General features: G+C 42.5%; 3 protein-coding genes and 1 long non-coding RNA gene across 5 annotated transcripts in view; 2 read left to right on the top strand and 2 right to left on the bottom strand.

Moving 5' to 3' along the window:
• LOC111261710 (cytochrome P450 4C1) overlaps positions 1-5,056 on the bottom strand; it is a 7,417-nt gene extending 2,361 nt beyond the window's left edge. Inside the window, exons 1-7 of one of the 2 annotated variants that reach the window (XM_022835393.2) lie at positions 4,663-5,056; positions 3,934-4,096; positions 3,321-3,519; positions 2,721-2,917; positions 1,052-1,248; positions 434-641; positions 36-187 (exon numbers count right to left, since the gene is read on the bottom strand). In XM_022835393.2, coding sequence (XP_022691128.1) covers positions 36-187; positions 434-641; positions 1,052-1,248; positions 2,721-2,917; positions 3,321-3,519; positions 3,934-4,096; positions 4,663-4,710 — 1,164 coding nt within the window. In that variant the 5' untranslated portion in view covers positions 4,711-5,056. The remainder of the gene's footprint in view (positions 1-35; positions 188-433; positions 642-1,051; positions 1,249-2,720; positions 2,918-3,320; positions 3,520-3,933; positions 4,097-4,662) is intronic. The other variant, XM_022835392.2, reaches the window with a different exon arrangement.
• An 18,610-nt stretch (positions 5,057-23,666) lies between these two features.
• Positions 23,667-26,061, top strand: LOC111261709 (glutathione hydrolase 1 proenzyme-like). The gene has a single exon (XM_022835391.1). It carries the CDS (start codon positions 23,792-23,794, stop codon positions 25,661-25,663), a length of 1,872 nt encoding a protein of 623 aa, XP_022691126.1. The 5' UTR covers positions 23,667-23,791; the 3' UTR covers positions 25,664-26,061.
• Positions 26,062-27,210: 1,149 nt separating this feature from the next.
• On the bottom strand, positions 27,211-34,269 carry Su(H) (recombining binding protein suppressor of hairless). The gene is made up of 3 exons (XM_022835390.2): positions 32,659-34,269; positions 31,914-32,061; positions 27,211-30,551 (listed from the first exon to the last, which is right to left on the bottom strand). Exons 1-3 carry the CDS (start codon positions 34,267-34,269, stop codon positions 30,364-30,366), a joined length of 1,947 nt encoding a protein of 648 aa, XP_022691125.1. The 3' UTR covers positions 27,211-30,363.
• Positions 34,270-38,124: 3,855 nt separating this feature from the next.
• Positions 38,125-42,711, top strand: LOC147753294 (uncharacterized). Its single transcript, XR_015311634.1, has 2 exons — positions 38,125-38,214; positions 40,177-42,711. It is a non-coding gene; the product is annotated as an uncharacterized LOC147753294 (long non-coding RNA).
• The last annotated feature ends 29,378 nt before the right edge of the window (positions 42,712-72,089 follow it).

Genomic DNA, 72,089 nt, shown 5'->3' with positions numbered 1-72,089 from the left:
ATGGCTGCTGACTACTATAAAAGGCTCTCGCTTACCTTTATCGCACACTCAAGGTACTTGAGTCTTGGCAGATGTTTACTTGTAATTGGTGCTGAAAGATCAGTTCCCATGACCTCAATAATTTCCTCAAAGATTCGCTGTTGCCATATGGGATGATGACCCAAAAGGTACAAGCACCAAGAAACGCCTGGAAAGGTGGGCGCACCCATTTTGGTCTTTGATATATCACCCATGCAAATATAATCATTATAAACGGAAAACAAGGACTACTTGTTGGCTTTGCATATATGCGTAATAAGACTCGACACGACATGAGAAGTTATAAGCAGGATTTCGTGACAAATTATCTGGCTCAAATTACGTTATTTAGGTTCGCAAAAAAATCAGATATGCTTATCTGTACACGGTACAAGATGTACGGGCTTTATCGTACCCATAGCTGTAGTGTCGTGACCCTCAAACATGAACGTGTCAACCTCCTCTGCAATATCAGCCAGCGTCAACGCTCTAGGATTTTGGTAATGTGTTTCAATTAAAAGATCCAAGAAGGCTCGTTTCTTCCTTTTGCCAGCAACCTCCGTTTGTTGTTGTTCCTGGGATGACATATCTGCCTTGTATGATATATAACGCTCGTTGATAACCTGCTCACGAAAGTCATTCGTTCTATGAGTGTACCGTTTTTCCCACAGTTGCTAGGCTTCAACTAATATCCCATTACAACACTTTATGTCTCTTTAAGCAAAGTCACCCGATCTCGATCTCGAAGTACGATTATATGGAGATCACCAGTAATTCAACCAATGTTGTATCGAATGGTACATTTTTCAAATAGAATTTCTCTGAACATGAAAGCTCTCAGTACGGGACTTGAATCGAATAATATTTCGCTTATTTCCATAGACAAATGTTTTATTCAACTAAAATTGCTGTTAAATGTAACACTGTGTGACGGGCGCCAAGGTGATCCTCAAAGAAGGTTTCGTATCGAAACGAGTACTAATTAGATAATAATTCGATGATTATTTAGTATTATCTGACACTAATTACTCACTCTTCGTGTGAAGCTGTGAAGCACGTCAAGTGCTTTGTAAAAAGCTTTTCCATCCGAAGTCATTCGGAACAAAAATTCTGGCCGTAGCCAAGGGTTCGTGTTCCGTTTAATGAAAGAAGCTCCTACGCTGTGGACAGCCTGTACGTAGGCAGACTGAGACGCCCGTTGAGCCTTCAGCTGGACGCCCATGGCTGTTTCTATAAAAAAAAAAATCACATTCATATCTATCGAATATAACGTATTTAAATATTGGGGCAAGTAGAATTTAGGTACGTACAATTTGTACAACGTATCTATAACATTAGTCTTCTTCTAACTTCGTCATATAGGTTTTGTCGAAACTAGATACGCCTCCAGTTAACTATATACGGAGTACGGTACCCTCTTGTAATTTGCTCTTCGGCTTATTCTTCTCAGACTCTACCTAAATCATAAGGGATGGCGGTACTTTTTTTGGCTATGCTAACAATGTAATTTTGGACGTTATGTTTATTCAGATTAACAACCAGCTACAGTTTGTACTCGAGACCGTTTACAGGCTCGTTTTAAACAGTGCCTTTTCTTCTTAATGACACCGGTGAGCGTGTCGATGTCACTATTTTATGATGATGATGTCAACGTTATGAGGACTTGTTGGCCTCCTGTTTGACAACACTCTATACGAAGCCTTTCTGAATTAAATGAGATGGCATAAAATCTCCTTCACTAGACACCGGACGTAAACTTCTGTCAAAGAATTGTGCTTGCCCAGATCAGGCACACGATAGGCACATCCTCTGCACCGCGAGCAGGCTAGCGATCATTTCTGCAGTTTATCCTTGGAAAAAGGGTAAAAATTACTTTCCGCGTAAATATCAAGGATCACCTGCTGCTTCATTTTACAAAATTGTGTAGCAAATAACGCCAATTAAATACTGTGCGTTAATTATCTTTGGAGTGCATCTGTCCCACTGGTATCACATGTGATGTGTACCGAAGGTTTTCGTGGACAGCCGTATTCTCGCTCGCATCGAATCTCTTGATTAACTGAAAGTGAAGGATCATTAAAAATGCAATTTTGAAAGGACACGATGAACTTGGGAATTCTAGATTTTCCACTGTGTCGTACTGGAACCTGTTTCGCCTCCTTCTGTATGTAGCCACGTATTTTTTTGCGGCCGCGGTACACTTTCAACTTGATGTGCGTATAGTAACGACATCCTGTTTTTCCGCATCACGAATTTGTCATTTTGTTTAAAAAAGATTAGCTTAAGTCTGTTATTGGCAGTAGCATATGGACGCATGCTCGTTACGCCAAGCGGCTCGCCAATGAATTTGTACTCTATTGAATGCCGTACGCTATGTATACATATATCATAATAATTATATTATTATTAGTCAACAATCTCGAATGTTGACGGGGAAAACTTTAACCCCATGATTGTAGGGCTTCGATTGCCCTGGTCACCTGCTATCTGATAAATGGTAAACGTATGCATGACACCGATAAAAAAAACTGATGTTTGGCGTGTTTCTTTGTTACTGATTTCTTTGTTACTGATTTCTTTGAAGGCTGTTCAAACATCCTTTTATCATTGGTCCAAACCCAAAATAGGCGATAGCTGAATATATATTTGAGAAAACAGATAAAGAAAGACTTTGTCGTGACAAAGCCTTGACACTGTCCTACCACAGATGATATCAAGTGTGCATAAAGATGCCTCGTTGCAGATGTCGAAAGGCTTTCTCGCACTTCCAAATTCGCTTTCAATGCGCTGTCCGAGGAGTTGGCTTTGTCGGTCGAAAACCTCAACGAAGTCTTCCAGAATGCCGAAATGGAACGCAGGAGTCAGCAGTTTACGGCGGGAACGCCACTTCGGACCAGTACTGCGATAGGTACGAAGACAGGAAATAGGAAAAGTATAGTTATCAGTATACAAATGCCCTCAACAACAAAGAATGTGTTCTCGCAATTGTATGATACAAATTCGGAAGAAAAAAAAAACTTCACAGAATATATTGACGAGAAGCTTCAAGTGTTTCGAGGTTTACGTGTGATATCGTGGTATCGTATCAAATATATCGAAACAGCTCTTGGCGTTTTGCGTAACCCTAACTACGGTATGTAGCTTCTGGTTACATTCTGGCTGGCGAACATATATCGCCAGTCAAAAATGCTAGATCAAAAGCTGTAAGCATTCAATTGAGAATGTTTATCTGCACTGCGATCTGATTACTTGCAAGATAATTATACAGGGATAAAAATGCTGTGAAAACTGAAATTTGGTACCTTGTCAGAAGTCCCGTTCCAAGCCATGGATGAAGTAGTTCGTAACTTTGTGCTTTTTCAATATGTTTGTTTGAAGTGAGCAGTACTTCAGCTGCTTGAGGGTCAGATAGCATTACGAATGGGTGAGCGCCTACCCAAACTCGAAATGCTCCTTTCTCCCTATACATAGTTTCCAACCCTTCAAAAGCACGATAGACATCTGAAATTGCAGCAATTTACGTTATTGTTTAATTACATTAATTAATAGAAGTTATTCTCAAGAATAGGTTAATAAGTGGAGGTGTCCAGTAAGGCTACTTTACAAATGCCATTATAATTATTGTTATATTATTAGAAAAAAATACTTATAACTAGGAAAGACGAAGGTCCTTCGAAGAAAAAGGAAAACAGCTCGAGCTTAAAATGTTTTTTGTTTATTTTCCCTATTATATTCGTTATAGTTTTACTTATGTGTGAAAGTTCTAGCATGTACTGCTATTGGATAGCCATTGCTTTAACTAGAGACGTGAATACAGTTCTCAAAGAATGAACACATCCATATTAGTTCGACTAGGCAATGTTGGTTTCCAATTAATATCGGTAAACGTTATTGTAATAAGCAAAAATCACCTACGGGCTAGAAAGTCAATTTCGGGATACCGCAAGCAGTGCATGAGAAATGAAATTTCCCTGAAAAATGGTACAAACATCGAAGGGGGACCCCCGATAAAACCCGTCTCCGGAAGCGGATAACGCCATGAATGCCATTTATACCAAATCGCACTAAGCAGAAACAACTGCAATAGAAAAAGCAAAATGTCTTCAATATAACTGCAATTGCAAGTCGACTTAAGATGAAGTGAAGCATAAATCCTGTTGACAAAAGATCTGGTTCTGTGTTAGGGTGTGTTGCTCATATTTGGGTATGAGCAATTTCTCATGATGGACCCAAAACAAAGAACATTTAGAATTAGATAATTGATTTTAGGTCGTTCCGAAAGTAATGGAAACTATTGTTTATTCTTCCGCCTTCCAAAGTATTATAACTTTAAGGAGGAACTTCGTACTTGCAAGCTGCTATCGTCGTTTTACTTAGGCTGCTTGATTTTATTGCGAGGCTGACCTCTGAACGTAGACATAGCGAGTTGAAAAGTGGATTTGTGATGCCAGCTAGTCTCGCATACGAAAATGACTCCGGAAGCACCCGGAACAATATGTAAACTTGGATTAGAAATATTAAACGTTGTAATATGTAAATTATTGTATGTTTATACAAATAGAAATTTGTCTAAAAACGAATTCGATAGACAGGCTAAATTAAGAAAAAAAAAAGGAAGAGAAAACAATTCTTTGGTTGGTATACCGTATAGACGGTTATTACGAACGCAACTACGTAGAATAACGGTTGCATAATGGCTCGTACTCCGGGTGACCCTTGACGACTTCAGATACAAGAAGGCCTTCTAAACCGTAGTTTCAGTGCTCAGAGACATTTTCATTAATACTTGAATATATAATGATGAAGACGAATATCTCAAATACAAATACATTCAGCGGAAGATCCAGCTGCACAAAGATTTGCAAAGGTCTGCCACTTAGTGGTGGTAATTGTCACATACACAATGGCACTCGGTTACATAGTTGCAATATGAATATTACTAGCACTGTACTTTCACTCTATAAGCCAATTGACAAATTAGTTGTTTCGACTCCTTCTTTTTAGCTACCCGACTCAAACTAATTATCTGTCATGATAAAAAAAAAACGTTTATCTCGAATGACAGGCTTAGTCCAAATTCGAATCAACTGCAGCAGCGCGTTAACTTCTACTTCAATATACGGAATACTTATCTTTCCGTATGATACTCTATGAGAGGCCAGCTTGAGGACGGCCGCATTTTCACGTTGTTTTTAACCAAATCGTTATCTCCATGCCTTAGTCTCAAAGGATACCTTTCAAGGAGTGTGCGCTGTACTAGCGTGGCGTCATTGACTAAAATCTAATCGAAACAAATCTCTTAAGTCAACACCTTTGACGGTTTCAAGTATCCATATACATGGAAAAACCTAAGGCAGACCCTTTCCACCGTTTTTTTACAGTCTTGCACTTTTCCACGGGCCCTGTAACCCGAAGCGTGTTTCGACTTTCGTTTGCAGTGCTGGTAAACATAACTGAACCATGGTATAGGTCCTACCAGGCCGTCGAGAACAACAAGGTGACAGGCCCACAACGAACACCACAGGATCGCCCTCGTTCTAGCCTTCTACTGGACTGTACTTTTTTTAATTAGTGTCTGCGTGTGGATACCCTGCCGGCTTAGTAGAGAAATGTTTTTCTATTAATAATTCCCGACGGCAAAGGCTAAATAGCGGCGCAGAACCGCAAAGGAGGCGTACGCTACGAGCCACTCTGATGACGGACAAGGTATCCGTTTCCTTGAGCGCACGAAAGTTCTCCTAAATAAAACAGCATGCACATTGAATAGAGCGTTTGGCGGAAACAGTATACACGTTGTTGCTTGACAGTGTTAGGGTAGCACTCAAAAACTTAACGAGCCCCCTTAGCGCACTGAATGGTGATTTCGGAGCACATTCGATTCATGACCTATAGATCCGGTTCTACGTATCCTGGCGAACGGGCGTATACCATGGTGTGTACCGCTAGCTGGGATCCTGCGGAGGAATATTTGTAGACGACGAAAGGGCGGAGCGACCTGCTCTCAGACAACAGATATGACAATCTAAGCACTCTTCTGTTCTCATTCCTACTAAAAGATGTTCGATTCAAGCTAAACTTTACATGATAGTAGCTAACTTTGAGTAAAGGCTTAAATTGGATAAGAGGAATGATGAAATTCAAAAGGGAATGCAGGACTACGGCGGTAATGTTAGTCTATGGCCGGATCTCCTTTTTGGTGCGAAAACAAGTTCCTAAATCTCGAGCTTACGGAATAAATGTAATTTGGAAGACTTTAAGATAAAGAATCCCTTTTCCCCCAGACTAGTGAAAGCCTATTTGTCGTAGCGTGCTTTGGGCCTTCATCGCAGGCCTGAATTTGCCTGCACTTACGCGGTTTGTAAATAGAACTAACGCCTGACAGACGGCTGACGCTTTACGGCACCAAACGTAGTACTTACGCGTAGATTCGAACCTAAACTATCTAAGCAACACGTAATTTAGTAGGGCAATACGGTATCACTATCATTTCACGGAAACCGTAGTACGTTACCTTGATGTACCTCAGCAGTTTCCTTGTAGGTTTGTAGTAGTTGGCATACTTTATTCTGGCACGCTGCCCTTGGATTGTCAAAAGATGAGTAATTCATCAACAATCAGAAGCGCATTTAAGATTTTCTTTCTGCAGTCGACTATAAGGACCTATATTTTACAACTGAAATTTTTCGAAGTCAATTTTCGTTAGTAGTGCTTACTTTTCATTTGTGTGCACAGTGCCGTGGAACGAGAAAATTAGTTGAGAAGTCTGAATTAACTGTTGGTCTAATAATGCGTGCTTTTCCTATGACAGATTGATAATGAACACGTGTTTATAGCCCTGGGAAATAATTGTAAATTGTAGTAGCCGTTAGTTTTCCCAGTCTATTATTTATAATAGATAAATAAAAATGCGAAGATTTATTTAGTGAACACTAAAATTATTTTTAACAAAAGCCTAAGGGCATATATATATGTAACTTATGCACTTGGTTGTCCATGCAAAACATCGTTTCCGAAGGTCAGCCATCGTGCAATTTCTACACGCTACAAAAAAACCTTCTTTTTTTGCCGGAAATCGACCATACATGTTTTTGCTAATTGAAACCCAAGAAGAATTTTCATAAGGGGAATCGGAAGATCCTCAATATAGATTAGATTTAAAGAACTTAAGAGGTCACCAAAACGGCTTAAATTGTATTAAAAAAGCGATTTTTGATGCGTCCAGGTCTTTACGACTAAAAACAAACAGCTCATTTGAAGAAATTTATTCAGTTAGCAGTAAGCTGTTACCAGTAAGAAGTGGCGTGTTGCTTTGGTAAGATCGCAAAAGGAAATTCGATTAAAAGAAGAAAAAAAATACAAAAACATTCGAGATCAAATGAATAAACCTTAGTTAATTGACTAATTGTGTACAAGGGATGTCGAGTTATTAGAAAAAATCACGCACTCGTTTCAATTGCAAAATATTTTAATTGGTTTACAGGGTAAATTGACGATATTAATCCTCGATTTTTAATAACAAAAAAAAAAACGCTTAGATTTCAGGCTTAGTGTCTTTCGTTCCAAAATCTCGTCATACGTTACTCCTTCCGCACGCCGTCCATCAATAAACCTCCCGCTCATTTTGTTGTACTAAACGCTAAGCCCTCATATAAAATCACGATATTCGGAATTCAGCAACAGTTAGTATTAATATGAAATATTAATAAAGACATACATGCGTTTCACATTTCAAAGGCTATCCTAATACAAAAACCCCCAATAATACAGCTAACAAAGTCTGCAGAACATTTAAGCACTGGAAGAGGACCCCTTGGTAGACTGTAAAAAAAAAAGAAAGCATGTTAAGTGTGGTCAGCGGCCTGCTCTTCAGCCAAAAACGATTCTAAAAATATATAAAGTATTTTTCTATATATGTGTTAAAGATATACCGCACGAATTTTCTTACTGCCCATTTTTTCCTAATCTTTCTAAAAAACGTTACTATATATTTTCTTGTTAAAATATTTGCCATTAGCATTTACTAAGATATAGCATTTGGGATACTCGTTACTCCCCACTACTGGAAACTTATATGAAGGCTCATTATATTCGTTGATGACTAGTAAATAAAAACCTGAATATGAGCTCCTCAAGGTTATCGAAAAAGACGTAACGTTTTTTACTCATAGCATCGATGCTAAATGTACAGACCAACTTAAAAAGCATTTCTCGTGTACCGAAAATAGTAAGCTTGCAGCGGCCCTATAGTGTATCTTGGCGCTTAAGTTAGTGACAATTCAACTATTTTTTTTTACGTGTGTAACTATTGGCCTATACACTTTGTGCCGCTCTAAAACGATAGGATCCGAAGGCCTGAAACATGCTCGAATAAATCTAGGCACAGATATTGCTGACTTCCCACAATCAAATTCGTTACAACGGCTTCCCGTCGCCACCGCCGCCGTAACCATCCCCGCAAAACAAAAACAGGAAGTTTATCGTCGTCGATCGGCTTCACTTAATTCATGGGCCAGAAGATCTGCATGCTAAGTTCAAATATTCACCTTGGACGTCAAAAATACAACTGTTATCTTAACGAATTCAAGTTCGATTTTAATAACAAATTTAAAGCATATACTTACGAGTTTTGTGTACACCAGGCAGAATTGTTTGTCTTTGTACCATTCTACACAGAAATCTATACAATTGCTCGACAATTGTTAAAGAAACAAGCAATTTCACGATACCGTCTACTACTAGTTTTCAATAATATAGTAATATGATGAGGCTTCAAGATGTCTTTTTATAGAGAATTGGTTCCTGAAAAGAGACACTTATTTATCGCATTTGTGAATACAAATAGATGCTAGCTCTGGAAATACCATTGAAATAATGAGCTACAAGTAATCTACACTTTAAGAATGGGAAGGTAAAAACGGTCGTACAAGCCGTGTATCTCGGTCCGCAAACAAGTTCATTGTTTACATATATGTAGTTTATGCATCGGTAGATAATTTATTTCGTATTCGCAGGAACACTATTGCGATTATCTTCATGGTACAATGAATATCAATGATTTACACAGTAAAGTTATAGATCAGCAAGTTTCGGTCCTTTCGTTGCTTCTTCCTTTGCCAATATTACGTACTATGTAACTTGACGTACTTATTGAACTATTATTATTATTATTACAAAAATTCTACGAGAAAAAAGAACCAGTGTAACCTTCAGTGTCCGCTAGCTCATTGTTACGCAAATTTAGAAGCGTCGCTTCCGCTTTACACCTGATGCACTGTCTAGCGTTCTTTCGTTGTATTCAGTACAAACTTTAATACGCTGTAAACATCCAAACTGAGCTCAACTTCATACGATTCGTTTTCGTTCAATAGAAAAAGCTTCAATTGTCTATTTGAGCGATCCACTTTGCTTTCTATCTTTATTATGGTATATTACTTCATTTAGTAATCGCTAGCCAAAACTTACGTTTGTCGCAGTACTCAGACGACGCATTTACAGATTCAGTTATTCAATAGTTGAAATTCTAGCTTGACCTTGATCTAGAGTCGCTTACCAATTGCCTGCCCCTCAAATCTGTTACAGTGGTACAATGAGGATAAGCGGTTGCACAAGGGCTTTCGTTTACTCAGTCCTGATTTCCTCACTCATAACTACTATTCATATCGGTACTTCATGAAGCCAAACATTGATCTTTTAGTGCACAACATTGTTTCACAGGATTGTCTTTTACAGTTGGAATTGTTTGAGGTAGAGTGGTTGGTTAAAAAAAAACTAGTTTCTATGCGTTTGTCTGAGGACGAGGCGTATCCGTTATGTCTTTTACGTGTTATGTACACGAGCATCTGTAATTGAGCACTGAATTAAGTGACATTTTTTAGTAAACGCTACTTTACTATGAACTATCCGCGTACGCTGAAATAACAAAGACCTTAGCGGTACAGTCCTGCTGTAAATGACGTTGGCCTATTGTATAAGAACGGCTAAACTCACAAGCTTCGAACGGTCTGTCCTGTGTAGGTTTTAGAAGGATAGTCTTTAAAATTATTTTAAGATTGATTCATTTGACAATGTGCGAACCACGTCTACCAGATAATCTATGCAGTTTGAGCCATTCGTGAGTTCTTGAAAACGGCCAACTGAGGCTTCATCTAGCACCTGCTCAGAGCCTTTCATGACGAACGATTTACTTCTCCATTGATCACTCCTAATCAAAAAACGCTTATTCGAAATACTGCCAGCGTATCAGCGTACTCAGTAGTTTCAACGGAAGCCTTAATCCTCGAAGTGATAAGTATTCGAAATAGGCACTCCGGCGTGGCTAACGATCGGAAAGATATCAATGACAATAAATATTTGTCCATTAATTACCAGATTTTACCGCTGCCACCGAACAGCGTAGGAAGCATACGCCTCTTGATCTTCTAGTAGAAGCAGCAGCTGTACTTGTTAGCTAGCAAAAATAGTTGGGATTGTGAAAGACCTCATTTATATATATACATTGTGAAAAAACGCTATTCGACTACTTCATTCAAACGTCGAAGCAGTCTAATTACGTAGATCCGAATACGTCAAAAATAAAAACACACTCAGGGTTCTAGACACTTCGTTTTTCGACAGTACGAGGAACACTTTCGCGTACTATATCGATCGGGACAATTAGTTAATTTGTGAGTGATCTTGGCGTGATTCCGCCTTGAAGAGCATCAACCGTCCCACGGATTCATTCGACAAAATTACCGTACGCCTTCACAACATAAGAGACTCACATGGTTGTTGAAGAGCTTCACTATTACTAGAGCTGAGAGTCGTTTGTTTCAACAATCGCCCAAGTCCCTTCCCAAAATACTGCCTTTTCTTTTAAATAAAAAATAAACTTACATTTGACATAATGTTAGTCATTTAGAGTCTTCTCTTTTACCGAGGTACATTGTCCATTAATAATGGCACAATTTAGGTGTCATAGTGACTGACCAGTACCAGTATAGACGATCCACTAAGTGAATTCAGAAAAGTTCACGTTGTTATAAATTATAACATCAGGATTTGGACTAACAATTGATCTCGGAACCAGCTGTCGGGATAATATTGAACAAAAGGGCCGATAAAATACACGTAGACTGTTCCTTAAGAAGTTCAAAGTGCGGGATCTGAAGGCAATGTGGCACATACGCATAATAGGCTGCACCGAATTTCGTAACTTGGGAACACTTTCCAGTGCCTTGCCCGTCCGATGACTTCCAGTAAGTCACTATATGTACATTTCTGGCCTGGTAGAGTGAGGAGTTCCGATCTCAATAGTGACGATAATAGTGTCGACCCAAGGCCTAGTAGTGTTCTATCGGAGATGACACGTTCGCTAGCAATGGCATTGTGATAATTTTCAACATCAACATCAGGCACAGAGGTTTTCTCTGAACACATTTGTTGAGCCTTCGATGTGCCAATGCTACGGAGATCGGCAGATTCAACAGTACGCAGCTTGCTATCGCCTCCGCCCGTCTCACTTCGCTTAAGCGTCTGTGAAGCAACGCTGCTGTCATCGACGACATCTCATAGAGAAACGAACACGTTTCGCGACTGAGTTATTTTAGGCACTAACACTTATCAAGTTTCGCATCTTGTTATGCTCGATTGTTTATCTTTTTATTTAAAAATTTCGCGAAAGAAACTGGCGATCATTCCTTTTCGTTACATTGAACTAAACTAGGAATTTTGTCAAGAACGCCAGAAACAATCGAAATCTGCTTCAACGGGCCCTTTAGCAAATATATTTTGCTATATCAGTTAGCTTCCTATATTCAGTTAGGGATTACGGCTCATCCATAGTTTTCGTATCTTCGACAAGTCTTGCTCCAAGCCAAACAAAGAGCACTGGGGGACAGCAAGTCGCGGGGTAAAATATTGACCCTTCGCCATAACGAATCTAAATAAAATAGCAAGTTACAGAGTTACAATGTTGCACAAGTTTGTTGTATAAAGGGTTCCATAAAGCGGACTCCCTGTGCATAAGTTTTGTCATTAAATCGTCACATTAGGAATAAAATAAATCAGCCAATTCAATTGTATTTTAATAAAAGCGTACTTTATGCATAAGTCTTCCTTTATGATATTACGATGATGTTCAGTAAACGTCGACGGCGAGGCCTAGCCCCCTTTTACCAACTGACATTCGTTGGCAGCTAAGTTTCCGCGGTGCTCAAAGAAAAAGCATAACTTATTTCAGTGAACCTGATCGTACCGTGTTGGTTCATTAGGTAATCTCCTAGACAACCGGAAGGCAAACTCTTTAAACGAGCGAAGATGATAAAGAACGGTATCCTATTTTAGGGTCTGATCTCGGCCTTATTGGAGGCCATCCTCCTCCAAAGTGATCTCAAACAGTCCCTTCCGAAAGCACAAAAAACACGTCGCAATTGGATTGTTCGTCTTCGGGTACTTAACGTTGTACATGGTTTACTTTCGCGCAGAAATGCTGATAACAGATTTGTTGCGTAAAAGCAACACTATATAACGGCAAGCTGCGTGAATTTGCAACGAGAACATAAAAAGTGGGTTGGATAATTTGACAATATGTTAAATTGCGCGTGCCACACAATATAATGGCCGATTATCGTCCCTTCAAATTCTGCCGTAGTCAACCGGCCCTCCGCGGTACCAGCGATTCATGACGACTTTGGACGCGATCTCGTTCGAGATCGTCCGCCTTGTTTGGGGATTACGAGAAACGACTGGAAAAATCAATTCTTTGATAAGCGCTATCGTTATTGTTCTCATGTTGAGTTCTGCCGGTAGAGATCACTTGCATTTGATGGGAGTACCGTATGAAGCTGAAGTATGGTACCTTGTTTTTAGTTTGATGACCAAATAATGTCCTTTGTCGAGTTGTTTTTGGTTGTTGGAGGCCCGATTTTAGCGCGGGCCAAATCGTCCCACGTGATGAATGAAATAGCTTAACAACCCAGTGTTACTGAAAGTCAATTATGAAATATTCTATAGATTGGGTGGTAGAAAGTAACTTTTTGTTACAAAAAAGATCAGAATGAATCATAACACTAACCGAGCACGCTGAAGTTTGACATTTATCCAGACTGTGTGTGACTATGTCTAGACTCGTTTGTTCAAATTAATAGTAAAAATAACAAAATAATTAAAAAAAATATTACTTCTATTCATTATGCTGTCAAGTAGAGAAGATATCTGTCATCTGGCATCAACGCCATAACAGTCACGTTTTCCGTGACGACATTTTTTGAATTTCCATATGAATAGTCAACGTTAGGTCTGATTTATTTCGACGTTGCGTTTATTGATTCATATACGAATCGTTCAACTTAATTATGCCGTAATGCAGCGTTTATATATCTAATAAACTGAGATTGCGATATCCCAAATAGCATAAATCTACAGCGTATAATATGTACGTACTTATCAAGTAGACAGATAAACTATTACCGAGCGTTCGGATAATGCCTACAGTGTTCTTATGTTGTGCGCGAATCAAATCTCGTTTAGGTCGATAAGGAAAAAATGCGTTTTTTGATATTTTTCTTTGAAAAATCGTAATTGACACGCTACACGAATTAGAAGATAATGACTACGCTTGTACTTGTCGGGTCGCTAGCACCGACAAAGAATGCAAAGCTTTGGGCCGATTTTCTTCCGGCATTATCGACAGTATAATGGCCATTAGGCTGTTCTGACGCGGCCCCGTATATTTGCTCAGCGAACAGCCTATTAGCGTTGTTAGGTCAAATCAACGCTTGAAGACTTAGATCTTGCTAGACGTTTAGGAACCCAAAATTTTTACTATAGCCGTTTTTACTATAGGTACGATATCTAGTTTCTAGAACTAGGTCCTACAGTTTCCAAGTGCGTTTTTTGGTCTTTGTGTAAAAGATTTTCGGTGAAAAAATGTTTTACGGTAAAAGATTTTAATTGATTACGTTATCTAGTATAATTATGCTTAGGAAACAGGCAACTTGCCCGCAGCTTATGGATTGGAGTTTATTCTTGTTACAGAAAGACAGTATTTACACGGCGCTACGATGCAGTATAAATAGATGAGTAATTGAGCCTTCCACTTATCGATTTTTAAGTCGTTTCTATCATCACGAATACATTCTCGAAGCTTTGTATTTAGTGAAGTTGACTTTAGCGGTACATTAATAATGTCACTGCTTAGTAATCTTATCAGTCGCAGGGTCACTCGGCGAACGTTGTGTTAAAGTTAATCGTCACGACCATATGTGTCTGGAATGAGCGACATGCACCCTAGTGGTAACTTCGCGGCCTGCTTAGGCGAAACAAGGCCACTAGTGGAAACTAGACTCACCAATGGGTCCCCGTCGTAGCTAAGTGGGTACCGTATTTGCCTGCTAATCTTAGGGATACGTTATGCTCTAAATTCGTACCCCGGCATTGATACACTTCGTTGTTTCGTGCTGGAGGCCAGCTGTCTAACAGAATACCTAACTGGATATGTAAACAAGCGTTACTGGTGAAAAAGGTAATAACAACACCGTTATTCGAATTAACATCGGCCTGGTGCCGCCACAATGTATACAAGGTAAGGTTAAAGTGTTTTAGCGCCATCTGCAACCAAAGACCACCATCGCTAATTGCTGGTTACATCAATTACAGTTGTAAAAATTCCCAGTTCGAGTCAAGAGAATTGCGTTTATGGCTTTTCGGTGACTGAGAAAGGCAGCCCGCGATCGTTTAGACATATTTCCAAATCAGCTATTGATTACATTATTTACAATGTTAGACCCACTCTAGCCACTAATAACATTCCCAAAACGTGCTTTGCTTATTAAAGCGGGATGAATCGCTTAAAACCGTCAAGTTTCGGTTTTATTCTTCATCAACAATAGAATACGGAAATAGGTTACCAGACGTAGCTTAGTGGAGTTCTTTATATGTTTGTTTTCAAATCATAACTAAAAATCAGTCAAATAAAGCCGGTTTATTTATTTCTTTTAGGAATGTCGGTTAGTTACAGCGTGATCGTTGGTTAAAGATATTGTTGAAGCTTTTTCTAAAACACCAGCTCTTTTGGAGCGCTGGTCCATAGAATTATGATTTACGTGAAAGCACTGCCTTTTTTAATTATGCTCAATCTAACTTAGCATGATCATTTAAGGCTACCCATGCTTATCAGGTCTATAATAGCTTTCTTCGGGAGCTTCACGGTAAGCGGCGAGTTTGCGGTTACGTTCCGAGTCCGTTCGGCATAAACGTTAGCGGCGACGGCTGCAGCGAGAGTGACCAATACCCATGAATCACGGTTATTACTGTTAGGCTAGACACGCCATTTGACGTACGTGCTTCATCAGAACAAGAAGATAGCCTCAAGATCGAGCTCATGCTTGTCTCGTGCCAGGGCCCGAAGTCCCATTAGCTACCTTTGGTTTGTCAGTAACTGCTGTTGCAAATGAATATTACAAATACAAGTAACAGCTCTAGACTCAATACAATTATATAGACAGTGAACGCTTTCGTAGCAGCAGCAGTAGCAGCAGTAAACTAGTCAGAACCAGCAAACTCTCATTGAAATTCACCAGTCTATTCGTCCATTCGGTAGGCTTCCTCTTCTTTGAGTCTGTGTTGTCTGTCCATCTAACTGACCGAGTGTCACTACGCGTGGTGGCCACTGGCCACGACGAAGCCTGTGTCCTGCGGCCTTACGCCAGCAGCGCAGGGTACTAGCAGGACATGACGGCAGTGGTCGTATCGCCGATATTTAACGATACGTTCGTTTCTCTGATCGTCGGTAAGTAGACCAAAGCGCCTCGAGGACCCAGCAAGTTGCCTCTGAGTTTCATGGCGGTACCGTGGCCGATCAGCCCGGCTGTCTGGCTTCGGTTGCTTGTGCAGGCAGAGCCTGGCAGTAACATCGCATCAGCAGCTGTGGGTTTCTTGTCTTACCAGCCTGTTTGCGCCAGCCTGTTTGCAAGCAGCTCACAGGGACTGAGTTGCTCTATTGAGCTAGTGGCTTTACTCGTAGTCTGATGCTGCTGCTGCAGCGAAAGCCTATCTCCTGATGTTCGATGTGCTGGTCTGGTACACTAACCTATGATGGTCCGAGTTAAGCGAAAGAATGGATGCCAACGGCGAACCACCAGCAACGCCAGCGCGACTAGTGGGATACGATGGCTACTGCGGTTACTTCAACGGTGGTAGCGCACCAGCAGCAGCATGAACACAGCCGCCATGACCAGCAGGGCAACTAGGCTCAACCTGCGACGTTTTGAGAGCAGCCGCCCCATTGAATAGCTGCCCGGCAGCGCAGCGAACTGAATGCCGAACCGACGAATCTTCTCACTGGTGCCGCCGGGGACCAGGCCGTGAAAACAACCACTCGCTAACCCGACAAGCGGAAAGCCTCCTCTGGAACACGCGGGGCACAACGGACCGCCGTTGCCACCACTGCGACACGGGGCCAAACACAGACCAGTGGCGCCCGAACGGCCGTCGCTGGATCGAACAGGCCGACCGCTAACCGTCGAAAACCGAGAACAACACTCAGAGGAACTGCAATAGGAAAGAAATTAGAAAGAACAACAACCAATAATAGCAGAGGACCCGCTGGACTACGCAACCTCAAACGGAAAACGGATTCTTTCTGGTCTTCTGGTAAGCAACGGATAGTCTAAACCGAAACCAACCCCCAAAACGGGAAAAGGCCCACGAAGATTTTTCGTGTCCGTCTGATGTCTGCGCGATGTATGAAATCAACCATGTTCATTGAAATAACTGGCCTTTCGTCAAGGAGGTGAAGGCGCTAGAACAGCTACCGTGCACACGAAAACGGAGTAACTGATTCCTGTTCATAATAGTAGATGTTACCATATGAAGTGGTGTCTCGCACAACGGTGGCTTCTAGTCGAAGCTGCCATCACAGCTGAGTGTAAGACAGAATGAGTGTGAGTGTTCGATCCGTGTGTATGCCACAAGTGAATAAAGAAAATTTGCGACAAAGGTGACTGCTGTGCTGGAAGTGAGTAGAGGCTGGATTTCAATAGGATTTGTTGCTCGAGGTTGTGTGTTGTCTTAGTAAGAAAGAAAGAATCTGTGCTATTTTGTACGCACTTCTGACAAAAAAAAAAACAGGAATTCCGTGACAAAGGTAAAAGCGTCGTCACTTCATGGTGCATGGGGGCTAACGGAGGATAGTGGCACAGCTAGTGGGAGTCCGTCCCGACATGGAGGGTCTTCGGGGACCCCCAGGAATCTTTTTCGGAGTAAGGCAAGTATGCGGAGCTCAAAACGTTATTGGAAACAGCAATCTGGAAAATTTGGGGTATCGAAAACGCAATGCTAAGCAGTAAAAGGCAGATGCTTAGTTAATTCCATGATTACATAGCGCGAAGATAACGTTTGTATGTCCAAATAGGTTTCTAGAAGGGGTAAGAGATATTAAAACAACATGGGCTTAACTTCTGAATCAATTTGCCTTGATTTCCATGGTTTGAAAGTCGACCAAGATTTATATCTAGCTGTAATTTATTAAGTCCATGGCCCGCAAAGGTAATAAATCAGTATATAAAGGTCGCTGTAGTTGGATTTGCTTTCAATCGATCCGGCTGTTTTTTTTTTCATGTAACAATTAGGTTCTCGTGCATTGATTTTTAGCCACTGGCGTAAACCTGTCGACCTGGTTTTCATTATGGGCCATACTGTAGTTTTATATGTATGGTAGCTTACTGAATTGAATTCGTTAATACATCAAGTGAACAAATAGAGTAATTGGGTGAGTTAACAAATAGCTAGTTCAGCTTACTCGTATTCTCCTTCACCTATGCTTGTGCTGTCATGTACTTCAACGCCGATAATCCACTTAGCCTTAACTAAGTGGATATAATACTAATGGCTTTCTTTCTTCACACAAAACGCATCAAATTCAAATGTGATTGGCAGGACTGGAACCAGCGACCCCTGATCTCTACATTTATATAAGCACAAAATGTTACAAATCGTTATATTAAGCATTAAAAAAAAACAGAGATAGACGCATTGGACGTACGTACCCGAGTTTAAGTAGCAAATAAAATTTTCGGGCATACATCGGTCTCTTGAAGTGCATAAACTATAAAAATTAAATGAGTAGAACAAACTCTGGTGGGGACAGCTCAATTACTTTCAAGTAGAGCCTAATTTTTGCACTCACCTAAAAGACTTGCTCATACGAAGGCACAGGTGCCGCTCAATCAGTTCAACTACGTGCTTCATAACTCTATAATAAATACAACTCATTCTAAAGCCAAGCAATTATTTAACATTTCATGAGTGCCTTAGATCGAACCCGGATCAAAGTCTCCATAGAACTCATCAGTGAAGTAATCGATTGTATTACGACCCGCCATATACGTGCCGAAAACTTTTCCACTCGTCACCTATTTACCTGACCGTCGAAACCGTGAGTGATACGAGACACTTTAATTGCGGGCTTGTATTAATTACTGATAGCGTCACTCACGCCTCATCTGATCTCTTGCTTGTACTGTCAGCTACTGAGCAGTGCATAAGGCCTCTCTGTGTAGTTTGTACTATTCCTATTCCATGGCGGCCATTTCTCCATTAACTGTACCCTGATTTCTGTCCGTGTTCACACAGTTATCCGCGATTTTAGTATATGTTGCAGCTGAATCCGCTGCTGTTGTTGCTGCTACAGCTGCCGCCGCTCTTACCGTCGTCAACGAGAAGCTCTGGCCGGTTTCCCTTCATCTGCTTGTGACGCTAATTCCCTGCGTCCGCGTTCATATTCATGCTTTGTGCCTGTGTGAGGTGTGTGTCTGTGTATGAGTGCATTGCTACGCGTCTCCATGAGAGTGAGCCGTGTGAATGATATCATTAATAGATGAAGCAAAACCTTCTATCTCCTTGTGTGTCGTCATTGAAAGCTTTGCTTGAGGAGAAACAACTTCATATAGCCGGTGGCTGGACAACGACTACCCAGCTGTGCGGCAGTCAGCCACTGCCGAGGGAACAAGCGAACGCGAATGAACAAGTCAGGCCCAGTCAAGCAGCTTGACTGTCTTATCGTTGCCATGAGACACCAGCGGGTTGAGTTGCGGCCATGCCACCAGCATTGCTAATATCGCTGGAAGCAACGGCTGAAAGGGCAGTTCGGAAAACTCGCTCGAACCGAGCAACAACTGTGGCGGGCGCACGCTAGCCCCCTGCGATGAGCGACGGACGCCGCCGAGAGGCACTTCATTAGGCCACGACGCGCCACGATTGCCGCACCACACCTCGTCGTGTCTGTGTGAAACGCGGAGGTGATAGCGGTGCTGGGTGGCAGCACTGCAGCGTCGGTGCGACAAGCACGCCAAGTCTGGCGGCCGACAGTCGACTGTGTATAGAGAGAGAGCATGGCCACGCCAATGGCGGCGTTGGCAACCGAGGAACAAAAGAACCAACGACCAAGAAGCACCAGCAAATCATTCAATTACTGAATCAGTCGAAAAAACAGTAAACGGCCGTGGAGATCATCGATACCACCACGAGACTTTTGAAACGAGCGGGCAAATCGCGTCCACTATATTGCACTATGCAGAATACTGGACAGTCATAAAGAGCCAATTCCTATAGCCCCGACAGGTCCAACTATCTGTCTTACTAGCCCTGCAGCAACTACCTTGAAGCGCGGTGAACAAGCGCCGACTTCAGCTAGCAGTGCCGCAAACCTTAGTACAGTTGTGTGTATTATCAGTGCCAACTGTATTTGTAGAAGGACAATGTAACGCGACAAGCCTGATCATGCTTGCTCCATCATGTCAGAATAAAAAGAGAAGGATATTTAAAGAACACTTTCTTGAACGCGTCTACAAAGTCGTTCACAAAAAAATGTGTGTCAGTAACAAAAAAGACAGAAACGTAATTTAAGCGAAAAAAAAAAGGAACACAGTGACTCGGGGAAAACTAATCAGATTTGGAATAAACAGTTGTACTTGCTAGATTTGTGCGTTTATTAGAAGTACTAAATTGTTTCTATAAAAAAATAAGGTAAGAAACATTTATTTACATACCGCCCTTTGGCAAGAAAAATCTACTATACTTTAAAACGTTTTACATATAAAGCGCTTATCAGCTTGCGTTCTTACCTATCTAAATCAATACAATAAATAGGAGCACAATAATGAATTACGTTCTAATTACGGAATCTTTGGGTTTACTGGTTGACTATAATGATAAGTCGCCTGGCAAAGGTACCTGTACCAAGTTCTTCTTTTAGATAGTCTAACATGCTGACCCGAATAAAAAGAACTTCACGACGAATGAGTGGGTACCATAAGTTATATACTATAAGAAAAAAATTCGTTCGGTTTACGACACCGGACATTTCCGAATAAAGTAGCAGTGCTTACATTACAAACACTAAACGGTACTAGACGGATGTGCGCGTAATATTAAAGCAACTTTGATTCTTTTCAGCATAAAAGCTCATTCAAGCTATTACTCAAAGTGGTCGAAGATATTTCTCAATACGCTCCCACCAAGATAACAAAACGTGTCAATTTTGCAACGGTCTTATTCATTATATAGTCGAATGGACCAATATATAGGCACAGGATCAGATTAGGAGGGGGTGCATTCATATCACTATTAATAGAAGTTGCTACCTATTGGGAAGAATTTTCAATCAAAAATAGAAGTACAGCGTAGATAGCATTTGAGATAATCATATGGATAAGAACATAATAGAAGATGATAGTTCATTATTTATGCTTGTACTCGACCAAACATTCCGCTCATGTCTAGCTTTAGATGATTTCGAAACGGTGGGTCTGATATTTACATCATAGTAGTATTAGGCCTACAAAAACAAAATTCCGAAATTTTCGAAATTGCCCCGGCCGTACATTCTATTCGTCGGTCGCGTTTGTAGCGTATTATACTCCTTTTCGATCCAGGATTGTCAGTGCTGGCACTGTTCAGGTCTTGATTGATTTCGTTAGCAATAGTTTTTGTGTGAGCAAATTACGGTATCAAAAATCTGCATATATCACGCTGGCCTGCGAAACACGAATCGTTAAGGCAACAATGATTATGGTTAGAATTAAAGGAAGATGCGCAATATATACCTTTGAACTAGCTCGTTTCAGTGTTTTAATGCTGCAGGTTTCGATTTGAAGGACTAATCGTGCTTTGGAGAGCTATCGCTGGCAGGTGAACAAGACTGCAGGCTCTGTCGAAAAAAAAACTTGGCCCGATCGGCTAGAAATGGGCACGAAGTTAAACCAACGCATTATCACTATCCACTGCGTTGCTTAAGAGACGAGAAACGATAACAGATCATTTCCACGTGAGATCGCCACCGATAGTGGATCGCTTATGATAATCCTTAGAGCAAGCAGAGGAGGATAAATTCCAGGTAACCGCTCAGATCGAAACTTTAGAGGATTTGCTGCGATCTAAAAGCTACTTAAGCCCAGTGAAATAATACAGGCAGACCGCAACTTCACTCCACTTGTCGAAATACTGGCATAAAATACCTGGGGTGAGTAGAGAGTCACGCGCAGTGATCCTTGTCGCAAAACAAATCTGAGTGGTCTCAGAAACCTAGAACTCAGATAGATTTCGAGCGAGTTCTTTCGTAGAAGAATGACAGTCCAGACTTTTCACCGGACTACAACCTATTTAAATCTATGCAGTAAACGCTAGATGGTAAGCAATTCGAAAGAGAAAACAAATAGGGCTTGCTAATTGTGTTGCATAAACACTCCGATATTTCACTGAAGAATCGATTTTTTGGCCCGAACTATTGAGAAAGGTTGAGGAGAACCGAAGCAGTTACCTACATAGTAAAAGTTAGTTTCGCGGCACATAAACTGAATGCAAAGAAGAAAGTATTTAACAAAGAGAATGACAAGAATTATGATTAAAAAAGAACACTATATAGAAGTATAAAACTAGATATTTTCTATTGAGCAGACACAGAACTTGACAGAATGAAAAAATCACAATGAAAAAATAAGATGCCTCCCTTATCATTGATATACCCTTATACACTATACATTTAAACGCGTTATAAAGCAGTCCGTATTCTAAGATAATTATCATTATACACCACATCTATTGTACTGAAATATTTGTCGTGTGACATCAAAAAGTTGTGTGTTATTAATTATTACACTATTCAATAGCAATTTTGGCACGTCACAACAATGAAATGTCGGTCAACAACAAAAAATGTCGGTCTTAATGAAGTCGCTTCTAGGTATAACTCTATTAACTGCTGATTATTGTTGCACGTTCTTATTGCTGGCACTGTTATTTGTTACTTTACGATCATTACCGTAAGCATTGTGTATTTCAAATACTCTTCTACACATGGGAGGCTAGGTAACTAGCTGGCCCAGTTCTTTGTGTACAGCTCAGATGCAGCCTATCACTTTACAATACTCCGAGCACATGATCTGCACCGATGCCATGAGCATTGGGGGCCCCCAAACAAAAAGACTTTCCCACGACACCCCTGCTCTTCTTGTACCCCTCGCCTTTCTGTTTGCGTTCCGGTTGTGTCGCTCATCCCCAGCAGGTCGCACTCACAATCGCAGGTCAAATCAGCAGCCCATTCGACAATAAAAGGCCGCAGCAGCCGTTGGCGTTGCTAGTGAATCGGTATCTGTTTCCATAGACAACTCGTTTAAGCGACGGCCAGCCGCTTCCTATTCTACTCGTTGAGATAACGGGCAGACCCCACTGGAAGATTCGGGGCTAAACGAGCCCATATCGGCGGGCGCCGCTAGGCTTGTCGCTTTCTACTCACAGCTACGTACAATTCGTCGCAGCAACCAAAGAAAGATGGCGGTTGCGCCTTGAGCACATCGTAAGTAACAGAGAGAACTGGGGCGGGTATCATGAATGGTCGGGTGGCTCTATCGGTTTGTATGCGCGTTCTATGTCTAATGCTGCTATGAAACGCGTGCCGTCGTGGGAAAACGCGCAGCACCTCGATAACAACAATCAATAAACGTATATGTATATGGAGCAATATAGCCAACGACTGATCTGCTTCGATATCATATGAAGTACGCGACACTGCATTGGTGGGCAGCTAATTTACTTCTACCATTCTTATTCCTATTTCTAATAATAACAAGAGCTGATATTTCGTTTTGTACTCTCTATTCGAGCGAGCCTTGAAGTGAACAGATAACGACGAGACGCTCATCAGCTACTTGCTATATTATCGACAATATCGAGGTGATGTAACATAGAGCTGCATACATCGGCATTGTTTTCTGCAATCAATTTTGTCATAGAGCGGATTTATGATGAATCCACCTTTTGTTTGTTAAACTAAACAGCTATAGGGACAGAGCTAAAGTAGCAGCATGGGCATCATAAACCCTTTAAATGTTCACTCTTCAAGTGTCGAAACACTCGACAAAGAAGTTGTTGCTAAGTTGGTTTATCTTACCAATAAGCATCTTCGTAGCCTGACACAACCATTGCTGACAACGTGTAGAATGAATTTTACGAGCAAACGCACGTTAACACTCCACGTGCAAATAGAACTTAACAAAATATGTGAGTGATATCGCAACTGCCTTAAAAACGTGATGGGTTGTGACGAACGATAAGGCCGTCCGTAGAACCATCGTACAAATTTACCTGCATTATGCCATTGATACGTACCAGTTGAATATGTTGACAGCGACATTGGCGTCTTCAAGCGCACCGTTAATCTGTAAGCTCTTTTAGTACTATTCGTGTTCCGATTCCTGCCCAGTAATCGTGCTGATATAATAATGGGTCTTTAAGGTAGATGGGAAAAATGGTATCACCAGAGGCGTGCAGTTTAGTCCAGAGTCAGGCTGGACCTTCTCGTCATTATGGTACTGTTGAAGACGAACGACAGGACCAAGAGACTGAAAGTGATGCTCAGGGCTCTAATGCAGTAACAACGAATCTGACGTGCCAAGACTGTGTCATCGTGTCGTGCATCTTTGCGGCTCTTCTAGCGTTAAACTGCGTTACAATAGGATTTGGCTTGCCAGCTTTGGCGAGGAAACGAGCAGCATACGGCAGTCTAACAGTTCCAGCTTCGAGCAGTCCATTGAGACAGTTCAAGAGCTATGTCGTCGTCTCAGATGTGAATTATTGTGCGCCTATCGGAGCGAACGTAATTGCAAAGGGTGGCTCGGCAGTCGATGCTGCTATTGCCACCCTATTGTGCAACGGCGCCGTACACCCGCATGCTATGGGTATTGGAGGAGGGGTAATTTTCACGATTTACAATCACACAACGAAAACAGCATTAATTATTGACGGCCGAGAAACTGCACCTATAGGCAGCGAACTCTTTCCTAAAGACCGTCTCTCTACCGGGGCTTTGTCTATAGCGGTTCCCGGCGAACTTAGCGCATACGAAAAGGCCCACAGCCTGTTTGGCAGGATGCCCTGGAAGCAGCTCGTTCAGCCCACAATCGATCTTTGTAGGAAGGGGTTTCCTGTGACCAAAGAGCTAGCCAATGCACTCGCGAATAAACGGAACGAGATCAGTAGCAATGCCAATCTTCGATTGGCGTACTTCAATAAAGAGAAGCGACGGATTTTTGTCGAGGGTGAAATCATGACCTGCTCTGAATTGGCAGCCAGTTTAGAATTAATCCGCGACGAAAAAGCAGCTGCGTTCTATGGAGGAAGCCTTGGCAAACAACTCATTAGTGATCTTACTCGCCAGGGAGCTAGGTTGCGATTAATGGACCTTTTTGCGTACAAAGCGGAGTTACGTGAGGCCTTGCGCAAAGATCTATTGCAAGCAAACGTAACTCTATATAGCCCACCATTACCAGGAAATGGCGCGATTCTATCTTTAATCTTAAGTATTCTAGACGGGTACCGGTTTTCAGCTAAAAATATTTCGGATGTACGTAGTGCTTCCAAAATGTTCCATAACATAATCGAAAGTTTAAAGGTTGGGTACATCGCCAAAGCAAATCTTGGCGACCAGACGTTTCTTAAAAACCAAACAATGCTAGATTACATAATGTCAACAAAGTTCGCTGAGCAGATCCGTCATTCCATTTACAATGTAACTCATTCGTCAGAATGCTATCGTGTACCATCTGACTATCCACCAAAGGAAGAACGTGGCATTTCGCATACGATCGTGCTCACCTCAAATGGGGACGCTGTTGCTGCCACTAGCTCGATAAATAAAAAATTTGGTTCACTCATTTTGTCGCCGAGAACTGGCATTCTTTTAAACAGTCATATGGCGGACTTCAGCGTCGAAGTGTATGGCTCAAACGCCGTAGCCTCTGGAAAGCGCCCAATGTCTTCGATGGTCCCGGCAATTTTTGTGGATATTGACGGAACGCCCCGTTTGGTCCTTGGTGGTTCGGGTGGTAACCGAATTACAGCTGGACAGGCACAGGTAGCGATACAGAACCTTTACCTTGGCAAAAACGTGAAACAGGCAGTTGACGCACCTCGACTACACTATGAACCAGTACATGATAAAGTTTTTCACGAGGAGCAGTTTCCAGGCGTTTTAGTCGACAAACTGTGTTTCCGAGGGTACCAGGTAGCAGAAGATCACGAACCTTCGGCAATCAACGCCGTATCGATGAATTCAGCTGGTATTTTTGCCAATCTGGATTTTCGAAAGCTAGGTAGCGTCGCTGGGCTTTAAAGTCGTTGTGTGCAATACAATGACTCTTAAATAGGATACAAATTGACCAAAAAGTTGTTTTGAGGGGTAAGATGAAGTGCACACTAAGTAAATCATTGACTGTAATTCGTGCAGGAGCTTTAACATAACCCATTTACCTTTTTTTTTTTTATTTAAGCTTAACTTACGCATGACTAAGAATAAGGTTAATATAGTAAATGTATAAGACTTTTCTATAACCAAGCAATCTGTGCGATAGTACAGAAAATTATTTCTTGATCTACGTGAAATTATTTTCGATGTTACCTGTGTTTTGGTCGAAATATAAGGAATGTAAATAAATTTATGTTTGGGTCCCAGTTTAAATTCGGTTCTTTTGTAAATAAATATATTTCATATGTTGAAAATAAAGTTGAAAAGTCCTTGTCGATTTTTCACAATCGCTTCTAAACCATTAAAAAAATTACAATGACAACTATTAGCTGTTTCGAAACTAATTTAGCACCAAGGTGTCAATACATACATATCATCTGACAGTACTAAAAATTACATATTGACGCTGATATAATCTATTAGGATAAGGTTTTTTGGTACGCGAAAGATAATTAAGCCTATAGCAACTATGATATATTCATTTCAACATCTTTGTATATATGCCTCTATACTCATATAACAGAAATATGAAGATACAAGAGTGTTCATTGATATCTTAATTATAAATGGAAAGACGTAGATAATTTTAGACTAACAATGCAAAAGATATACAGGAAAAAAGGATCCTAGAGTTACTCATCAGAATACAGCTTGTCTCTTTATGCATATGGGCTTATTATATACCATAGAGAGGTCTTTGGAATATAATAAGTTAAATATGTGCAAAGTAATTATTTTGGCAACTTTACCGTGACCTTAGCCAATAATGTGACCCTCACGGCCCGAAATTCGGTCGACCTCCAGTTGGTAAATTTTCAAAATTCAAGTTAAACTGGATTTGATATTGCCAGTTTGACCGTTCTTTACCTAGATCGCATGATAGAGCTGTAAATAGTAAAAGGCCGAACCGGCTTTCAGGAACAATGCCCAGGCTTATTTGAATTGTATGTTGATATGTGTTAAGAAAGATCTTTCAATAATGGTTTATAATCACATGCTGTGTGCTTACCTGCGATGTAACCTTGGCGCTAGCTTTCACAGAATAAAGTAAACAAGGCATAGTTATCGCTTTGGATTTCTAAACCATTAACTCAGGGGCTAACTATATTAGGAATCTTGATATTTTTAACGGATTTAAAAAAACACTATGAAATCAGCCCAATCTTGGGCTTAAAACTGAATATGTGAGGCGTGTTTTATCTATTTCTGACTAACTGAGATAAAATTAGAATTCAATTTAGTATGGCTTTCCTATCATCACTTCTAGGTCCAGCCGTTTATTATCAAGGTACTCCTAAAGAACAATGGTAAGCAGTTACTTTGAAGAATGTGTTTTTGCCATCTCTTACACGCAACCGGGAAAAATGTGTTTGAAAAACAACTAAGTCATATTGATATTTAAAGAAATACACGACTTTTCTCAAAATTAGCTAGTAAATCTAAGAGTTTCCTTTATTATTGTCCTCTCAGCATGTGTCTGTTTGTGTTTTTATAAAAAGGTATCCTTTCATATATAATTGTTTATATATATATTTATAGAAATACACAACGGTTCTCATTGTTTGTTCAAGATCACCACGGACATTATAGTCAACGCCATTCCAACAGGTACAAAATTGCAGCTTCTCGCCGCTTTACGCAATGCTTGCTGTTATTACTTATTCTATAATAATTAAATCTTAATATTAATCTGGTAATTAATTAGTCAATTAATGATTCAACTACTCCCTTGTGAAATATGTACACAAACACAGATAACTATTCATCTGCTATTAATTGGCGACCAATTTCTGCTCTTTGTTTCCGCTCGTTTACCCGCTTCACCGTCAAACACATCATAAATCCAAATAGTATTATTTATATATATTTACAACAATTAAACAGTAATTACCAGAATCACCGGAAGAAAACGTTTCTTCAATCTGAGATAAACCAACTACACGCTGCAAGGTGATTCGCCGTCATTTGCAAACCGATGTTGCCACTTTTGTCTTGCTCAGTTACGTGGACCCGTGGCCTGGCCATCTCTCCAGATGAATCACATCCGTTAGCGAAAGAAAGCAAAACCTGCTCCCATTTGCCCCTAAGCCCATTTTCCTAGCATCGTTTCACGAGCTCATGGCAATCGTCGAGCCTTCACTCATCCCTGGATAAACCTAGCAGATGCGGGGGCTAAATACCGTTGGCTTTTTAAACGCACATGAAGACATTTGTGATTATCCAGAAAATAATTGAGACAACGATCTTCTTGTACGGCGGTGACACCAGTGCTAGTCACTTCTCATATACTCGTATCTCAACCTTGTAGCTGACTTTTTCCTCTAATTCCCTAACTAATAGCGAGACATGTAATTATAAGGGCAATACGTACAACACCAATTGTTTGCTTTTCTCCTCATTATTTTTTGTCGTATATAATAATGTAAATTGATGTGTAGATATATATTTCTTCTCTGTATATATTTATATATAGTTTTATACACCGATTTTGGTCCGTGCTGCTTTTCGAGCTGAAGAGAGATGCGCTTAACTTAACACTGTCAGTCAATTGTTTAAATTATGATAACAATATATTTTCTCTCTCTCGTGTTAGCAATTAAAATCAGAGCGAGATGAGAGCACACGTATTACGATTATATCGGTTTTTCCTTTTCGACACTTTCTGGTTCACTGCTTTTCCAGCTCTTTGCTCTTGCCCATTTGAAACGACCTAATATACTCTACAACCTTTACAGTGAGAACACCGCGTAAATTTCAACCACTGATGCACATTTCCGTATGCGCTCAATTCTATATCTGTTACGACGCCTAAATCACACCTTAGTTTTAGCCTTTATTCGAGGCATGTATACGATTTATGGTGATAAACTTTTTAGGTCACTCGCTTTTACACAGAGTTCATTCGTTCAGACGTGTCTTTTTCCTCTCCGCCCTCGCTCTATCTGTGTTTCACAATTAGAATAAATAGTTTTTTTACCACAACACCGTCCCGTTCGCATACACTGACTGTTACACATAATTATTATGCCATTACGGGTGCACTGTTTTTTCTCTATACTATATACATGGCTCAATTACATTATACAACACAATAGAGACGCATACACGCATCCAAGCGCATTTATGAGTCTGTAAGTATATGTCGACTTGTGATTGTGAAACGCAGTAGAGAATATTGTGCCCTGTGCTTGCCGATGAGGCTTTGCTGTCAACTAATTTCTCTCCCTTTAATACGTTTCTGTCCGATCCGGATTTGAAAAAATCGTACGTCGTCATTAGTGTATCGAAGCAAATAACCCACGTTCACCGGGTGCAAGATGAACAAACAGCTCAATCATTTTCTGATACTATTCTGCAGGATTAATGCTAGATCAGCAATCAAATTGTTGAGGGAGCGGTTCACTCGTCTGTCGCTTACTCGCTAATTAAATAATTAGTACGATCCATTATTCATAGACATTGTGGCCTACTTATCACTGCCGCACCAAACGTCATCATCGCCGTTACAATGAGTATCATGAACGACAAACACGATCATTTTGTGTTATAATAATAATAATCAATACTAATAATTGATAAATAAAAATAAATCTACTTCAATAAGAAAAATATGCGGTCGCGGCGATTTAAACGGAATTCTGCGAAATATCCTTGACTACGTGAGACACCTCGACTAAGCACCGCCGATCGGTGAGCAGTTGGATTGGAATCCCCCGCAAATAGATCTTCAGTCCTTGTCCAGGGCATTGCCAATCCAATGCGCAAAGCTGGTCCGACTCTAATATGATGCGCCCTTTCGCTGATATGATCTTAGCCGCAAAGGTATGAGACAGAGGCTTCGAGTTGTCGTTCTGGGATCGACGTCCGTCGCTAAGCGACCCATGTTCAGTCCATACAGTAGCCTTTTGTTTTTCAAAAACAACGCAGTTCTTGCCCAACAGAGGCATGCACCTCTGAACTTCGCTACTCGGGGCACAACTGTCTTCACATGGCCGGGGCGCATCCTTCATCAATCAACATGGCCTGTAATGAGACACACTAGCATCTTCTTTTTCAACATTAACAATCCCTTTTTATTTAGTGCTTGTTGTTGTGGTCCTCACTGCGCAACATCAAAGCAGCCCTCTGACCCGACCGTGCCGTCAAAGTTCAGCAGTTACTAATAAATGCTTTTTACTCCCGCGAACTTCATGGAGTCTCATTGATTCATTGCTTTGTTATATGTGTTTCGCTTCTTCTTCTTTGTACGAATTGTTTTTTTTACAACATGATGTAGCCCAACCAACAGCAGCCACTTCACAAGCCGTAGCGTGGACAGCTTCACCAAGACTTCAGCTCTTTCAGAAGCTCTCCTTTAAGAGAGATTTTGGTCGCAGGATCCAGATGATTGAATATGGCGATCGCGAGCGCCTTCGTCAGCAGCCTACATTACTTTGAGAACTCTTCAAGGGGGCGTTCTGCTGGAGGGTCGCTCAAATCTCTTAACCTCACATATCTACGACTGGCTTAGTTTTATTTGTTTGTTTCTTGCTATTGTTGCTCCGAGCTTCTGTCGAGTGGCGTCCAACTCACTGCAGATGCATGTAGTGGTTGCTGGCAGTTGTCTGCTGATTCGAGAGCTGTTGCTGAACTTCGTCGGGATGCGGAGAATGAGGGTTGCCCTGGGGCCTGAGAATGTCCTCGACACACGGGTAATGTTGACGGGGTCCGGGTTCGGGCGTATACGTGAACGTTAAACCAGTTGAGTATATGATACCTGCGAACGCAAACACGAACAAAGACGAGCAGACACACGCACGTAAACAGCACTACTCATTAGTAGAGATAAGACGGCATATACGTATGCGCGTGTAAAACCATTTCCGAAACTGCTAAGCTGTATTCATACATAATAATAGTTATAAATAAACTGTTCCCATGTAGTAATATCGAATCTGGCCTACTATAGCTTCTTGCTATTATTATTGATTAGTCTATGAATCATAACCTGTTAAAAGAAACTTAACCGTGGGGAAATCAGAAACTAGACCAAATAATCGGTTTTCAGCCAATCGTCAATGATTGAATTCCAGTTATCAAAACGACCCTTACAAGTATCTATCATCAGTTCCTAGGAATTCATTAGCGTCATAAGCCACTTAAAGCGTAAGACGACTTGAACGTAAGATCTAGCGGTGACCGGCATGCTATTCACTACTTAGTAAAAAGTTGGCATATACGTATATACATATAAAAATTTCTAATTGTTTATTTATACTAGTCTATGAGTCAGTTTCTAGGGATTTGTCACGAACAATGCGCTATTTCGCAGACGGCTTCCCGAACATGTCACGCTGAAAGTAATAGACTCCACAAGACGTTTATAATATAACAATGACACTATCATCTGAATCATTTTAGCTGTTACGGTATTTAATCGCCAATCGCGTCGGCCCTTGACAAATGAAAGACAGATGGATCAATCCAAAAGCACTTAGTTTAATTAGGTCAACATCTCGGGTTATTACACTGAACTAGCTTTTAGGTCAGTGTTTACTGGATTATCATTTTGAGTTAATATATTTAAATACGCTTTTTAACGATGCCTAATTATGTTTGTGAATCTCACCTTTTGCCGAACTTTATTAGGCCTTTCAAATACACTTCAAACTATTTAGCCCAGCTGTATATACGATTCTATATGTTCCTTACGTTAGCTACGAACTTGAACATACGAGAGCCCCGTATCAAATTTTCCCTGTTACTTCTGTATAGACATATAAATAAACGTTGGCCCAACATATCTCTTTATTTTGGGAGAAACTCAAACGGATAAAAAAATAAAGGTTATTTTTTTATCCATGAAACACTTGCGATTTCGTCAAAGGAAATTATAATAACATAAATGTACCTGGAATAGTAAAAAAATGCAGATAAACCAAGCTACATATGTATGTCTTATTTCTGCCTTTTACAACACAGCTTTTACTGGGCGACCGGCCACAATTCTGGTGTTGAACCACGGCCACTCGAAGCGCGAAGACACTGGCCTTGCTAAGATAAAGAGTATAATGACAATGTCGAAGAGAACTGAACACTAAAATTGCATTGGCGTCTGCTGCTTAATGAAATTACTTACCATCAGACCTTACGAGGCTCACGGGCACATGTGTCGGCTGCCGGACCCATTGCCACCCCTCTCGGAACGCTGAAATGTCAGGTACCACGCAAAGCATCGCTTCTTGACAACGATACATCGTCTCAGCTTCCACGTCGCCGAACCACACCTGCAGGACCATGTAGAAAGAACAATAACCGTCATTATGAAACACAATGGGAAAATAATAGGTCGACAAAGAAAAGTTCACAACAAAAAAAAAAGGTAGAACAAAATATGTTAGGAATTGAAGTTAGTTAGGAGATTACTCGTTTTTAGGGTGTCTTCAGTTAGAGACGCAATAAGCATATTTACTGAGAAGCGCATACAGAAAACAAGTTAGTAAATCCATGCGTATTGTATTTCATTGCATAATTCTTGAGCTGGATAATTAAGCTTGGGTTTCTCGGGGCTCTGACGCGAAATAGAAATGTTTGTTGAAGAGAAGTGTCCAAACATATACGAATATATGAAATACAATGCAGTTTAACGCCAATAATCTATAGGCAATAAGACGTCATTCGAAATATATAAGCGCATAGTTGGAAGCCTTCAACACCTCCAGTATGCTACGCTCAATACAATCAATATATAAACGTTGAACTAGCAAAACTATTTTAAATGTGTCACAACGTCGCTGGCCATAGAAGCAACAAAAAAAAACGCTTAAGTTTGCATTGGCAATCCCTTCTGATCATAAGCAAACTCTAAGGTATCCTGCACTCACCCTGAGATCTGGCGTAAGATTTTCGCCGGTCAGCTCGAGCATGGCGACATCCCCACCACCGTTGAGGTGCAACGAAGTGACAACGGGTACCGGTGTGACCGGACTTCTCACCGGGCCCATTCCCTCGAAGAACGTGTACTCAGCCTTGTCGGTCGAAATGATTGTCCAGGCGGCCCCGTCGTTAATCATCTCCTTATTGGGCTCCTTCGGACAGGGCGTCGCCTGAAACTGGATGATTTTCTCCTGCGACAAACAGAGGTACATCCTTTCAGTGTCCTTCATGTAAAAGGCGCACTTGTGCAACTGCGACACCGGGTCGTCAGCGTCAAGCAGCGCGGTCTGTTTGTCAACCTTACGAATGATTAGACGTGGCAACGCCATGCCTGTCACCGAACAGACCAACTTCACCGTCGACCCGTAATGGATGTACCCGTCGCGCACGGTGAACTCTTCACTTTCGCTTTCGTCGTCGTCGAGTAAGTGAATTGTAAACGCGCCCCACTGTGTCGATGACGCATGGAAGTTTCCATTCTCAACGTGCAGATAGCGTGTCGATACGGTCTGCGAGCGTAACCGATTAAACAACGCCACCCTCGTACCTGACGCAATGCACAGATCGGCGTTCTTCAAGGACTGCTTCTTCTTTGACGGTTTCGAAATGACCTTGATCCGTTTTGAATGGAAAACGCCGAGGTCCTCGCCGTTTCCATAAAACATCTTCACCGACAGCATGAAGTGCTTCCGTTTGTCGGAGTCGGAAATGAAGAGCGTCTTGGCTGCACAATAGTTCTTGCCGTTGAAGTCGAGCTGTTGCATGTCTTGCTCCGAATTGCCGATACCGATAAACGCACACAATTGGGAGGCCTGATGGGCTGCCTCGGTGTTCTCACCGTACTCCCGCAGTATTTGCTCCTGTTTCCGTTGCCATCCGTCGCCGAACAAGTAGATGCATGGAGGTGGACAGAAGAAGCGCTTCTCGTTACCGTAAGACTTTTGCGCTACCTTCGCATGCAAGATAACTAACACCATGTCTCCACGCTCGCGAAGGTACCGTGCCATTGCCTCTCGAGTCAATGGTTGCTCCTTGCGACGCGCCAGCGCGCTCACAGGTGGGCTGGGTAGTGGCGAAGGCGGCAGGTGTCCGCCAGCCAATTTCGGTGCCGCTAATAGATGCTGTTTGTGGTTAAGACTGTTGTCCTTGTTTGAGCCAGCTAGACTCCCGATCATCATGGGAGCTTCATCGGGATGGCCTGGTGGAGGCCCATGATGGCCTTTGTAGTGAGAAGGTTGCATTGGTGAATGGGCACCAGGAAAGTAGGGGTGACTGCGGTGGGCAGCGCTCATGTCGAGCGGTTTGCGGTCAGGCCCGGCGTATGAGTCGCCAAGCAGTGCTATGTGATGATCTCGAGGGGTCCCCGGATAACCTAAAGGGCTTCCGGGGGGCGGGTGACCAGCCAGACTTGTGCTCGCCATCGTGTACGCAGTAAAGGCCGTCGCCGAGGGGTCATAGTTATTGTTTTGTAATGACACTGGTGCGTGCTGGCCATAGGTGGCTGCATAGGGTGCATCCTCGGTCAAATGATGTTGATGATTATTATAGATGTCGTTCATTGCGCCGACAGGCGGACCTCTGCCAAGGGTGGCCGAAATCGTTTCCGGCCAAAATTGCTTGGATATCGAACTATTTCACGGACAGCCAGGGGACCAAGGCCCCGAGCTCCGCGATACAAATTTCCGCCACGTTCGCGACAACTCGAGGTCGAGCTCAATTTTACCTAACGTCAGACAATGGCGGGTAGAGTCTAACTTACTGTTGCTTTACTCCACCTAATCAGCGGCCAGGGTAAATCTTCGCAGTTGACTCCTCGAGCGAACCCGTCAGCATCCGGATAACACGGTACGTCTTTCATTCGCGCCACTAGATGTTTTGATACTGTCGTGTATTCACTGTTGAACGTTAACACTCACTACATAACCATCACTGACCCTAGCCAAAGACTTGGCTCCGCACTCAGTTCATACTCCCGCACCACTTAAGTACGTTAACACGGTCTGCACTTTTGTTGTTGCTGGCACAATAGTTTCGGTAACAAAGTATATAGGCTAGCTGGTGTTACTTTCGGTTAATAGTCGAGCTCTTAGACAATTCAAACATATCGGTGGAAAGGTGGGCTTCGAATTAAACTGATTATGCCGAAATGCAAAAAGCAATGGAAAGCGGGGAACAGGGGATTGCTGTGAGTTTTTCTCTAATCGCTCACTTGACCCTTTGGTAGCTTCAGAGGCTAACACACAGTCACACAGGGTGAAGAGGATCGGATAGATCTCTACACAAATCGGCACTACTACACATAATTGTACTTCGCTAACTTTTTTCTTTTAAATCAAACGCGAAAAATGTTCTTTCTGTTTAAATGATTTACTACAACGGCCGTCACCCTCATCGTTTTTATGTACTTTCGTTTGTGTGTATTTTTTGTTTCAATTGTTCTTTTTTTTTTTGATGTCTTTCTTTTCCTTGAAAGTGTCAATTCGTGTGTCGCTCAATACTTTTTGTTGTTGAGTAGTTGCCGTTGTCCATACTTCGATTGGCTTTCAAGGGAAATAAGTTGATAAGTTGAGTAATTGAAGTTTAACAGAAATTATTGCTGCTGATCAGAATTCAAGTTACTGCACAAATTCACTAACGGTGCTTTTAGAGGAGTTCCGAGATCTATGGGGAACCTTTGTTGATTGTCGTTACTGCCTGCTGCCGCAGTTGTTACCTCATGTAGCTGCCTGTGTGCTGGCAGCCTGCTTGATCTCCTTAGAGATGTGTTAGTCCTGCTGCTGCGTTTCGTGTGTGCTCTTTGTTGGTGCGATATGATGAGATAGTGGTCTTCTTTGCTTTTTTTTTCCTTACTTTTTACCACCACAACCAGCAGCATCACCTTTTTGACCAAAACATAAACAAAGCGCTTGTTCGTTTCCCTATGACTGCTGCTGCTGCTGGTCCGTTGTTCTACTGTTGCTGTGTTACAGCGACTCTCATTTGTCCTAGCATGAAGTAAACATACGAAACAAACAAGGCGCAGAGCCTGCGGCGCTGTTGCGGTTCGCACAAACAACGCAGGCTACCTTGTTTCTTCTTCGTCGTCGTCGTGGTTTTTCACAGCAGCTACAATATCAGCGAATGGCAGAACACAGAGATCAACAACAACAACAATAACAACAACAATTTAGAAAAGTACTACCGTAATTTAGCCACTGTACACCAAAGGAATGAGGGACGGCAAACCGCCTCTGGACACTCGTACTACGAGAGGGAACACGGCGTTCATTGCAACAGCACCAGCGGCTGTGGTGAAGATCAGCCACGCGAAGTAGCACACACAACTTCGAAATTAGACACAGGCTTATTCGCTCGAACGGAGCCTTCTCTCTTTCTCTCTCTATCTCTTTGAGATGAACCAGACGACCACGGGCGAGAAACTATAACGTATATATAATACAACGAAGACGACAATTGCTCCTCAATCGAACGTTAGATAATAGCCAGTAGCGGTCGGTTATGTCCGTCGACTTAATTTCGATGGCTGCTGTTCACTCCGACACACCGACAACTCAATAATACCAGACACGGACGTTCGGTTCCAATTTGAAAGGTGTCGCTCTAATTAGTTGTACTACTACTACTACTATTACTGGTTTGCCAGCGGCACCGTTTGTAAGCATGCTAGCAGACTGGTGCTATTATAGGTTAAAAACGCAATACGCACTCACGCTTGCCGGAGAACGATTGGCTCAGCTCCACGCACCCAGTGATCGTAAAACGCTTTGCGACAGCTGACGGCTAGTGTTTCATAACCGCTCTACTTGGTTGAATTTGCCGCCGTTCTAATAGTCCAGTTGTGTGGTACGTTATTGTCTGTCAATTAGTGCATGTGATGTCGTTCCCTGTTGCTACTCGCCACACACAATCACGCTATATACTGCTTGTTGCTGCGGTAGCAGACGAAAATACTGTAGAGCGGACAGTCCAGCTTGATGAGAGTAGCGCGGACTGTTCAACACAGGCGCGGTCGGCCGGGAGGCGCGATGAACAATATCACAGGAGTTTGCACTGTATCTCCGCAACAGTAGAAGTAGGCAGGGCGGTTCAGACAGGATCGGCATCGATGCTTATTGTTCAAATCCGTCCAAACTCCCTCTGTCAGTTGGTAACGTTTTAGTGAAAGATCAACATACAATGATCGTCATTGGATAGATTCTCGTTACTTTTAACGTATCTCCGCAACGTTCAGCACGCGTCGTAGTGGCACCGTGGACGGTTTTTCGTTTCAGCTTTGCTATGTGCCTGCGTATTCGCTAGTGTGCCTGCTCAACTCGTGGTAAAACCAAGTTAATGCGTTCAGTGCGCACTCCTGCGACGGGTTTGTACTCCGGATGCAGCGCAGATGGCCTACGGAGGAGCACCGGTACTGCCGAGTCCCTGTTGCACGGCAAGCACAAGCAGAAGGAAGCAGCTAGCTTGCTAGTCTCACTACGACTGTTCGCGAAAAGGCAGCAGCAGCAGCAGCAGCAGCAGCAGCAGCAGTAGCAGCAGCAGCAGCAGCAGCAGCAGCAGTAGCAGTAGCAGCAGCAGCAGTGGTAGTAGTAGTAGTAAGAGCGTTTGCTGTTGCTTCTTCTGTTGCCACTGCTCAGCGACGGTGGACGACAACGAATGGACCGACGTCACGGTCGAACCGACATGAACGAAAAAACAGCGAGCTGAGGAGCTACTGGCCAATGGCTTGGCTCCCCGTTCAGTTCTCCTGGTCCGTCCGAAATGTCGGCACAAAATGATAGCGTGGGAAAAAGGCCAGCTTTATGTGTGAGAAAGGCCTGGAGCCAACGCAGCCGGTTCGGAGTGGCGGACAGGCTCCGCCCATTCGTGCCCTCCCTTGTCGAACTAGCGCGGCAAATTTTGAATCCACGGGAGCCACGTACCTAACCGCGTGACGAACGGACGATGATCGAATAATCTGACGGCCGGCAAGCGGCATCAGGCTGGACTGAAGGAACTTAGATAAGCAAGAGTGAGAAGCAACGGCAGCACGAAAATCTCTTTACTGGGCCAGTGGCGGCTAAATGTAGTAGTCGTAAAGTTAGTTAGCAACATTGAGACGGTCGGGCTGAGTCAACTAGGTCGTCTGTTGTTCGCAGCGGATACAACATCGCATATTAATAAATGATGATATTATAGCTCGAGCAAAAAGTAAGGCCGGTCAGTGAGGAAGATAAGTTAAAAAATTACCGTAGGTAGAGGAACGGTTAGATTTCCTGCGTCGTTGTCCAGTTAGCCAAAGTCCTGAACTGGACCAGAAGTGGCTTGGAGCACTGCGAACTTAACGGAAAGAGTGCTTAACAGAGTCAAATTGAGAAATCTATAAATGTGAGAACGAAAAAGGTCTGAAGAAGTAATTTGAGTTTACCGGTGACGGGCCATCCGAGCTATTTCGTCTGATTTCAAGTCATGTCACCTGGGAGAAACGGAAGCGCGAGGAATTTCTTCATTTCATCGTAAGCCAACAGCAGGTACACTCTGAGGAGAACAGGCAAATTTAAACAGCAGTAGCAGCATTCAACAAAGCTGGCTGCGTATTAATAGAAGATTAAAGATTAGCAGTGGAAAAATGACAACGTGAGCATCGTATCTCATTTAATGCCGACACAAATCCAGTAACAAGCAGTCATTGGGAAGGGCTTCAGAAATACTCAGACTAGGGTCATGGCTGGTAATTCTGAGACATCCTTTGGATCGGATGAAGTTGACGTCTGCTTAGTTTAGATCATTTTCTGAACTTATGCTTAATAACTTAGGTACCGTGTGCAAAACGCGAAAAATACCTAGTTCCATTCAATTTACGGAAAACTCAAAAAGACCTGGCAGAACGTCTGCGTAAAGAGCTCCGACGATAAAAACCGCGATTTAATGAATGACTATCGTTACTATGAAACGCGAAATCTTACTAGATATGACGTTTGACAGTGAACAGCTACTGAAGCTTGCATTTGAATGCCTTATTTGCAGGTGAAAATATTATGAGAAAAAGTAGTACATCAAATAGTATCTATGTAAACTAGAAAGAGGTCTCTTCGGCCTCGCTATAGCAAGCAATGAGATCTCCAATACGAAATTACGATAGAATATCACGTGCACGTGCTTTTATCTCGAGTAGATGATATGCTTTCTTCTATGTAATACCGTTCGCTTATACAAACCTTCTTATAAAATACGTCTTGGTTGTACCAAGAGACATTTGGCTATTAAGAGTAAATGTAACAGTTGAACTTAGAGAAGCAAGTTTTTTTTTCTTGTGTACTTAGTTACCATTAAGTTCCCTGTAAATTGAAACGAAATCAAGGCAATCGATCAATATTTTTTCACGAGTCATAATACTAAAAATGTTGATTAGAGGTAACTTCTACTTACGCTGTAAATTCGCGAAACGAGGAAAACGGGGCGTGACTCGTTCATTCAAATTCAATCCCGACCAAATCGACCACACGGCACAGTGGCAATGGTTGACAAATGTCAATAATAGCGGCATCCAATTGTAGGGTTTCCCTAGATTAGCCAGACAATGAAGAGTTTTACACTTCTGCATGTTCAACGCTGAGTGCTGACACTGATCCCCCCGAGTTGTTTTCGTTTTAGCTTCGGCCAGCCAAAAACTGCTAAGAATAAGCCGTGTTTTGGTCTTTGGTAATTTGCGTGGAGAGACCAGCTCGATTGCAAGTCACCAGCAGCCTCTGACCGTGAGAACGCCACCACAACGACAAGCTACAGCGTCGCGTAGCTTGATGACGCGGCTCAATTGTTTAAGAAGGAGCCAGCGAATAGGCAGAGTTACGACGTCGTTAGGCTGCAAAGTTGGCAAAGAGTAACGTATATAGTACCGAAGTGGTAAAATGCAAAGTATAAAATATCAATTACTGTGGACGATAGATGGTCCCCAGGTTTCCTCTATTCCTCTAGCTAAGGAATAGCTAGCTAACATGATCCTACCCAAAAATATAATCACTAATAATATTCACTGTATTAAATCCTCGTATTTCTCCACTCGGGACTTTGAATTCATGCACATCTATCACATAATGGCATGCACATTTCAAGGATGCTTGCTCCATGTTGACGATGAATTTCCAATTAATGATTGGCCTTTTAAGGTATATATGTACACTAACTGCAGATAACATTTCGGTAGCGACAAAACAACCGTCTGAAAGTAAGAACCGCTAATTCTGCTTATAAAATTATTTCAGACTTATCTCGCCTGCGCAGGATGGGCGGAGACGTTAGGATTATTTACTTCTATTATTTGGCTAAAGAAAAAAAAGCTCTAAAAGTCTTGAATACTTTTGCTGTTTTGTATATAAGCAAGTAGTTAATTATTGACATCGTTTTATCCACTGCGACACGAAAGCGGGAAAGGTTTACTAACGGCTTGTCTTTGCGGTAATGTCTTATATTTGCTATTTTTCTTCTATTTACAGGTAAGTACGGTACCGTGCAGAAGAAAATTTCAGCTACATCCACGACTACGCGTCGTCTTCAAAGGTACCAGCGAGCTATCGTAATATATCAGTAACGTAGCATAACCAATAATGATCTGTCTTTTGTATGAAGTATTCACTTCGTTGTTGATCAACTGGAGATATTCACCGCAGACCTGACCGCTGCTCAGCACGTCATTTCCTGTTGTGCCATGGGATACATGACTTCTCCTTCGGGATTACTACAGTGTTTTGTTTCACAATATTAGCGCAATATGTCTTGGTCTTCACGTTAGCAACCTTAGCCTCTTCTTTATTAGTCCGTATATTCGAACATGAGCCGTTACCTTTCTGGTCCATATTACAGTAACTTTATTAGTTCAGTTGACAAGTTGCATGCCACCAAGACTGAACCCTGTTTGTTTTTTCGTTCGTCATCCGCATTATAACTAACCTCAAGATACACCGTTGCGCCGTGTGTATATTCAACCCTATTATTTCTTTCTACACTCGGGGTCTTAACTCCTAGCTGCCGAAATCCTTTCGATCGGTTCTCAGATGAAGAGTAATATCTATTTTCATTTGTACAGCTTCTGTGCTACTGCTACAACAAAACGTATATGCGTAAACCAATGGTCACAAAGTCATCTACCTCCTTCTTGCGTCCTTCTACAGCTTTACCTTTGTTCTTTTTTCTCATTGGTAATCGACCTATGCGTTTCTCTATACAAGCTTACTGATTGGCCTGTGCTCTTCGTCTTATTTATCTACTACTAAGGAGATAATTCTTCATTTTTATCATTGGGAAGCGCTCGGCGAAACGACGGTCAAGGATTCGACGACTGGCGTCCGACAGGGAGAGATGATGAGTGATGAGTGTTCTGAAGAATTCGTCTGCAAAAGTCCTCTTCTCGCGAAAAATAGAAAGAGCTCTGTCGTTGGTCCTCTCCTACTTACCTCTTTCCCGAGCCTCTTACAGTATTTGTGGTTTCTTCCTAAACTTCAAAAGCTACTCGATCCAGTTGCCTTTTTTCAGGCCGCTGATTGCCTTTCTCTTGACCCCTTCTGTATTCATCTTTGCAGTCTTCTTTTCAAAGATCTTCTTCGACGTTTGACTATGTTACTTTTCTGGTCGCCTTGCTCAGACGTTTTTATCCGTTCCCCGTGCTTTTTCTCCTTCTCATGCGCCTCGTCTCTCCGTGGAATGACCGAAACTGCTCTCTATCAAATCTTTTATGCTTGCCGAGTTAGCGAGGCCTTGCTCCATCGCCAATAGAATTGTTCAGGACCGTCTAACAGGCTCTCAGTGTAGTATGTAAAGCATAAATGGACCCGGAGCCAGGACAACCATCGTTGTCTTTTTCTTTCTTCCTCTTGGTTACTCTCAGTTGTATCGAATCACACCAACATCAGCCTCTTCAAGAGGCTAAAGGAGGGCTGGTTGCTGTCTGAGCCTTCTCAGAGTGCAGCCTGCAGGACAGGAAGACTATGCAACCATTGCTTGTACCCGAAGCGCACCCCAGCAGTCTGTATGCGTCCTTTCTTGGAACGTTGGGAACTTCTCCAGATGTCAGTTCTCTTTACCACTCTTCTTGCTTCCTCCCATCGCAAAACTCTCCCTGACTATTCTCCCTGCCTCAGCGGAACATGACTCAATGTCCCGTTCTGGGTGGAACTCTTAGCCCAAGTGACACCATCTCAACACCATCTGCCCGCCACTATTATCAATGCTGAGCCGGCAAGGCTAGGCACGGGGCCGCGTGGAGCACAGCATGAAAGAACGGGAAAAAGACGACTCGGGGACCCTCTTACTAAGGCTAAGCAGTTAAACACTTTTGTCAAGGGTCACTCCATCGTTGGATGAGCGACACAGAACCAATATACACGTCCTCCGACCCACATGTATGTATTACGTGTGTCCAGATACGTTCATAAACATACGTCACTGCATCTCCCCGAACCTCTCTGGCCCATGGATCTGGCTTTCGCCATTCACGCATATCCGTCCAAAATTTAGCGTGTAAGCGGTCATGCTGGCCAATAGAAGTCTCCGTTTCGTAAAAAGAAGATCGGTAACAGCGACGGCTGTCATCTAACCAACCGGTGTTCTATAAATTAGCATATTAAGCTCGTCGTGGTATCAAAGAGGGTAAAATGACTGCACCAGGATATACACGAAATTCTGCATGACCAAATGATCTCCTCTGCTATCTTGGGTACGTGCTATGTTACCATTTGTTTATATGCAACTGTTTTGTGAAAGTGACATTACTCAACCTAGGTAGAAAATGATTACCACATAGGCAGTGTGAAACATATCATTAGGGAAATATATTACTCATATTTACATCAATGAAGTAATATGCTAGGTGATAATAAAAAAATTGATCAAGACTTGGTTTCCGGTGTACAGAGAGTAAGGTTTATACGAAATGAATAGTTGCGAATTTTACGGCACATATAAATATAATTTATGTATCAATTACGTGGTAATGTAAATTTATTTTCAATAACATTTCTACCCATTGTTAAAAATAGACGCTTGTCTTTTTTGTTTAGCCATCGAGTGACAACGATGTTTCTTATACTGTTATGCACAATTGTATAACGTCAAAGAGCAGTTGATCGTATAGTGCCGTTCAGGGTAAATTACAAGTTAAAACACTGCATTTACTAAGATTCTCCAATGGCACGACACAGAAGCTTCGGCTCCAAGAAACGATTACTCTACCGTCATCCAGAACAACCGCAATTAGTATTACAATAGATAAAAACTATTCTTTCTTGCTAAATGTACACTGTGCTAGAGCTCCGAAACAACAAATATATACAACAGAAAATATTTCCATCGATACTTGAGCACTATAATGAACACCCACACAGGACAACACATCGAAGAGGTAGAGTGGTGTGAGGTTGCCATGTGCTTCATTGTAGGTAGCGGCTACGTTCTCCGTATGGTAGCTATTGCTAATATTGTAGCATTCGCGCTACAGAAGGCTTACCTTCAAAGTCCGCCGCTCTCACTTGAACGCTAACAGGCATAGAATATGGCCATTAATGTGTCTTCCTCCGAAGGCCGCTACTGATGCGGAGTCGAAGCCTAGTCATCTATAATGATAGCTAAGAGAGCTGTCAATGTACCACAACGAGCGGCTTCAAGGTATTGCTGAAGTGAGGCGAATGTAATAGTCTATATCTTATAGCTGATGTCCTGAGGTGGGAAACCCCTCTAAAGCGGAGTTCTAGGTTACCATTGTCGGCTAAACTCTTCTCGATCCGGTTTTATCGAATGGCTATATAGTCTGAGCGCGACCGCCCACCTTACTTTGGAGACATTAATGTAAATATGTACTGTATTATGGTAAAGAGGAAACCCTTCAGAATGATTGAATAAAAATACATTTCTCTTCATTGTTGCATAAATACTTCGTTTGGCCTGCGAGTAGGTAGTGCAAAGGTACGTGCCAGAAGGACTGCCATAGAAAACTCTGATAGGAAAGTTAAAGTAATATATATATATATATATATATATATATTTGATGATGAGTGCGTTCAACATCCTTTAAAATCCACTATCATCTAGTGCTGGTTACCACCATAAATTGGTTAATGTTTTACTAATATTTTTCTCGCGCACGCAGCAACTGATATCATTGAAGGATTAATAAAACAACGTTATTTCACCAAATTGCGTCCAGACTCAATGGATGAGTCTGGACATTTCCCACGCTTCAATAATCTTTAACGTTTGTCGGGTTAACGTCTGGTCATTAGTGAATAGCTCAGCATCGACAGTCTTGTACGTCTTTGTGATTCAAATTTTTCGCCACCCAAATATTATTCTTTCTTTAAATCTAATTCATCCCCCGGGTCACAACTCTGAGGTGCTCGCGACGTTCCGAAGATCCCTCACCTCTCGCTGACGATCTGGCGGCTACGTCTTATTATATCTACAGCAATGTCTGGATGAACTGGATTCTTCAATCGTCGACAGGCCGCAGCTTCTCGTTTGCCGACACACAGTTTAGCAGAGGCATCCTCGTGAGCTCTCCCCATTGTTTTAAGTGAACTGCTTTCTCCGCGAAGCGATCAAGACAAGTCGCGGCCGGCGACCCAACATTTGTTGTTCCTGCCGCAGTATCATCTATAGACGGACTGATTGGCTGAACACTGTTGTTGACACATCGAAACAGTGCGGCCTACTGAGAGTAACGTAAACGATATTCGTACAAGCGATTTATCCTTGTGCGTGCATGGAACGTTGACATGTCGTCATCGGTGGAGAAGATGAGGTAAGTTATCTACATACAGCACTAAACTTCAGCATCAATAGCGGTCCAAGCAGCTGTTGCTTGAGCTAATCAGACAAACGCACACGTTTGACGAATGGCATTTAGCGTTAGTCAAGCTCATTTATTCAGTTATTTGAAGTCAGCCAGACGGTTCCCAGGATTGCCAATGAGTCCATTTTGTTAGCTGGACGAAATGGACGCCAAAGAGCTTAACGACAACAGTCTTTTGCTGTTTGCGTTTACGTCGGTCGGCCACATATACTGTCGGCAGCGATAGTGAACATTCAAAGATAAATACTAGATTGGGATAGAGCTTCATCGTCGAGATATCGTCTGCTAGACAAATAAACATTCTAGTGGCTAGGACTCACCTTTGAGCGTACATATAGGTACTGAGTAAGGTTACTTAGTACAATGGTAGAAGCTAAAGAAGGGGAACCAGAGAACAACAATGGAAACAGGCATGTCTTTGTTAGGCTAACAGTACAAACGTTCGTAATTTCACTATTTTTTTTTTGTGGTAACGGCAACGAGTTGAGCGAGTGGCCAATAATGGAAAGTTAATTTGCATTTAGTGACTGCTTAACGTTCTGTGCTCAATTACGTACCCATAATACGACATTGCTGACCGTTAGCTCCAAGCGGAAGCCGACGAATGCTTTTCATTCAAATTTCAGCATTACGACAGACTTGGAAGCTCTTGGGGGTGCAGGGAAGGGGTGAAGTATATGGAAAAGCAGAGGGTGGGCTGAAAGTGAAATGACAATCATTATTTAATGAACAAAAGACAAGCATCGACAGTGATTGTTATCACTCCTCCCGTTGTTGTTTTTTATTGAGTGACTTTGGCACAGACGAGTTAAGTGAACGGCAGCATAGAGCTACGGCTACATAACATCTAAGCAATAAGGACACAAACAAGCAGGCAGATAAAGGCGAAAGGGCAAACAGTTTAATCCGTATCACTAATAACGATCATGGCGAGGACGGCAATGGCAGAAACAAAAATTACAGCCGCATAGACAGTATTAGCGAAAAGCAGATCTTATCATGAGCGCGGTATTGCACGTACTTCCAACGCTTTGCCGCTGCCGTAGTTGTGACTACAAAGTCAAAAGAAGTGTGGGAAAGTCTACGCCCTGTATACGTGCACGGACGGTTATGCACTTGCATGTATTAGGTGAGTGTTTAGTTAACGTTAGTTGAAATGAATGTTGACTTAGTACGCAATGCTCAAAGGAGCTTTATGTTACAAAAGATTCTTGAAATTGGCCTTCTTCTTCCTGTTATCATTATTTCGGTTCCTATCAGCGATAATAAATACAATACATTTTATTTATAAATTAGAAGATAATTATTTTTCTTTAGGTTTTTGTTGTTAGCGTGCTGCTGCTGCTGCTGCTGCCCCGCAAGGGCTGGAGCGTCGGGATTACCGACTCACCCAATGTCCTCTATATTTTTTGCCACATAAGCTCATCAGGAAAAATCAAGACGAATGTGGTTTCTGTTTTGGAATTGAGCACGCAGCGACTGAGGTGCATACAGACGATGGATCTTAGCCTGTACCCTAGGATTTATTTCAATTCTACTTAATCTATTAGTATAATTATATTGCGTACATTTTCGCATGTTCCAGACCTTAAGAACGCATACTCCAGTGTGCTGTTTTAGGTACGATGTGTTAACTTCTTTGCATTTACTTAGAACGTCGCCGGCACAATAATTGTAGAAAGTTATTTATAACTTTTTGAGTAGCAGGTTTGTCGATAGATTTAATTATCCGAAGCTTTTCTCAATACAGTAGAAATTTACAGGAAATGCATCGATATTTCTAAAAATTTGAAGGCATATTCTCTATACATGTATTATATATCGTATGATGTATAACCCGCGTAGTGCTAGCACCGTTGTTTTTTTCACCACTTTGAAGCACTGTCGTAATCGTTGCCTATGTTAACAATCATCTTTGTCGGCGTCATCGCATGACGGTCCTCATATTTCGATCGAATCGCATTATACCGTTCCCTCGATGAAAGAAAAAGAATCACAGCAGAGCAATCACCTTATTTTTCGGTTCGTTCTTCATACGATTCGTTGTATCTGCGTTCTTGCGTCCCAACGGATTTATTCTTAATTTTCCAGGATCACGAGCGGGCGTCTTCTATATGTATGATCTCTTGAACGAGTAGGATGGGAAAAACATCTGTACTATTCTATTGTGTTGACTTGACAGTGATGATCCGAAGTACCTCTCTCCTTAGTCGCCCGATTCCGAACGCCGTGGCACCCGTCCAAAGCCGTCGCAGGGCTTCTCCTTCTCCGAAGACCGATGCAGCAATGTGCTCGTACGCTGCATAACGATGTGTATCCTTGCGTGCATGTTCTCTCCTGTAGGCAGATCAAGATTCTCGTTGCTCTATGGTAGGCTTGGACATCCTGAACCCTCGAAATTTCGACACCGTTCTTTATCCACTCTTGGGTCCTGCGTGTCTGCTGTTGTTCCTTCCGAACGTCATGAGTCGTCGTGCCGAGCCCACGCAGCTGACAAAGCGTTTCCGCTATTTCTTTTGTTGTCAGAAAAACACAGTGAAAGAAGACAGAAGTGGAATACACTAGCAAATAACGAGGTATTCTAGAGAACGGCAAGACGTAAGTCTGTACAGCTGCTGCGCCACTGGAGCTTTAGTTGTTGATCGCGCGACTGTTCTAGCTACACAGAGGACTGATAGTTAAGTGAGAGTTAGCTATACGAGTAACGACTGTCATCGCAGTGCTCCTCGGTAGAGTAGTCACTGCATTGCGTTGCCTGAACTCTCATTTATTTCCAACATACTCGCTTTTATCCTACACAGTCATTTGTGTATATATGTATGTATATATATATATATATATATACAGAACGGAACATGTAAACGAGATAGGTTTGGATCAAGGATTTCTGTGTCACTGGCCCGAGAAAACCGTGAACGCACGTCGATGTAGTCCGACTGTGCGAAGATTCTGGCAATCGGCGCAAACGACAAAAAGCTCACAGAAGCAGCAGACGATCCTTGTTATCGAAAACGAATACAAAGCTGTACGGCTACGAGGCTGCTAATGCACATCGGAACAAAAGGCAATGGAACAAAAGTCATGCGCTAGCAGAGAACAGCAGCAGCAGCAGCAGCAAAGACGGCAGAATCGGCGAAGATAATAGTAGTAAATAAACGAAGTGTTGTAACACTTGGCAGGGAGCAAAGTGAGTACCTTTCGTTCGTTTTCAGCAACTTTCGATAGACAGAGGCGGGTGTTGGAGTAGCAGTCAGTAGTGATTCGTGCTTACTACGTCTAGCCAGACCTAGTCGTTGTTGTGTTCGTAATAGTTGCACGGTTCGTTCGGTTGATTCCTTCTGCTGGACCTTTCTATCTTTCTCTAGCATAACAGGAGCAGCAGCGGGTCCTCCCGGCGGCAAGAGATAAACAGGGAGAGGCGAAAATGCGTACAAGACTGGGGCGTATGTATGTGTAAGTGGGTTCTAGTGAGAAAAGATAGATGGATAGGGATAGAGACGAGGAGAGCCAGCTATATAGAGTCAGCTGGTCCTATTCCCAGGCTTAAATACAATAACAAGGCCCTGCGCGCTACAGCCTCCGCCGCTGTCTCCAGTACTACCACCATCACCACCACTGTCATTTTCTAGCTCGATGGCTAGTGATTGCTTCTCAACGACTGTACACAGCCAGCCATCGTAGTTAGGGCAGCAGAGTATCAGGGGTAGTTGAAGCTGGCGAAAGTGCTGCTGCTTGGGCCTGACTATAGTACGCAATGGCTTCGGAGGCGAGCGCTCCTTTCTCACTACCACTTCTAATAGCACTACTCACTATGAGTACTGCTACGTCTGCTGTTACTGCTACAATAGCGGTATGTGGCGACATAGGTAACAGCTCCAAGGAGAAGCACTGAGGTGGTGAGGAATGATGCATTGCTCAGGACGTACGTTTCGCACCATACTTCTCGTGCTCGTTTTCTCGGCAAGCAGGGAAATAGGGAACATAGAAGCAGCGAGCACATAGAAACGAGATGCAAAGCGACTGCCCGAACATCATGCGCAGACTAAGGAAGACAACAGACGGTGAGAAGACGAGACGGTCAGAAACAAGGCGTGGATTAGGGAAAAAGAAGGACTGAGACAGCAAATCCGGAGAGATGTCATCATAGATCAGGACCAGTGCAGCATGGACGATTAAAAACAGTACTAACGGACGGCTTTCGTTGATATTGTTGGGTCGTTTTATTAGTCAACAATGCCCAGCCAAATGGCCTATTGGCCAAGCTAGATTCAGATAGGCCGTGAAAGGACAGCAGGGCAACGATTGCTGCCATATACATAAAGCTGCTTTTGGGCCTTGTCTTCGGCTGATAGTCTCCCTCTTCCCTTTTGGCAGCTACAGCCACTGTAACAGCCACCCACTATCTTCACTGAACCACTAGGCCATAGTACATCACTGTTGCAGGCCATGCTTACCTCTGCAGAATTCTGCGCCCGCACTCGTAGCTCAGCATTCGTAGGCAGTCAGCAGCCAGCAACCGACATTCTCAACCGTTTGCCGTTCTCCTTTAGCCTGTCGGGAGTTCTGCTGGCGGAAAGCGGTGGGAGTCTGTGCAGCTGCTGGTGCCTTCGTCGACAAGAGCGAGAGGAGGCCATCGACTCTTATCTGTGAAAGCCTGTCCTGCGCGCCTCTGCTTTGAATCTGCCCTTGCAGAGCACCGAAGCAGGGGGGTGGAAGCAGGGCAGGAGCGTGCGGTGGGTGGCTATTGGTGAAAGCGCTTGGTTCGGTTGGGTCGGAAAGGCCCGGTAAAAGTGAGCCCTCCGGCCGGGCTCGAGAGCCACAGCTGGAACTCTAGGTCAGGCTCCTCCGCCGTCAGCGAAGCCCTGCAACGGCGAAGGGGCGGAGCAAATCCGACGGGGGCGTGGCACTCACTCGACATTCTGTAAAAGGCCACTCCGAATTTTCTTAGAGGGGTACGAGGTCGAAGGAAGCGGTCCTGTTCGAAAGGGCAGTTATCTGTAGTTTTGTGTTAGTTAGTTATGGTACTGACTATAATGTATGTATACATAGAGGTACGAACATAGCTATATGTGTATGATGCTGCTATATCGCTAGACGTTATCGTAGCGAGAAGACAGGATTGCGGAAGCAAGTGCTACGCTGCATGACTCAGAGCAACTAGACGACAATAATAAACAGCCCTACTATTCTCTAGAAAAGGTTAAGCTCTACACAATAGCTATGTTTACAATCACAGGGGCGTTTGTTTAATTGAATTAATCCAAACGTTTCTGTGGATAGTACAGAAAGTCCTACTTAAACCTAAAAATAGTCAATAAGTCGAAGCGATAATGCTATGGATATAGTTGGGAATGTCTACAGTTCATTATAACATACATCTGTCCCTTGCGGGTCGGTTATCATCATAAGTGGGTTATAAAAACTACGTATGCTCGCGCCAGTCAGAAGTAATCGTAGGGAAGATACTATTGTCGATAATCCAGGCCGGCAATGAACAAAGTTGTATAACCGTAGCAAATGATGAATTTAGCCTGCCTGCCACGTTGCGAACGAAGCTACGCAAGTTCGCGCTACTTATTGCCAATGATCAACGTGGAAAGGCAATTTGGTTACTCGCTGTGGCTGAGCCGGAGAAACAAGGGGCGACGGTAACTTACAAAAATCTTAGCCTTACAAAGAGTTTGCTCAGTATGCTATATTTTGGATTGGGGCATCTCAAGTTCATCACCTTTGATGTCACGCTGTCGTTTCTTGTAATTGGTAAGTTACAAAGTATTTTGTAGAAAAAAGGACTTTAGTAACTTTCCAGTAAGTCTGAACGGACGTTGACTAATATATACTAAAACGATTCCTAAGTATTAGTCATTCACCTGTCGTTTTTTGAACTATGACATTGCGACTTTTAAATTACCCTGTAGTAAATACTGTTACTTTGAAGGTGGTATTTTCTTTAAAGTTTACGTTTTCCATTGTTCAAGTGTTTTAGGACAACGAAAAGCTCCCTCCGTTTCCATTATACATTACACATCACAGATGCATCAGACAGATTCGCGTGTTATCAGCTAGAACTCGTTATAGTCGTAACTGTTGTTGTATCTGTTGTTGCCATCGTCGTCGCTGCTGTTTATAGAACGTAAAAACAGTACGTCTTTTCCGTACTCCAATGATGGGCGAGAGACTACTGCAGCCTGTACCGTGGCCATCGTAACAGCTGGCCATATTCTCTCCTGCTATTGCTGTATTCAGACCTATCTGCCTATGTAGACAGGTCAGTAAAGCTTGTTTTACTGTTTACCTAGTCGTCGACTCTTGCTGTTTGCTCATTCGTAGTCATTCAGTGTTTTCGGCCACCCCATACCGCTACCGTCTATCGAATCCTCCGATGCGCAGCAGCGATAGCAGAGGTAGTCCTTCTGCGGTCGGTCTTTTAGGATTACACCCTCTTATAGCTGCTCCTATCACGGCGTGCCCTAGCGGAACTACAGCTATCATGTTGATGCAGTTTTAATTTAAGGTGTCCGTGATGATGATGGTGTTCCTTCTGGATTAAACTTCGTTTTCCAAACTCCATTTTTTTTCATTGAACGACTCGATTTCTGCAGTGATAGCGGCATTGGCAACACCCGCTACAGCGGCCCGTGTGCAGTATAACACGGCATCGCCTCACGGGAGATTCCCACGGCTGCTACAGGCACGTCCTTTGGCTCCAGTTGAGACCGAGCCAGTGGCTGAACAGGCGAGAAGTACAAAACAAGTGCGCACTCAGCATAGGAGAGAACACCCTTTTTGCTCGTGTTTTCGTCCAGTTTCGGTGCTGTCTATCCTGCTGGTACCACGCTGCCATGCGAATCGATTAAGAGTGTGAATGTATGCGCGATGTTCGCTTTAATGGCACATATTGAAATTTGTAGATGACTTCTTAAATGTATTACGCTAAGAGGCGGGAGGAAGGGGCGAGGGGAGAGGGTAAAGCAAGCGTTGAAAGATAACGATAAAAGGCACGTCTACAGACCAGTGCGCGCGGACATCACAATACTAATAGTACCTAATGGCCGTGATCAACCCGCGCACAAACATTATTATTACTACTGTGATAATCAGACAAAGTGTACGAGGCAACATTACAAACGTGTCGCCGTGTTTCGGCTCGATGACCGCTTTATATTACCTACCCAAATCGAATATCATGGACAACAGCCGATTGCGAGAGACAAAGGCCACAGCTGCCTTATATATAGGAAGTTTACGATTTTGAGAATCCTTGCCCATTCGGAGTACATTTACATAACAGAATTCCGCATGCATTCCTATGTACGAACCAACATGAACCGCGGCCAGCCGTTGGTATTCAAACGAAATACTACGACCCCAAATCCTAAAGTACGTATGAACAATAGACTGTCGCGGAAAAATAACGGGCGTCGTATCTCATTATATTTCATTCAATATGACGAGGAAACGCCTAAAGGAAACAGCGTTAACCTACCCGAGGCTGTGCTTCGTGCCGAACGGCATGTGAGTCGGTTAGAGTTCAGGCAGGTTAGTGGCAGGCCATGCTGAGGTTTATCTTTGAGTTGAAACCCACCAGACACCTTACGCAGCGCTATGTTAGCACAATATAAATAGAACAATAGGATGTAGCATTTGTCGTACGAATGTCATAACAATTTTTGTCGCGAGAGAGCTCCGCGTTCTTAACGTTATGTCTATCTATGTAGTTTCAAGTTAACGTGCTGCAAGTTTAAAATGCGCGCCCAAGGAGTGTGCAAAAGTATCTCAAGATGTACGCATACGTTCTGATAATTTTGATTATTTATCTGTTTGTGTTTTGAAGGAAAAAAGTTTAACAGTGTCGCCATATTTGGTTTCAAAAACGTTTCAATATAAATTAATTTTGCTGGCCTCCGTTGCCAGCCTGCAGTTGCTACACCGGTGTGGTGACCTAGCGTTCATTGACTACCTGTCATAAATTGCTGAATTTCTCTAGTTTGATTTTTATAATGAAATACTCAAATGCCCGCAACTTAGTTTGGAAAGAAGTTGCACTCATAAACTTGTGAAAGCTGCGACTTCGATTCTGCCAACAAATTGCATTATGAACCTTGCTGACCTAGGCTTTGCAGCGCCTGTTTTGTTCGCAAGAAATTTTTCTAAGTATTTTGGTATTTTGCATATGTACTTAGCTCAGACCAATTGTATTTGACAGGGAAAAAGTCGCCTTTCCTGTTTTTCCTATACGTTAGTAGTAATCTCTATCTTGTTCAGTGTCTACAAAAATGACGTCCTCATTGTATAATGCTCCAGCCTAACAGTTTCGAAGGGTAGAGTTGGCGAAATGGCGATGCAATAGCTGATCGTTCTTGGACGTTTGCCAATACTCATCAGTGCTACCTAAGTAGAGCAGCGTTTGGGTAGATTTTATTCGAGTATCTCACTAAACGCAACTGTTTGCTTAATATGGGTCATAGCACTTATTAAACTTACAATGCTGTGTAAAGGCATAAACTGAATTATGAGTCTGTTTGTTTGTATACATATCTATAATAAAGACCGTAAAAAAAATACAATGAAAACTGCAACGCTTCCCCGTTGTGATATCCAATCGTGGTTTTCAGTTACCGCGCCTTCTTATGCGACGTGACATTTAGCTTTCGAAAACCAAGCACAAATAACGGCAACAACCCCATTTCATAAGCATTCACGTATGCCGTTAGAATCCCAGAGGTGTATCACTTACAGTTCTGACGGGAACAGCGCGCTGCGTGTAAGAACAGCATTTATCGCGGCTATTTATTCATTTCTTTCTCTCATTTAAAGGGACGACTTGCTAGCGATTACGGGCGTGAGAAGTTATCACCCTCCGCTAAGCTATATACAGCCACCGGCACTTGCTTAACATTTCAAATACTTCCTCCTAGTCGCTGTGGTAAGCACAACTAGTTTACCAATCCGCCAGAACAGCGATGGTGTCCAACTATATATATATATATATATATATGAGATAGTTTTTCGGTCATCTTTTTTCAGTATTATCTTTTATATATGTTCGTTCATCTGGCATATTTCGCAAACACAAGATTTAAAATTTACCGCCGCCACTCCCTGGTAGATACACCGCCAGAGGGCGGGGTGGGGTGACGTTCAAGTGCTATCATGCTCTTGAGAGTAGCATCGTTTAAAGGGGAAAAAATGAATTATTTTGCCGGCGTAACAGCTGTTTTCTCCTTTAGCCTACTTAGATATTTGGTTGTGGCGGTTTTCCCCCATACCTTTCTTACTCGACCAGAATTACACATCATTGCGTTTATCTAATCTTTAAGAAACGCAGTAACTCCTTAACATTGCTGGTAACCCAACATCCAACAGTAACGACTTGTGTTCGCCCTGCTGTAAGTACCCGATGGGACGCGTTCCTGCCATAGAAACAGAGGGTTTCCTTGCTGAACATGTAAATATATATATATATATAAGCGAAATTTATAATGCACTTGTCTTTCTAACTATAGCTGAAGGTAAAGGGCGTATTCAGCCGTGTGAAGCTTATGCACTTTATTTCCGCAGTGCTTCCTACTTGTAATGCATAGAATGGTTTTTGTATCTTTCTGAAGGAAAGATAGCGGAAAAGAAAGCGACGGACCAAGATATGAGTGGAAAAATGCTGCTTCATTTGCCTCTCCGAAAATCTGCGAATCATTAAAACGATTATGCCCCCGTTTCCATCCTACTCTCGTAACTTAAGGAAATATAAAGGCATCAAAAAAGCTGCGTCGACTTATGGACGCCACACGTAGTACTGGCTTAAAGACACCTTCCACAGAGGACTCAGTTTGCTCACTCGTCCTGTCAGTTGAATGTCCAGCCGACCCGTCCAAGTGCCGGATCCGTTCGGTGATGAACAACCTAACAATGAGTTAAAATATTACAAACTCCCATTGCGTTAGTGAATTATTTACAACCCTACAGTTGCAGTCCTGTGGAACTGTTCCATATACTGCTGCTTTTGCTACTGGAAGCAAGATCCCTGGCGCCATTACCATGAAGCCGCTACCTTTCTTCGTCGAGACCACTCACTACCGTTCTACTGCACAGACGAATCGAAACCCGGTTCCCCCAAGTTCAACTTCTCCGTTTATACCTTTGAATCCTAAATCATTGTTATTATTAGAGTCGGCCATTGCTGTTGTTACTTCTGGCGCAGGAACGCACAAATTCGCCTGGCCTGACCCAGTCCGACCGATTACGGTCCGCCGTAGTGGCATGACGTGGCCGGCTTGGCCATACTGATCGTAGCAAGAGCTGAGGTGCGTCACAATAAAGCTGTAGACTTCGTGCTGGCGTATTTCAAGCCATGTTGTAGCTTAGTGAATTTCCCGCTTGCTGTGACGTCCACGTTTAGCTTAGTGCAAAGCGTAGTTTCGTAAGTTCTGAAACAAATTCCAGTTCACGTTGTCCGCTTGCTACAGAGATAACAATGTTAATGTAATAGCCATATAAAGGGCTCTGGGAACAGGGTTCCTACTAAAACTTCTCGCCATACGACGCAAATATGAAAGTTGTACAGCTTCGACAGCCCCAGTAGCTTCTTCTTTAGCTTCAATATAATAGCAATCATAGTCATATCGGTTCGCGATTTTTTAGATAGTGTCGATGGCTAGTGTTTTCATCATTCGTTTCTGTCTTCTTTTTGGCTCGGTTTCATCTTGCTGGTCTACCTACGTTCGTAACGCACGTACGTATATCCCCTTATAGTTCAACTGAATTGACCCCTCCATTACTTTTCGCTGCACGCCCGTCTGTCTGTTGAAATAGTCCAGAAGAGAGAACAATTTGGCTTGTGGGATACTATGGGACAAAGCTCTATCGCGATTGCTGCTCTTAGAGCTTAATTAAATCAGTTGCAGTTATTGTTGCCATTACCGCTAGACAGAAAGCATTTCGGACGACTATATGGAGATGGAATGTTTACTCATTCCTGTTAGTGGGGTTCTAGAAGTAAAGATGCACACATACGCACGTATACGCGAATTTTTCTTGCCGTGTTGCCTCTGAATTTCTATAACTTTATATGCTTACAAGGTTTTCTTGTTGGCGCGTCCGCTCACTTCTTTCATTTTCCCTTACGGCTTGTCCTTCTCGGTCCAAGTAGCCCAGCGACGAGTTGGGCTTGACAGCCTTCGACTGACTAAATCCGCTAGCACCAATATGACAATGCCGAAGGCTGCGGAAACATCCACCGACGAATCAGAGTCGCAGGCCACGCCAAGAAATGGCAGACTCAGCTGTTACTTTTGCTGCTGTCAACGAAAATTATTGCAGCAGTTGTTGTTTCTCGTGATGCTCTTACTGAGCGTTTGCTGCTGCCGGATCCTCAGCGATTCGGTAGCTCATGGATCCAGATGGAATGACTCTGCTGATGCTACTAATGTTGCTGCTGTAGCCCCCCTCCCCCCGGTCTTCCATTCCCCGTTAAGGAGAAATCTGCAGTGCTGCCGCTTTTTCTCGTTGTCCGTCGTCAGTTCAACTGTAGCAGCAACGGCAATTTTGCAATGGACCCGCCGCGTCACCACGCAGCTAGTGGCAGCTGATGGCATCGCGCAGTTGTAGCGGTTGAGGTTTCTGGTCGAAACGAAAGCATTAGCGAACACATCTGCACACACGTGAACGTCCTGTTCGAAATTGTGCCTCTCTAAATCTAGAGCTTTATTGCGAGTAGTGCTTCATCCTCCAGACACTCGGCGCTACTGAGCCTCTGCCCGTCGAATAGTCCCGTTTGTGAAAAAATAATTTCTTTCTACTGTTCATCGGTCGAAGAATAATTTCCTAACAAAATATAGGCCAGGCACAATTGCTCGACTTGGCTCGACACTTGTGGATTTTTATCTCATCAGCTTCCAACGAACGCTGCTATCATATTAATGGTAGTTTTCGTAAGTAGTAGCTAGCTTTTTCTTTCTAGGTCGAACACAAAGAGTGGCGAATGAGGAAGTAAACGTATCGTTATACCTGTAAACTAAAAGACTGATAGACGGTAGAAACTGTGTTTGTATTCAGTAGGTTTTTGCAGGTGATGGATAGCACACATGTATGAGCGTTTACTATCCGTACGGGTGTAGATATATTTATTGTATGCATTTCGGTGGAACCGCTTCTGTTATGAAGACCTTAAAGCATGTTCATGCTTTCTATGTCCACTATACCGCAATTTTCTTCCATTTACGACGAACTTAAACGTTTATGCTAAGACTGGGAATATAAAACCGGCACTGTGAATGACATGACCGTTATCAGAATTTTTAATAAGCGCTTTTCAGTAACTAGCACCGCATTGCACCAGAGAGTATCTTTTTTATGTTTTCTTTTTACGTACGTTAAATAAGCCTTTAGGCAGTGCTTCAGATGGATCTTGCTGCTACATCCAACGCTAAAATTTGAACTAGCGATGGCTGCATATTCGTGGTTACCGTGGCAGCGCACTTGAAGGGATGCGCTTTAGATAATACGCTCAATTCGCAGATACTTTTAGATCCTCTTAAACCTTAAACGTTATCCACTCGATTTCTATCCTCATCTGCCTTTTCTGTGCTTCGTGCTTTTCCCAGACAACCGCCATTGTCACCATGCGCTATAGTTTTCTTTCATCTTTCACTAGCTCCCGCGTTTCCATAAAGACGATCACAGCAACTGACTGATGTGACAACGATTTAGGTGATATCGCTATCCACACCTTCGTCCCTTTAATGTCCAATTTCTGATTTGGCGTTTTGATTTGCTTTTGCGTTGTCTATTCTTCCAGCGCATCCATTTCTCTCTCTGCCACTCGTCTTTGGACTTGCTTTTGTATTTCTGGGCGCGAAAGGGCGGGGGGCGGGGGAAGCAGCGGCAGACGAGTCGATGCTGAGGGGTATAGGTGATGTTTCGGGTTGTTGTACAGCGCCATGCAACGTCGGAACATAGAATGCGAGTCGGCATGGGTTGCCGTTGCTCGTGACGTCTGTCCGTCGTCGCCGTCGTCCAGATTCCCACGCCTCTTAAGTCGCAGCTAATACGATAATATTACGACAGCGACGACAATGCTCTGGCCAGCGTCAGCCGTCTATTCCAACGTCGGTTCCTTCGGGCCGGATGTGTCCGTACGCGGCTTTTGTATGATGTGTACAAGTAAACATTGATGTGCGTACATTGTACTCGGATTCTGTCTGTATATATGTAAGGTATATATTTATTTTTCCTTCTCTTTCTTGCCTCGTCTTACGCTTTCTCTCTCTCTCTGCTTTTATCGACTGATAGTGATCTTAATTATGTATTCGTTTTTAAGCATTTGAGATCGTCTTCGGAACGGTTATGCCTCGCGATGAACTGGAGCATTTTCAATGAGTGTTCGATGCTGCGACTGTCCGTCGAGGGGTTGTTGGTTTTCGGTGCAAATTTAGCGAAGAGATGCCATTTTGCCTGTTGTTGTATTGTATTTTCGATCCTTCTTTGTAGCTGCTTTTCCGTCGGTTTTCTCCGATTTCGTTCTGTTATACACACGACAGCTGAAGAGGAGCCGCTGCCTTCGTCGTATGAATCGTACGATGTCATATTGGAACTCAAGTAAAAACAGCTCCACACGGTCTTGGATAGCGCGGGTGAAAGGGTTTTCAATAGATAAAGTGACTTTTGAAGGGGGATTTTTTAACTTGGGGAGAGTTGACATAATGACCGATTGTCGTTAATGATCATCTTTAGTAGTCAACTATTTGTTGCGGGTTTGTTCTATCGCCGGCATATTTTCAGCACATGGTAACGTTTGTACAGCAACATAGATTTCTCTTCACAAACGTTTCCAGTTTGCCTTCTATTAGTAAAACGACAACTATTGTACATCATGAAATGAAAGTACATATTGAAACTTCGGAACTTGTACAATTCAGTGTTTGACATGTAACTCGAAGACGCCTGAAGTGGTCCATCACGTGCAGATGTGCAGATATGCATTTAATGATGAGTTCCAGCCTGATCATGTTTCTAAACATTTACATGCGTCCTTACATGAAGAATTACTCATTACCATGCGGAAATAGCTAGAAACCGACCGAATGTATCTGGAAGATACCTTTGATGTATTGTTTATAAAGTATTTGATTTGCTATTGAACCGCCATTGCTGGACTATATGATCGACGTTACCGAAAGTGCTTACCGAAGTGCAGCTTAATATATATGTGAAGGACGGGACTACTGCTCGACAACTAAATATATGAGCTAGCAAGCTTTTATACTTTAACCGTGCTCGAACTGTGGTCTTTCGCTACGGGCCGTCTGGCATTTCTTCCGTAAGTTAAAAGCTTGCATAAAGACAATAGCAATCAAGTTAATTATCCATAGATAGGAATCTATTGTTCGGCCAAGCATCTTCGACTGAGACTGTACGAAACAGTTAATTTCTAAAAAAGTGGTTTCACAAATTTGTGCTATAGGGTCTGCTATTGATCGACCCTGTCCTTTGTCAAATACACAATATTTAGCGCTTCTGCAGAGTCTTTTGCCCGTTTTGACAATTTCGGCCGCCTATAGAAGCCTTTACAAAGAGCGCTAGTAATGAAGTAAAATAGCTTTCGTTTCGTCAGCAGTGCTTTTGCTAACTCTTTAACCAGCAGTAATTATCGCACTGCCAACATAGCAAAGTGGTATAGCCTGGTTGTAGATTTACGCTTCCTGGGAAATGCGCAGGATGTCAAACCAACAGGCACAGTTGTCGAGGAGCGCGTCGAGTGAATGCTGCCGCCAATGTACCAGTATGTGGCCTGTTTGTCCGTTGGTAATTCGAAGCGGTGCCTCGTGTGATCCCACCGGCACTGGTGGACCTGGACTTCATTAGCCTGCAGGTGACCTAACTGAAGGTACCAGTGGGAATCGAGGCAGACCGAACGCTTCCAGCCAGGCCTTGTCCGTTCGTCCTTTGAGTTTTTGCTGGTTTGCATGTCTGATTCATTCCAGTTCTGAAATCAGAACTTTGTGCCTCCTTTAACATAGTTCAGATGGGTGCAGATGCGCTACTGTCGTCAGTGCAGACGGCATCACTTAAATATGCGTGATGCTAGTTGAAATTGTGACCTGTGCCTAATAATCCCTTGCGTACCGATTTTTTCTTGACGGCGATCAGTGAAAATGCGAACCCGTTTACGAATCTTTTGAAAAAAGTGAACGTCATCAGTTTTCCGACCCAATCAAGAAATTAAAAGTTATGGGTATCGCAAACTGGTGCGTGTGTTTTAAAATTTCGATGGGGTGCAAGCGCGAGCGCCTTTGGAGTTTCCAGAGCTTGTCACCCCCGTGAACACCGCGCTGACATTAGTATTTTTAAAATTCACCACCAAACTTATATGACATATACGCTTCGAAATTATTAGTAGTTACTGTTTGAAACATCTGTTTGAATCATATGAAATTCGCGGGTAAAAGATATCTACGTTTTCAATATTCAAAAGAGAAATCTCTAAGAGTTTGGGCAGTTCGATAAAAACACATTTTTTTATCAGAAAAAAAGGAAAAATAACGAATTTTAAATACAAACATGGACGACTTTTATATTCTATTTCTAAAACATACGTAATTTTCCATTTCGATACGATATATCGGTTGTGTAGAGGATCCTCTCTACATCTTGACTAAAGTTTGTGGCGGTCCTGAATACTTAGTCGTTCAGATGTCAATAAGGGATAATTGATTCAGAGAGTAGAATTAAAAAAAAAAGAAGTGGAAATATGAAACAGAAATTAAAACGCTGGGAGTTCATTTGCCGGCTAGAAAGTCAACTGGAAATTTTACACACCGCCCATATAAAAATGGCTACTGATTGATCCAGGCCAAATCGCCTGCTGATGAACTAGTTTCTCTCGGTTGTATCAGAGGGCCGCAAAAAAGAGTTTGTCTATGTACGACGTGTGCCTTAATAAATCACGAACAATCAAATGCTGAATTTACACCCAGTGCGCAATGTGACCCTCTGAAAAAGCAAATGGATGTACCAACTCTATCGCTTAAAAAGTAGGTTACCTTCACGAGCCGTATACAGAGTCGCCCTTTCGAAGCCCTCTTACCAGCGCGCTAGAACATCAATTTGATGATTAATGACGTAGTAAATGGGAGTGTTCCGATTAATTGCAATCTAATGTCGGTCAAGCTGTTCAAATAACAGCAATACATCTATCTACAAACAAATGAATATATAAACGAAATAAATCCTATACGAACGTGATAGAAAAAGTGCTCAGTAGCTTCTTATGTCTGAATCCGATCATCCTTGTGTGTATATATATATATATATATTGATGATGACGACGTAGCTTCAGAACTACACGTATACGTGTAGTTCTGAAACTACATCGTTTCTTTCCGAGTAAAAGTACTTTGTGTTTCCTTGACTTACGAGAATTTGTTGTAGCGGTAGATGAGAAATAACGAAAAGTGTCCGTTGTCGACGGTATGGTTTCAGATCCATAGATGTAACGCCAAGGCTGGCGGTGATGCTTTTTGTGAATAGAAATCCTTTTGTGTTCTAGTTCCGCTAATCTTCACAAATAGTCACTTACGAGAAACATATTTTTCAATTCTACGATTGTACAATGTCAGTCCTAGTTGCAGTGCTCGTCGTAATGATCGCGCTGGTCGATGGAACTCATTTTACAGTGTGTAAAAACGTAAAGATCAACGGAGCCTTGCACCAGTTCGAAATCTCTGGGTGTCCGGGTACTAGGCCTGTGTGTATCCTCAGAAGGAGGGCCAACATCACGGTGAAAATCGTTTTTTCGCCTGAGTTGTTTGTTTTCAATTCCACTGTGCGAGCCTATTCAGTTACGTTAGGCCGAAATGTGCCTCTACATATAAGAAACGATATATGCCAAAATTCCGGACTCCACTGCCCGCTTCGTGCGCGCATGCAGGTCACATACGTGCACGGCTTCAAACTCGGCAAACGGCAAACACTTGCCTCGTACACGCTGAACTGGTCGTTCGTCGACGCCATCCGAAATGCTACGATCATTTGCGGCCTGGTGCCAATTCAAATCGTTTAACGAATATGGCTATACGAACAATAGTATCTAGTTGAAAACGGCATACATCATCTAGCTAGCCCTTAGATTGAATTATGTTTGGGTCTTTGAGAGGTGTGGAGCTCGGTCAGGTGACGTACGCTATTGGATAGCGGAATATGTAGATATTCGTATAGAAGTATCGGGATTTGCGCAACAACAAAGAAATAGCAAGAAAAACCAAATCTCTTTGCGCAGGATTCCCAATAAATGTTTCGTTATGTGACACAATCGGACTCTGGTCAATAGTCGGCGCTTAGTAGGTTGATATAGCTTTTGGGACATGTTGTGTCGTATGGCAATAAACATGCCTATGTATATAGAGTATCCCAAAAATTATGTACGTTATAATTCTATTGGCGAGAGACCGTACTACGGCTACGACAATCTATTTCTGCACGTTATTTGAAAGGGCTTCGGTAAAAATGGCGAATTATATTTCAAACAGCACCGGGCGCTGCTGGTACACTGTTATCGTGATGTAGGAACGTATCTTGATGAGGATCATACAAATAGACGAGTTGCACGAAGAGAATACCCTGCCCGTTCCCCAGACTTGACGCCAATGGACCTTTCCTTGTGGGGATTTCTTAGAAAATCTATGCCAATGAGCCGCACCACCAAAAAAGTAGCAACAATAACAAGATGTTTGTAGGTTAATAGCCCAGCGTCATTAGCGGTGTATTGATCAGAACGGTGGTAATTTTTCGAGCTGTTGTCTTAAAATATTAACCGTTAAAAAACTAATTTTTGTATTATTTATACTACGTACACATTTTTGAGACATCCTGTACGCTAGCATTATATATATAATGCTAGCATTAGTTCGAATGTTAGCAAAAACATTTATCCCTGACTAGCCGCAAGCTACAAAAGGTACCATATTATTATTATTAGGTAATTATATTTATTATTACATATTTATAGTGATGTAAAAAGACGTTGTTACTTCAAAAACTACATGATCAGGCTGGCATTCGATTTATGTCTTTATACTTTATAGCGAAAAGTAAAGTCAATCTATGGCGAACAAATTCTATATGGGCATATCTCAGAGTCAAGAAGCCGAGATAACGGAAGTGTATGTCGCTAAACCTGTGGGCCAGATCCTCAGAAGGTTTCTTTCAGAATTTGTTCTCGGTCGTTGATTTTTAGGCTGATTTATGAAGCTCGTTCATATTTATTCTCGACAGGTCTTATATGCATAAAATAATTACTCGACCCGTAACAGAACTAAACAATGACACAATGATAATTTCGATGCAAGCTCAGGAAAAGTATTTCTAAATAGGTACTATTAGGCAAAATCTATTCAAAAAGCATACATCTATTAGCCGCCGCCGCCGCCGCCGTCGCCGCCGCTTGAATGAGTCAAGCAAGCATCCGAAACTGCTCGGCGTAAAAAATACGTTTGCTAAGTATTATCAACTTGAAAATATACTTATTATCGAATTCAATTAAACTGCTCCCTGTAGTATTCCGATTTGGTGCCATGTTTCTCTTTTAGACTGAAAATAGATTTTTTATGCGATCTTTTAAATATACCAAAATAAGTTAACGGCAAAACGCGACCGAGGATTAGATTGATCAATGACGATCCTTTATTCAAGGCGCTAAATGTATGCATATACATACAAAAAGTACAGAAAGTATCTGTCTATATCCAGTTATCGATTTGTCACTGCTGGTTACTGCTTGGTAGGTTTTGTTTCACTTGTAAAATCGAGTAATACGTAACGATCACAAATTATTGTTTTCCCAACGTTTGCGACGATTCCCACGCCTGCCGCATTACTAGCTGCACTGTACAGCGAAAATATCTACTGATAAAAGCCTACATATCAGGGGTTATGAGGGGTTAATGGAGGACCGCTGTGAACAGATGACACGTCAAATCGATCTCTTCGCCATTGATGATATCTGTTATTTGTCAAAGGCATAGTTCATGGAAGCACCGTTTGTTTTTTGGAAGCTAGGGTGCGTCACGATTAGACAGACTATATCATCTGAAAGTTGGAAATTGTTAATTAATCCAATTAAACAATATTAGCATAGCAGCGCATTCTGGTTAGTTTTTCTTAGTTAGTGTTTTTAGTTAGAAGATCAGGCACAGCTGAAGTACTAGATCGTTGCCAAATACTTCTGTCAGTTAAAAATACTTTTTACTATAAAGAGGCACACTTACGTTGTAGCCCGGATTCTTGTTAGTACTCGGCTTGTGTGACAATATCGATGAATGTACTAAGTTACGTACATATTTTACGGTTTTCTTTGAGCTCATAGGCCCATGATTTTTGTTTGTAAACGACATCTAATCACGTATGAAAAAATCCAAAAAGTAAGCGAACTTTTCGTCTGAACTTTACTAATCGATGAAAATGAAATAACTTCAATAAACCTGTAAAAATTGTCTCAGAAATGTAACGTTCTCCTCATTGGGGCTACGCGCTAATAATTTTCACCATCTCTCTCTCTCTCTCTCTCTCTCTCTCTCTCTCTCTCTCTCTCTCTCTTCTTCAACCCACCCACAGGATCTAACCTTAAGCATTACGCAGTTGGAAATGACATCCTCAAGCTCACTGCTAGCCTCTTAGGGGAAATGTGGACCATTGTTTCTCCGCGAAAGACAGCGGCAGAACGGTTCCATACTACATTGGTCGTTGGGGGCCGCCGCCGCGCGTTCAGTAGCTCGCTCTGATCAACGCTGCCACCTAAGAGGCACGAGATGAAGAAGATGAAGGCCGAATACTGAAAACAGTAACGATCCAAGGAGCCGTCGTAGACAGATAATGACGTCACGATGTCATTCTCACGCCCCCAACTGAGCAAAACTCGCGTTAAATGCATCGCTGGCACACTAGCTGCCTAGATCTAATGTATCAGATATGCATGTCTATGTTAGTCACCGACTGGCTAACTTACTGGGAAACCATGCGGCTTTATATTTAGGTAGATAGCCGTTGTCTACACGAAGCATAATCACAGGCATTTCTACTGGAAACGCTTCATGTGGTCGAATGCGGCGGTATTCGTTGTGCGAGCAATCAGAAAAGGATGCAGGAACTATGGCGCACCTCAAAGTGAGAATGATGGTTTTGACGATCTGCAATAGCTCAAGCTAAGTGATCTTCTCCGGCAAAAGATAGAACCGCCTTTATTTCGTCCCGGTCAGTAAGTAAAGTTTACCCTTGTGGACGACGATGAAGTTCTAGAGGCTACTCGAACGGGAATAGCGTTGAGTAACAGAAGTACACCAATCCAGGAATGAGATACGGTTCTATCGTTAAGTAATTAGATAGGCAGTTATATAAAAAAAAATAGGTGGGTGCTAGTTGTGATCGTTGTAGCGTTGTGAAACAGTAAAAACGCATTCATCATTAGCGTAGTCGGGAGCTAGTAGGAATAAAAGCTGTGGTCAGGACAGGACGAGACGACAATTTCGTCAACCATAAAACGTAAAATGATTCGGTCTGTGTAGTACAAATATAATCAATGTTATAAGAAAGTGTTGAAGCTTTGTCGATATTCGACAAATATTCGGAGTATACAGTTAGTAACCCAGATGGCGAGCGAGTTGAGGCAGCTAAATATCTGTTATACGATTATTCTGGTGCACTTTTTGAGTTCGTTTTTTGACCAAACGAAAAAAAATCCCCACAGTTTTGAGCCCCATAAAAAGAACGATGTGGCAAAGACAGGTCGGGCTAAACCTTGTTAAACGTAGCCAAGCCGCGTCTTACAGGCTGTCGGCCGCATTGACTACTGGCGAAACCAATACGTTATGAGCTGTTGGTAAATTGTCACACCTTAGTCTTCTTCAACGGCCTCTGAAACATTGATATAACAGGTTCTGGTGAATGGAAACGGGTGGTGGTAATTCTCTTAAGGGGTGCAATCTTATGAACGAATGGATAGACACGAACAGAATATGTGCTGGAAGGATATCCGCTCTGGCAAGCGAGAAAGGAGACTCTTCTGCCGCTAAGCAGATATGCTGTATCTGTTATTCTATCACCATTTGTTAGTATATCGTAAGGAGTTCAGCGCGCAATAAATGGCACGCATATTGCTTAAAGGAGAAGGAACGAGTCAGTGTCGAAAGCGGATATCGAAATTCATACCTTTATTATGATGGGCGAATGTATGGTCAGGCATTCTAGCAGGAGAGCCAGCGACGACGAAGATCATAACTTTATCCTTGGGCCTTTCACTGGCCATTTTTTTCTGCTTTCTGAAAAACTTGCTAAAAGTTCTTCACAAGCGAACAGATTGACTACAATGGAAATGTTGAGTTGTGTATGTTCGCTTATTGAATAGTTTTCTTTATACACAGGTTATGTAATATTCGGTTAACTATGATACGTCGACTGGTCAAAACATTTTACAAGTTCCATGGCACACTTCTGATGCCATCCTATGGATACAGCAAATCCAGAGCGAAACTTCAAATCGTACCTTGTAACCTACATATGTTTTTTAGACAAGTCATACTTTTTTGTTTAAATCTATTTCGCGATTCTTAAATAGGTCAGATAGGCATTCAGGTAAACACTGACAATAATGTGTGTGTTCTCTCAAACTGTGATAACAATATTAAAATTTAAACAGTTATTAGCGACCGCCTATAAACTACCATGTCTAACACGTTAAGTTGTATAGGGATGCGTGATACAGCCCGTTTTTCTTTCCAGTTACTGACTCCCGCTCATTGGGCCCCTACTCCATAAACATCCTAAGAGCATTAGCCGCAGACAAATTACCTAGCGCTCTCAAGAAACAGTCTAATTTTCTAGATTAGCGAGTCCCGTCAGCAGGAACAACATCAACAAATACAAAACAAAAACAGAATAAGCTATAGAAGCACTAGGTTTACTGCAGGATGCAGAGCACTGATGGTGCAATGGCAGCAGCCTGACAAAGCTTCCCCATCGCCTACACATCGGCGCCACGGTCGCCGCCGACGTCGCCAGCATAACCGCCTTAATGACAGCAGCAGCAAGTGCTACAGTGCGATAGAGAGAGAGGCGAGGGAGTTGGAGCAGCGTGGGAATTGTGGCCGATTGTTTGCCTCCCTGCCGCCCGGACTATGCGACGCACAGACAGACAGATACATTGGCTATGACCAGAGTGACAGCGTACTACACAAGAGTCGAGCTACACAGAGGGTTGACTGTATCGCCGCCGTACCTGTCTCAGTGGCTGTGCTTGACCCTGCAGAGTCTATCCGCTGCACCCCCTCACGCACGGTTCTCATAACGGTGCAGCCATGCTACTGCTCCTACAACAACAACCATTACTACTACTTCCATAACTGAGTGGTCTATGACAGAACGGACGACTACGGCAGCCGAAAAGATCCCTCGATTACAAGCACTGCTGCGGCGGCAACGTCCGTCGCCCTAACGAACGAAAGTCGTGATGCGCTGACAGCAGTAGGAGAGGCAGCGGCCTCTACGAGAAGATGAAGAGAACGAAGTGCAGACAACGTAGGAAAGACGAAAAGGAAGAAAAGCTAAGACGGCATCATCAGCATTAGCGACAATGTTCTTCTTATTATTGTTATTATTATGATTGTCATCATCAAATTATCCCTGTGCCACAGTCACATACATATCGCATAGTAGCATCGTGATTAGATCATAGAACGATGTGAGTTGATATGGAGGCTCTACAATGTACTGCGGCGCTCATAACGACCACTATCGCTATTTATCTATCACGCAGATAAACAATGCCGTAGCTGCAAGACAGTACTGCTGTGCGTTTTTCTTATGCTACAGAGCTACTGGCATCGGCAGCAGCATGCAATCGAACCCCGCAGCAGAGATTCAGCATGACCCTTAGAGGTAGCTATTAGAAACTCATAGATTGAAGTGAGGACAGCGCACAAGCGGCCCATCACCAGTCACAATCATAGGATCATCAACAGAATGATACCTTCATCGAAAAGCGACCGGAAAAATCGACGAAGAAGCCCTTCATATACAGAGAGCAGAAGAGACAAGGGAAAATACTTGAGACAGCGAAGGAGGGCGGAGAGGGGAAAGGGCGTTTGTAGGGGGTTTCCCAAGACATACGAAGTTGTTAACGATAGATCAAACGAAATCCATGAAATGAAGCTAGTAACGCCAGGCGAGCTCTCACTACACGTATTTAACCCCATCTAACCAGCGGGCTGTGCTGTTCCACAGAGTTGGGTTCCTCTGAGAGTCTTCCAGAGAGGCAGACAACGCAATGCTGGTTCCGCCTGCTAATAGAGGTAGGCATAGAAAATTACGAATATTACAAGTGTATTTTTTCAATCTACATGATGCTGGCCTAAACGAGTGTGGCCATAGATATGCATTATATTGGTCTGAAATGTGGCAGTTTAACCAGCCCAGTCTACCATCAACACTCCTTTCGCGTTGCCATATATATATATACATATATATATATATATATATACATATATATATATGAACAGATACAAATATAAAATCTGGTGGGCGAATTCAGTGGCGCTGCAGTCGCAATCGTTGTTACGTGCCATGGTGAGGACGTAAAACCGGCATCCTTCCAGCTTCTGGCTGCCGCTCATTCTAGTTTCGGTTAAGCCGATCGGAGCTCTGGTACACGGTTTCCTCGCTGCTGCTCACTGAACTCGCTGAAGGGTTCTCGTGAAATTTGACCCAAACGGAAATAATGGACGAAGACTACCATTGACACTCGAAATAGGCTGCCGTCGACGCTGGGGCCGGCGTCGAAAGTTGTGTCGGCCTGGCAAGCCCATGCTTTGGGTGCTTATGGACAAAAGCAGGGCAAACAAGTGAAATCAAGCAAGACAGTCCTACGACATGGCGCTGTGAATGAACGACAATGCACAGCGACAGTGGCCCCAAGAATGTCTGGCCTCAGACACTTCTACTACGCGAGCCAAGATCAGAAGCACGAAGCAACGCTAGCCACAGGCGCCACTGCGATAAAGGGAAAATCGCTAGATGCCATAGTGCTTTGCCATAAACGATACAGATATATACATATATTCTTGTATTCAGATACAGCGTTTCTATACGAACATAGTTCGAATGCCACATTTGGAGTGTGCGAGTAAGGCGGCTAACAGTTCTCCCCGTGCCGTCCAGTCCCGTTCTTCGTAACAGGAGCAACGATAGTCATTGTAACGGTAGAACTTGTATAATTCAGCAGTATTACGACAAAGGCACGTTCTATTGGCAACTGAGTGGATTTGCCGTACGAGACACAGGATCAATTTGCAGGTTGGGGTGATAATGACTTCGTTGTTTCTAAGAAAACCAACTACTGAAGTTCGTACTTCCACGCGAACGATGGAGGTCGTACTTGCAACGTCCATGAATTACCACGGGTGGCTTGCAACAAACCTCTGTTCCAAGGACTAGAAGAAGTGTTATTAGTTCGATTCATGTATCATGTACACCAATGCATACGGTACTAGCTATATAATCGTTTAAATGGTTTTTATGGAATGTAAGACTGTTTTGAAGACAGATATTTCAACGAACTTGCTTGCGTATGCTACAAATGTCAACGCTGGTGGTTATGTCTATTCTACATGACCGTCATTCATAGCGATTACGACTTCACTTTGAGGCTTAAACGACACCAAGTGGTTTTCGAAATATTCTTTTTTTAATCCGCAACTAGCTCTTTGGTGTGAAGCGTGCGTCAAGCGATATCTGTAGGGCTAAACTGGGTAAAGTGTGGCTAGGATACACTGCGCACAAAAAATCGCAGCGGGATTACGTTTTGGGCCAATAACAGGTCATGGAAGATAAAACTGTCAAAAAGTTTAAAATCAGCAAAAAAAAAAAAACTAACTCTTTGGATCTTGTATGAAGGGCCCGATAGGTAATTGATGTTCTCCTCGTCAAAACAGCCATATCATAATAGGCTTTTTGATACAATTGTCGTTTGACTAATTGCTTAGGATCTTTTGGCTTGCTTCAGAGACCTCCTCTCCGAATTTTTCAGAGCCCTCATGAAACCTAATCTTACTCATGTAGACCGTTGATTTCGGCCAATAAAGGGACCTGTTAGTACAGGTGACGCTTCGCCCACGGCAAAAAGATTGGATAATTGTTGATCTTCACTCAAATGTCGAGAATGACGTGCTGCTTTTTGCTGTGACAGCTTTGTTGTCCTACTCTAGAAATAACTGACCGTTATGACAAATGGCTTGCCACGGCTTATTCGGATTTAAATGCTCTTATATAATAAATAAATAAAATATATAGAGCACATGGGGGCATACTCCAGTCACACTGATGTTCGGAACAGAACTGTAATACATTAAACAATGAATCACTTCATTTATGATTTCAACGGCTCATAGTGAGCACAAATATATAGGTCATGATTTTTCCAAAGAACTAAATAAGCATTAAAAAACAGCATTTAAAATTGGGTATCTCTTAAGTAATTTTTGCGCCGCCAGGCAGGTTTAACTAAAAACCTATGAGTTTGCTTGAAGCGGATTTAAACGATGTTTGACGTGTTATGGCTATTCAATTAGCGAATCGTTTATTATATAATTTATTAGTATCTATTTATTATACTAAGTGTAAATCAAGAATTTATTTTCAGATGACCACCCACATTAATCAGTACTATATATATATATTAGAAAATAATTTAGGCTACAACGTAGATTAAAGAAACTTAAACGGGCAAATGTCTTGACGACAAAAGGAAGTTACGCTTGGCTGAACATAAGCTACACCTGTGCGTTCCCACGGGGAGTGGTGGCGGTGACAGTAATTAATCGTTACACACTGGGACTGAACTGGGCGAGAATTATAAGGCCGTTTATAGACTTCCCTATTCCTGGAGCCTGCAAGATTTGTAATTGTCAGTGACCGCTGCAGTAAATTAACAGGTTACTGTTTTGTTATTGACTCCAGGCTCGATTGAAGTGCTCGATCTGTTATATATTGTATTGGCGTTGATTGATAATATTATTAAACGTTTGGCGTAATTCGTGCAGAGGGATTTTTTCAACTAACTTTACAAAGGCCCGATTATTTGGGCCAAATGCATCTTATCCAATGATTATTAAACTACAAAGAAACTACATTACTGGTCTATTTTTCACCATAGTTGTCCACATTAAATACAACACTGATAGAATATCTTCGTTTTTTGTGCTACATATCTAAGGTTGTGTTCGAGTGAAACTGTGGTGAGTGTTACGTATAAACATCGTCTTCTACTAGCTGGCTATAGTTAATTATCAATAATACATTGTACGAAGACCATCGACAACTACGAGATACATAAGCTTCATCGTGGTTAAGTTGGCTTTGAATAACGGTGACGATCATCCAACGTCTCTAAGAAAATATGAGTTCCGGATGTGCCACTGCTTGGCGTATTGTAAACCCTGTTTCACGATGCCCGACAAAATTGCATGAGAACCTGTAGTGATAGATGATGATTTTAGACTTACCTAGATTGATGCTAAACTTTCCATTAAACCAAAACGTAGAAAAGACTTTGTTAGCTAACTAACTGGTCTTTTCCTTCTATGACAGCAATGTGTCTCATTAGATAAATTTTGGAGCATAAAGCCTGATCATTCCCTGTCACTGAGGGCGCGCGCAAAAGTATATTGCAAAAGCTAAACTTGTAGATCTTCTTCACTTGTCAACTTCCGGCTCATAAGCTTAACGCTCGACGGGAGCACATGGTCCAGCTGCTGATCATTTATGTACTGATCCATGTCTAGGTTTTAGACACATTATTTCGTTTGAGGCCTAAAGTATTAAACCTGATTTTCCGGCCCGGTTTGTGTCTAGCGTCGTCGACATACCTATCGGATACGCAAGTCGCCTCAGCGTTACAACACAATTCCCATTACATTATGTCGTTCCATAGACGCCAACGTCGACACGACTGAGATACGAGAAAAGGCTAGAAAAAAATCAAAACGTTTTGGCCAGTTCGAAGTTGAGTTCTTAAATGTTGGCCATGGCGACTAGTGGCTACAAGCTGGACAATTACTCGCTATCAAGAAATTGCCATTCATCTCCTACTACGCAGGCTGGCGTGTAACCAACATCGGTGCGACACGAGCAGGCCGTCACTTTAACGACGTATAGTCGAATTTGCTACTACCTCGTCCGCCATCAACGATATCCACCGAATTTACCGACCGACCGACCGACCGACCGACTCCCTTCGATCGAACCGTATGGGCCAACGGGCCACCGACTGCAGCCTAGGCCAAACCGGGTGGGCCATCGATAGCGTCCGCACGCACGTTCGGCAACAACCCAGCTACGATAGACAGACAGCCTGCCGCAGCCATGGCTAGCCAACACGATTCCCACGATCCGATGCCAAAACAATGCGGCAGCGACGCCAGCCGCAGCGGCAAGCATAGCTACCGCTATACAGCTCAACGCGAACGCAACATTCACAATGAGCGAAGCTGGAAAGAGAGAGGCCATCAGTTCGTTCGTTCATCTGTCAGT

Source organism: Varroa jacobsoni, unplaced genomic scaffold, assembly GCF_002532875.2.
Source record: "Varroa jacobsoni isolate VJ856 unplaced genomic scaffold, vjacob_1.0 scaffold_588, whole genome shotgun sequence".
In the NCBI taxonomy this organism is placed as follows: domain Eukaryota; kingdom Metazoa; phylum Arthropoda; class Arachnida; order Mesostigmata; family Varroidae; genus Varroa; species Varroa jacobsoni.
Note: the sequence above shows the minus strand (reverse complement) of the source record. Positions and strands in the feature narration are given on the sequence as shown.

What these genes read in the sequence shown, in the direction of transcription:
- LOC111261709 (XM_022835391.1), top strand. Translation starts at nt 23,792, where the DNA reads ATGGGAAAAATGGTATCACCAGAGGCGTGCAGTTTAGTCCAGAGTCAG.